Below are 72,089 nucleotides of genomic sequence, written 5' to 3' on the forward strand. Positions count from 1 at the left end.
GCTTTCACAGAGACATATAACAGGCATGGATAAAGCACATGATTAGCTAAAAGTTAAACCTCCTCAGATATTGTTTGCAGAATATGCTCCAAAAATAAAACCCATCTGTTTTTCTTTTCACTTCATGTGACTAAGTTCAGGGGGTGACCTTTTATGAAATGGATAGTGTGTGGGAATAAAACTCTACACAAGTGGAACATGCAGCTGTACCTCTATTTCCTGCTGGAAAATGACTACACGCCCACCCTTGTCTCCTGTGGCCAGCAGCTTCCCTGTGTGGTTAAACTCAACTGTGGATATAATATCCGCTGCAGAAAGGGGGAAAAAAAACAAAGAAACGGACACTGAAACTCACATTTGCCATCATGGTTATTTTAAAATTGATGCACCAAAATAGAACAACCTCTTTCCATTTTTAGGTACATTCAGGGACCACTGTCAATCCCAACTAACGCTGGATTTACCTCTCTGGGAATCAGAGAGCAGTAGATGGACGGCAGTGGACAACACTCTGGACATTCGGAAGGATGTTACAGCATGTAGAGCAGACAGAAAATTATCAGTAACCTAGTTTTCCCCTTTTCTCTCCCTCTTACTCAGACAGCAGCATTGCACATTTCCCCCAGCAGCAGTACGTTGCTTTATAAACTGAAGCTCACTCGCATAGATGCACACTTGCTTAACCCTTTGTCGCCCACTGGAGCAGAAAGACAATGCTCCAAAAGGTTACAGCGAGTGGTCTTTGTATAGGTTGTACTCCCTGAGGCCCCAAGTAGGGGGTACTACATCTAAACTAGTAGCCAGGACACTTGAGAGAACACACTTGTGGTGGTATGCAATCAGGTTGTGCAGATTACAGAGTTTGTTCATTTCTGAAGTGAAAAAAATTAAATAAAACTGACTAAATATATTAATGTACTTATGTGCTTATTATTTCTTGACCTTACAATAGAAAACAATCAGCTGTAATTGATACTCCATGTACTCCATGTAAAGTCTTAGAACTTCATTAATTTGTGAGGAGTTACTTGACGAGTTAGGACTTGTAAGGCACGTCAAGAAATGTCATTAGAGAAATTATAGACTGGAGGCAATTCCAGAGACGGATCACATCTGAGTCTTGATGCTGTGAGGTAAAACTCTTACTGAAGTTACTGAAGACACAAAATTTAAAAAAAAAAAAAAAAAACATTAGTAGCTCACTTTTTTTCCACTAAAGAATGTGAAGATACTTTGAGCAAATGTTAACGTGATCACCACCTCAGGGCCACCGGATTGCATTTGTTTTCTGCCTGACATTTGTTAACACAAGATTAGAAAAAGAAAACTCTTTTGAAGAAATTGATGTTTTTGAAGGAGAATATTCCTAAACTTGTATCATGTTTAGTCCTTTAGCTTGAAGTAGGAAATAACTTTAGATGGCTGAATACGTCAGGCATCTAGTTTTATATACAATTCTTTTTTTAAAGCATTGACTGGATGTTTTCAGGTTCAGAAGTATGTTATGCATTTTGCAGTAACCACACAAGTCAGAGGAAAATGCCAATTTGTCACATGTAGTTATTTGAAAATACAGCTAACTGATACTTACAGAGTTAACTGAAGAAAAAGTTAAAAGATTTTAAAAACCCTTTCAGCTGTACATTTCCAGTGAAATTTTCCACAAAAAAAAACAGCCCTTAGGGGGAGCCATGGAAGTCTACGTAAGATCTGGAAGAGCAAGAAAACCGTCAGACAAAACTTCACATCTGCTGGGCAGAAATAATATATAGAGTACTGGTGCACTGTACAGCTGTGCAGCATTAATGCACAAACAGGGTCTTTAAGGAAAAGTCATCAGAAGAAAGCCTCCCTTGCCACGATACAATCAAAAAAACAGCAGCTGAAGTACGTACTGCAGCTTCTTTATAAGCCAGATTGGTTTTGTAAACAAGAGTTGCATAAAAACAAAGTTTTAATTGACGCCTTTGGTCATGATCACCAAAAGGTGTGTTTGAAAAAACAGAAAGAGCTGCATTTGATGAAGAAATGCATGAAGGTGGAAATATTCAGTTTGGTGTTTGTGTGGTAGCAAGTGCACCTGAACACTTTGCAAATAGGAGAAAGAAAGAATTTCATTAAATATCAACAAATTCTGGATGCAAATGTTGTTAAACCTGATGAGAAATGACATCACGGGTAAAAAAACAAAACTCATGAGCTACAGAAACGCAACTACCTCAGCCTCTAAAATGCATCAGTTACTGACAGTTTATGGATGTCACCATCTGTCTATATGTGGACGTTGCATAAATCAAGCACAATGAGAAATCTGTGCCAAGGATAATGTGCCGTTTTTCTGTCACTTCACTGTTGGAATGTGTTAAAGGGCTGAAACATGCCAGACTGCTGCAGAACAGCATGAACTGAAAAACAGTACTGCCTTACAGTAAAGCATGTTTCCATTCTTTGGATTCCAGATACCATGTTTAGTGTAACAACAGGCAAAACACAAACAGTAATGTGGTACAAGTGGAGTTCTGTCACTTTCTGGGGAAGAGACAAAATACTACTATGAAGATTTGGGCTGCAAGCTTAACAACACATCTGATAAACCACAACAGAGCTAAGCTGTGCATTTCGAAGTTTATATTTTCTTTAAAGGTGCACGAAGCAAGAGCAAAGTATCTTGCATCTGTCAGGGTTCAGGCGCCAGCTGTTAATCAAAATAAAAACAAAAACAGCTTACCCTTTCATTTCAATGAGTCAATTGCTTTATGACAGCAGGGTGTCACTTTAGAGGACTCCACCAAAAACGCAAGATTGGGTGATGAAGAAAGTTGATTTGATTCACATTTTGATGTAGATCAGTGATATACCGAAGGCCGAAAACAAGAGAGGAAGACCCCAATAAAGTGTCTTAGTAAGGTGTTGGGCCACCTCGTACCACCAGAACAGCTTCAAGTCTCAAGGAGGAACGAAACAACATTTTTCTAAAAGACGTCGCCTTGTCTGGTGTTTTGATTATGGCATGCTGTCTGACATGTTTGTCAAAAATCTCCCACACGTGTTCAGTTGGGCTGAGCTCTGGTGACTAGGAATCATAAAATATGATTCACAGAATTTTCATACCCAAACCTGACCACTCCCATTAGAATAGAAATGTTTCATCACAGGACAAAGCTGATCACGCTGAACAATTTTGTATGAAGTCGCAGTGACCTTCCTTCAAAGGGAACAAGTGGACTCAAACCATGTCACAGAAATGCCCAAACAGCATAACAGAGAAATCAAATCCTCTCACTATAGGGGTCAGTGATTGAAGTTTTGCCTTTAATCTGTCACTTGTTTGTAAATTGGAGTTGATTTAAAAAAAAAAAAAATCCAACCACATTTCAGTATAGCATTGTAATTCAACAGCACTACAAGCTACATCCTCCAAAATGACCACACAAAACATTATAACATTGAAAAAGTCTTTATGATTTACTGCATGGAGGTTATACTACACTGCATTAGTATTTAGTTAAGTATACCTAAAAAAAAAAATCGGTTAAATCAATGTAATGCAATGCCATGCACTGTCCTGTTGTATATAGCTTGATGCTATTCCTATTGGTTACCTTGCAATCACTGAGACCGAGGGAGAATTTACAGCTTATATTATGATAATCCAGAAGTCCTATCTGACAGGACTATAAACTACGATGCAGTATATGATCCAAATCTTGGATATATCCATTCAGCATCTGAGCGTTCGTCCAGCCGCATGACCTATTGAAGACTGTTTCCAAATTTAAGTATGGCACCATGAGTTACCAAGACCAGAGTTCATGGTATAACAAAGGTGGCACTATGCCATTCCTATTCAAAAAACTAAAACCAGCTCAACAAAGTACTGGAAAATGTCACTATTTGTGTTGTAAAACTGATTGACACAAGGACCTAGTAGTGAGTTTCCAACGTGAATAACACTTCCAGTATCCATGGGAGCTTACCAGTGGCTCACCAATGGAAATTTTTAACGTGATGCAACAGCATTAAGAGTTTAGTTTGTAATAACAGCTTTAATACAGTTAAGGTTTACAAAAACTGACTTCTGTCTGATAAAAGTAAAGAAAAGAATGTAAGAGTGGAACAACAGACATTTACACTACCGTTCAAAAGTTTGGGGACACTAAAAAATATCTTTATTTTTGAAAGAAAAGCATTTTTTTCAATGACGATAACATGAATTAATCAGAAATACAGTCTAGACATTGTTAATGTGGTAAGTGACTATTGTAGCTGGAAACAGCTGATTTTTAATGGAATATCTCCATAGGGGTACAGAGGAACATTTCCAGCAACCATCACTCCTGTGTTCTAATGCTACATTGTGTTAGCTAATGGTGTTGAAAGGCTAATTGATGATTAGAAAACCCTTGTGCAGTTATGTTAGCACATGAATAAAAGTGTGAGTTTTCATGGAAAACATGAAATTGTCTGGGTGACCCAAAACTTTTGAACGGTAGTGTATATAGCTGAAACTTTAACACAGCAATCATTTTTAAGATGCCACTTTCTCTCTAATCATCTGCACAATGCACACAAATGGTGAGTCATTCAGTGCAACAACACAACTCAGTTAAGGGAGACAAGGGTAGTGTTTTAAAAAATACACGTTATTGCTCTGCTGTACGGCTCATCACACCATGACGTGGCTAAATATTGCCATTTCTGGCAAGTTGAAGTGAAACAAATGCAAAGACATTCATCGTCTGTCTGCGCTCTCACTGCAAGCTGTTGAGTAGGTGACAACAAACCAGCATTTCATCCCACTTTTCCAACTGCTTTCCAATGCTTATAAATGCAACATTTTCTTGAATCAGGGCTCATACCTTCAGCTACGTCATCATCAATGGCTCCTTTCACCTGAGAGAAGCACCACTGCATGTCACCTCCAGGTCCTGTAGAAATAAAAAATAAAAATAAAAATCAAAGTACATTTCTGACTGGCTAAAAATATACTATATATTTTAATTGCATGATTTTAACTGGCAGAGTACTACTACTACATACTAAAATTGCCTAGTATCATATTTTTGGCTGGCAATGCCTCAGCATTTAGCTGCATGATGTTGTATGTCCAAACAGTGTATCAAGTCTGTATTTTGACTCCCTGCTCATACATGCAGGTAGTTCAAACGTAGCATGGCAGAAGAAGTTTTTGTTTCAGCACAGTGTCACTTTGAGACAGCAAAGAGACATTTCAGTGATATAGGACCTACAGGCAGGTGACAGACCTGTTGCAAAGACGTGGGCGGTTGTAAATGTGTACATATCCTCTCACAACTTCTGCAAGTGTAGTCTCAATGACAAGAAACTGAATTTTCAGTCTCTATCTCCAGGATATGAACAATAGATGCATCTACTTCACATATGAGACCTGTAGGACCAGTTATATTCTGGGCACATTACCAAGACAACAGCAACTGTTGTGAAAATAGGCAGTTCAGATGTGAAAGATCCTTCACATGCAATGAATGTTTAAATACATTTTCCAGATTTAAGCCTCAGTTGGTGCTGTGGTTTTCTCACTTTAAGAGAAAGAGTCAGGTGTAAATTTTATTCATAAACACTGAATGAACTCCAGATCTCAAAAACAGCAAAGGAATTCCATCTTGGGATGTTCTTTATTTCAAGATGCTCTTAGGCCATCTTGATAAAAATATAAAAACAAGTAAAACGTGCTGCAGTATTTAGTAATAACCACCATCACTCGTCTCAACAGGTTCCCCACCAACATAGCTCATTGCACAATAAAACTAGTTGAATCCCACATAATTTTACACATGAACATCTCTGTTATTACACAATAAAAAAAATTGGTCTGATCTGTCAATAACAATGTCCACACATATTACAGAAGCTCTGCAAAATAATCAAGGACATTTATGAGTCACCGTGGTTTCATCATACTCCTATTCTAAGATGAATCATGGTTTTTAAACAAAAAGCCAGGACGGGGTTGGTACTGGTCAGGATAAAAATGTAGTCTCATCTTAATGCCTGCACATTTTGCAAGAGAAACAGCAAGCAGGTGTATCAATATGCAAATCTCACGACATAATATTGTGCAATGTCTATGTCGGAAGAACAGTGGCATTTCCCCGTACAAATGCACCAAAAGTATGCACTGAATAAATTTCTAGTGGCGCCTATTCTTACTTAACGATCAATTAACAGAGGAGTTAAAGGCGTTCACAATTTTCAGTAACTCCTCAACAGCTCTTTCCTCCCTCAAAGTATCAGCTAATGAATGACATGAAACGCGACGCTGGGCTAAATAAATCCTTGACTATTTGAGTCGTATTTCAGGGGATAGTTTTCCTCTTCTGTACATGTATAGTCCTAACGATTAGCTATCTGTCTCTTTAGTCCTTTCAAGCAGAAATTGCACAAACAGCCTGCTCAGTCTGCAGCGGGCCTGCAGTGCTAGCCTGCATGTGGGCAATGTCAAAGTTTGCGCTAACATTAGCTAGCCTGGCTTGTCACACCAACCATGGCAATATTTGAAAAAAAAAAAAAAAAGCAATAATATGGTTGAAGCAGCAGACCGGATGATGACTTGTAAGCATCCAGTGTGAGAATTAGCCAATACGGCTATGAGAACTTAGCCCAGTGGTGGCTTGATTGGCTATGTTTGGCTAACACGGTGTGCACAGCTAGCTTGAAAAAAATGGTCCCGGGCCAGTGAGACGGTAAACAGCTAGCATCTAGCTAGCTAGCGTTAGCCGGCACAGGCAGCAGACAGGCCAGATGGGCGATGACACTCGCTAGCTAGCTAGCAAGCTAACGATAGCACAAGCTAAGTTTGGTTAGCCGGCTGCAGTTAGCTAAACCCCGACGCTCGGCTGCGAAATCTCCCGACCGACGGGGGCGGAGAGCTCGCTGGAGACGGATTCTTTGTGTGAAAAAACGCCGGGTGTCTTGTGTGAGTGTGACGGTTAAAGTGAATTACCTGCCATGACGAGACAGACAGTGGAGCTTGCCTCAGTCAGTCACGATCCTGCTTCCCACTCCCACGCGCTGATTCGTGGGATCTGAACTTTTTCTTCCGCTCAGTATCCGCCGTGTGTGCGCGCAAACCTGGAAGTCAGGCTCGAAATTAACGGCAACACCGGCTATTTTAATCACTCCCCCCGTCTGCGTCTCCCGCTCCGGTGTCTGTTGTGTTTCCGTGGGTCAGTGTCTCTCCCCCCTCCGTGTCTCTTGCCGCCGGCTACTTCGCATCCCACAAGTCACCACTTCTTCTTCTTCTTCTTACACACCCCACTCGAATCTCTTCCGCACGTGAACCAATGGTTTTTTATGATGCGCGCACAGAGAAAGGCGCGTGCACGTTGACGGACATCAGCATCATCATTATAATCACACTGTCCTACTTAAGCAGTAATAGTGTTAATTCATTCATACTACTATTGAAGTAATCGTATTTAATGGGCTTGAGTTTCCAGTGACTCCTGTAACTCTCAACTTTCTATGATGCAATTATTGAAACACATACATCTTTGTCACATAAAGCAATCACACATTTGTTTCTTTCATGTATTTCTTACAAGTCTTTTGGAAATATGACTAAACCTGCTGGGTCAAAAGTATACATGCAGAAATTATGATATTTGGTTAAACATCCTTTGCCCATGAGTCTAAGAAGTGTCAAATGGGCCCTAATTAAATTGGCTCAAAGGAGTTACCTGTAACCATTCATGAGATAATAAATCTATGAGCACAGAAAAGACAGGACAGAAAACACTTACCAAGTACTTAGAATGCAGTTCTGAGATCCCTAACTGGGCAGTTTCACCACCTTTCACTCAACATGTTCAGTGTGGACAAAAATGTGCATGAATTACTTATGGCCATATCAATATATATAACTTTTTAATATCCTCATACAGGACTGCTGCAGTCTGAAAGTTCCCTTTGTCAAATCTTTTACTACCTGTCAAAATTTCAAGGAGGTATATTTCTTCTCCCCGCCTTATTTTATACTAAGTTGTGTATACTATAAGGCAAACATTTTTTGTTTGTTGACACTGGAGGGTACTGAAGAGCTTGTAAGATGCTTTAGCACCACAAACACACATGCCTTCAGATGTGCAAAAATGATAGTTTCACTACCCACATGAACACTTCAGATCCTTTATCTCCTTCAGAGCAAGTGTGCCCACTGAAGACAAGAGGAACACAGCATTCCTAACCTGCAGCTTGCTGAGAAATGAAGGAACGAAGACGAATATCCATGAAATGGCAGGCCCAAGAGAGAAGAAAACAAGATGAAAATTTCTTTGTCAGGAACTTGTTCAGCTGGAGTGGAGCTTTCAAAACTGCCAGCTGCAATGTCTTATTAGGCTTAGTGTAGCTGTCAGTCCACTCCCAGGCGCTGCTTTCTGACCCACTTCACCTGTCCATGACTTCAAACCCTATAATTGACATTTCCCAAGACAGGATCCACCCTAATCTTTGTCTAAGAAACAGCAGAAGTGCAGCCCTCTGCTGGTCCAACAGCTGAACCTCGTCACAGAGACAGAGAGCACAAAAAAACGAAAAGTTCCAGCGAGGAAATAAAAGGCAAAGCAGATGGGAGTAACGGACACCCTTGTGGAAAGATTTTGCAGTGACCAGCTGGCAGCCTAAGTTTTATGTAAAATCTATTTTTAAGATTAATCCGCCAATGCCACAGTCGACTGTTTTCACTGCTGCTAGATGTTTGCTTTAGTTTCTAATTGCAAATGTTCCCTGTGAGATTTTTGGATTATCCAGATATAATAATCAAGATATTGTTTCTAGAAACAGACACTGGGAGCTATTTTGGGGTCACAAATCAAATTTCAGTTAACAAGCATGTTCATTATATTAGGTTAATGTGTTAGCATGCTACCATTTGCTAATTAGCACCGAAGCACCGTTGACACTATGGATGATGTCTTAATGCTATAATGAGGGTCAATACAGTCATTTAATAAGCACAAATGTGATGCACAAATGGTGGCATCAGAGGAAATGAAAAAGTTTTGGTCACCAAAATCATTAGGGTTCCTCCTCTGAGAACCTTAAATGTCTGTATAAGCTATTGAGAAGATGCAATATGGTACAATAAGGTGCAACAAAATGTTGTGTACAGTGCCATATAAATGTAAGGATAAAAAAGGGTATATACAACTTCTGTAACTGACCGTTTATTACTGAGGTTTTATATCATTCAAGTTAAATTTCCTGTTAAGGCAACCATCTTCACTGCTCAGATAACTATATCATATTTGTCTAGAGCCAGTTTGTTCAGGGTGAATAAAAACATTCTGCTTTTTGCTTTTTCAGGCAACTAAAGGTCCAACAAGATTTAAAGACTTGAGGGTTAACTTGTCAGCAGGTTGTTGGGGTGAAATCATTTCTCTACTTAAAAAGACTTTAAATGTAGCACATGATTTAAAAAAGACAAATTGTTGGTTAGTGTTTCAAGGCCTGAGGGTAGAGTTACAATCACATTATGCATGGTAGTAGTAGTATTTGTAGGAGTACTAGCAGTACTAGTAGTTGGTGCTAGTAGCAGTAATAGTACTAGTGGCAGAAGTAGCAGTACTAATAGTAGTAGTAATTGTACTAGTAGTACTAGCACTCCTACTTCAAGTGCTGGTAGTACTAGTGGTAGTAGCAGTAGTACTGGTAATCATACAGTAGCAGTACCTGTGGCAGTAGTAGTATGAAAAGTAGTAGTAGGAGTCTGAGTAGTACTAGTACTAGTTGTGCTTGTGGTACTGGTAGTACTAGTGGCTGTAGCAGTAGGAGTGCCAGTAGTAGTAGTAGAAATAGTAGAAGTAATACTATTACTAGTAGTAGCATTGGTAGTGCTGGAGGAGTATTAGTAGTACTTGTAGTAATACTAACAGTAGTAGTAGGAAAAGTAGTAGTAGTAGTGGTTGCACTTGTGATAGTAGTTGGAGCAGTACTACTAGTAGTAGCAGAAGTAGTACTAGTACTACTGCAATGGCAGTTGTAGTTCTAGTAGTACTAGGAGTACTGATAGTATTGGAGGGTTATTAGCAGTACTTGTAGTAGTACTAACAGCAGTAGTAGGAAAACTAGTAAAAGTAGTTGTAGCACTTATGAGAATAGATGGACCAGTACTAGAAGTAGTAGTAGCAGAAGTAGTAGTAGTACTGGGAGAGTACTAGTCGTACTGGGAATACTACTAGTAGCAGTGGTAGCACTAATGGTAGTAAAAGTACTACTAGTAGTCGTACTAGTACTAATAATAGTAGTAGTATTACGTAAGAATGCGTCACAGGGAACTACTGTATAGAAGTTGAATCTGAGCATGCGCACTGCACCGTCTGTACTACAGTGATTCCAGCAGGTTTGTTACAGCAGAACCAGACAGCGGCGGTGTTGTTCAGCGAGATCCTGAGTGGACGTCGTGGCCGGAAGTGTCAGTGGTGACTGGGAAATGAATGTACAGAGATTGTGAAGTAGAAAACACCTTTATATTCTGTTCTTTTACTGAAACTGCAACAGAGAAGTTAATTCTAAACCTCTGCACCTAATGTTCAAATAACAAAAACGCTACAATTAAATGCAGCAATATAGTACAAAAATACCATCATGCATGGATTTCTATTGCTACTTATGGCTTTGTTCATTTGTTGACAGATAAATAGATAGAAAATATATTCATTGACTAAGAAGGTGGGTGTTGTCCGCCCCTCCCCGGTGCAGCAGCAGCAGGGGAGGGTCACTGGGAGTGTCCCGGGCCACGAGCATAAACTGCGGCTCTGCGCTCAATCGCTCCGCCGACTCGACGCCTCTCTGCTCCCGCTGCAGCTTGGAAACTTCTCTCCGCGGCTCTCTCAGGTCCACAACCGTCCGTCAGTCCGTCCGTCCCCGATCACAACCTCCGCTTTCAGGTAGGGCCTGATCCATTTTACGCAACAAAGCAGCCTGTGGCACAGATTACTGCACGGTAATTTAATGCCTCACTTAATGCCCGTTATTCCACATTGGAGCAACGGTTTCAAATAAGGAAAGACTATAAAATAAGACACTCTGCTTTCTGGTTTAGTTTGACTTTTCTTCTTTATGTGGAAAATGTAAAACAAAGAGTACCAAACGCAGCTTTTACTAGATTAAAGTGGTGCGCAAAGGCTCCATATACGGGCAGCCAATGGAAACTCTGCATGATGTGGCTCACATTCTTTAACTGTTTCAGATGAAACTTCCCTGACAAAAAACCCAAATATTATGCAACATTTTTTGCAGCAGGAGAGTTTTTAAAAAGTCAAGTTGGGCATCTCAGATTAAAAAAAAAACAAAAAAAAACACTGAGATTCTCCATCTGTGGTTGCTATAGAAACTATCAAATAGAGGTTTTGTTTTCCAGGAAGTTAGTCACAACATCTCCTCTGTGGCTGTTTGTTGAATGTGTCAGACACCCTGCTGCATGTGTGAGGTACAGATATAGATAGACCAACCAGGAAGAGCTATGTCAGATCTTGGCTTCAGACATTATGGGATGCCTGAATGTGCCAGCTGTACTGCACCCCACTTGAGATTCAAAAGCCTTCAACAGCTGTGTGCATGCTTTATAAAAGCCCAAACTTGAGAAAAAGACTGAAGGTCTTAGTATCTTCCATGCTTAGAACAAGAAAAATCTGCATTTCTGTAGTATGTTGTAATTTCCTACTTAAGCTGCTTTGTTTAGACTCAAAATTCATAGAAAATACCTCATCAAGGGAACATTTCCAGCCTGCTTTAAAGTCCTCACACGAAATATGACAGCATGTCTTGTGTTATTTCAACTTAAACACGGGTTGAGTTTGCAGTTCAAGTCTCCTGTGGTCAGGAAGTCATGCGCTGACTGTCCTCCGTGTCCTCAAATGCAGAGGTGGCACGTCATTGTTGGTGCTGCAGCAGTAGTTTCACATGCAAACACAGTAAAGACTAATTTGGTGGTTTGCAAGTCAGAAGTTTTCTAGATTCAAACAGGAAGGAGATTGTCTAGGTTCCCTTTAACCATATTTTCTGCCTACAGTCATATGAAACTACAAGTCATTCTAATGGAAGTTGTTGTTTTTTTTTTTTTTTGACTGATTTTGACAAGAAAACACTCAAACCTTTTAGAAACAGTCCCTACAGACAAAAGTGGTACAACGCTACAAGGAAAATTAGTTTCTGCAATCATATTTTCAGCAGATGTAACTCTTCGCCTGTTGAAAACGGTAACGACACCTCTGGCATCAGAAGTTAGAGTTGCCCCTTTTAGCTGAAATAACTTCCTATAGGCATTTTGCAGACTTGTCCACCAGACTCTGACATCGGCTTGTTGGAATTTTTGAGCACTTTCATGCAAAATTCTAGCAGTTACAAGGTATTTGAGGGTTTTATTCCGTTTCAAATCCTCCCTCAATGGGATTCGTATGTGGACTTTCTATAATTTTGCTTTTTGAGACGTTCTTTGGTGGATTTGTTGCGTATTTCAGATCATTATCATGCTGAAAGATCCACTTCTGGCTTTTGGGCAGATGGTCTCACATTACCTTCTAGCATTCTTTGATATGGTGCACAGTTTATAGGTGAATCAGTAACTGAAAACTGCCAAGTCCCTGAGGCAGCAAAGTAACCTTGTGCTTTACAGTTGGTGTGACATTTCTGCTTCTAAACAACAGTATTTGGTTTACGGTTAGTGTGGCCAAACAGCTCTATCTCTGACTTGACAGTGCACATTATCACAAAAGTCCTGCTCTTTTCCTCTTCCTCAAAGTGTTTTTTTCATATTTTACAAGTCAAATTTGAACAATCTTCTCCTGACTCTAGTTGTAGCACTTTGGTGCCAAAAGTTGCAGAATTACCTGCAGATCCTGTGATGAAGTTTAGGGGTTTTTTTTTTTAGACTTTTTGCATCAGATAGTCTGGTCTTGGGCGTACAGGGCAGCCAGTCCTGGACAAATTGGAAGTCATTTGTAATCCAACCCACTTGTAGATGATATTCCTTACAGTAGATAGGTTTACTTCAAATTTTGTCAGATTCATAAGCATCCACTAGCTTTTTTCTGAAGATCTTGGGAACTATTTCGAGACCCTGTATGTAAATAAGATCCTTAAAGAGTTTCTAATCATTGACACCTAATGTGGAACCATTGATTCTAGTTATATGGATGGGAAGCTGCAATAATTTTCTTCCTTTTTCCACATGGCCAATGAAAATGACTAAAATTGTTCGTTTTATGTGTCATTTCTTAGAGTATGCCATCTTCATCTGCAGGCTCTGGTTTTGGCTTGTTCAAAAATGTTGAAAAAGTTTACAGTTTCCATGTAATACACTTTTATTTTACACAACTGTTCATTATATCAAACACTGACGAGAAATAAAATCAGCTTTGTCCAAAAATGTCCAGAGGCCTGTGCATCATCAGATCAGTGATTATTAAGTCGGTGTTAACAGCAGAGTTCTTCAGAAATGATGGCTAAACTTCACCGCCCCTTAACCAAAGCTGTGGTAGATGAGAAAGTGCTCGTATATTGTCAGTTTCATTGGTTATTGTTGGGTGTGGCATTAAGAAAACCCCAAAAAGTTGCTTTCTTTAAGCCTTAACATCATCTCCAAGTGATTTTAACTTCTAAATCCCCTACCAAAGCACATATTAGAGGAAGCTAAGTGAGCAATACATTGCTCAAAATATTTAGAGGCACTCTGTAGAGAAGTTGGGTGTTTTCCCTTTGACTTCCACATACTCTAGTTATGGAAATAAGGCACCACCTCTTACTCAAAACACACATATGGTTTTCTAGTTGCCATGCAGCAAGGATGAGGTAATATTTGAGACGCTGTAGACACATAGCAAGTAAAAAAAACAAACATAACCTTCTTCATTTTGCTGTGTTAGAAATACAAGTTTGTTTGGGAGGAGGTGAGGAAAACAATAGAAAAAATTATTTCAAAACAAATTCCAACAAATCCAAAATTTTTCCTCCTGGGACTGTATCCAAAAAATTCCAAATATAAAAAACATGAAAGAGCTTTTATAGACCTCAGCTTGCTTACTGCTAAGAAGTGTATTGCATTACTTTGGAAATCAGTGAGTAGACCAAGTATCAGCCAGTGGGTGAGACAGATGCTGTCAAATCTCCCTGTAGAAAAAATAACTTACATTTTGAAAGACAAGCAGCAGGTCTTTGAAAACATATGGGGACCCTTTGTGAAGTACGTCAAAGCTCAAGATTTAGCAGACCCTCAGATTGATGAGTGATTGATGGACCATGCAGCTTCTGCACCTGCATTTTTATTTTTGTGTATATTCTCATAGGAATGCATGAGCACTTATGTACTAATATAAGGGCACTTAAGTGCTGATTTAGTTGTGTTATCTTTGAAATAACAGACTATAACTGGACTTGCACTAAAGTTTATAGAGGAGAGAAGCAGTTTGTTTGTTTATCTGTTTGCTGTTAGTTTTTTTGTTTGTTTTTGTTTTTTGTTGTTGTTTTTTTGTTTTGTTTTTAAAAAGCAGTAAAACAGTTTGTATTCTATTTTATATACAATGTAAAGATGTTTCCATTGCTGTGAAAAACAAAATAAAAATATTGTGGAAAAGAAAGAAATACAAGTTTGATTGGACTGATGTGGGTCAAAGAGCTGTGGCTGTTTCCTAGTAGTGTTTACAGGTGGACTGTTCCTGAAACAACCCCCTCATATCCTTTAATAACCACCCATATATCAGGGATGTTATTTACAAAGTCGTAAACAGCCATTTGGATTCTCTTTGTCTTACATTATGCAAACACAGTATGGGGGGAAGCAGAGTTTGCCCAGAGCCTTATCTGATGAGTCCTGAGCGAACTTAAGAGGCTACGAGTGGCATGCATGGAGAAAATGAGTCATGAGAAAGCCCCCGTCCTGAAGGAGGAATCTCTTTAGACAGAAACTCAGGACAAGCGTGCTGCTATATTAGAGCCAAGAAAACCAGATTTTCCACTATTTTGAGCTTATTTTTGAAGCGGGACACCAGCAGACAAATCACAAGGGCTTGGAAAACACCTCGTCATATGAATCCACTCGTTGCTTGTCTGCGCAATCTGAGTTTTCAGTCGGGCCTCCAAGCAGACACAAAAGAGAGGCTGGTGAAAAATGGGGGAGGGGATTGGACAACTGAGGTTTGGAATGACGAACTCTGCACGTTTGTTTGGAGGCGAAGGGGTGTTTAGGCCCACAGACGAGGGGGTACTGACTGGCTGAATGCCGCTGCTGTAATGTGGGGTGGGCTGCAGACACCAGCTGCTTCCCTCAGCTCGCCTGTGAAGACATGCTGACCAGCAGTCATGTGACCTGTTCTTATTTAAGCCTGTAGCTGTGGGTGTGTTGAGTCAAACAAACCAGCCCTCCTTGACTCACTTCAACCACTTTACCAGGAACATTAAAGCTCGTTTCAGTTGGCTGCTGCATTCACACAACCAAAAATATTAGTACTGTGTCTTAAACTACCCTTTAACCTTGTTGTGTGTTAGTTTTTATCATCTACGCTCGTCACAAGTTGCGAAATTTTTAATGCTGGCTTTGAGTCCTGCATTCCCTCTGATGTTTGCTTTATTACGTTTTTATTAAAATCTGCAATGTTTCTCTCCATCTCCAAGAAGATCACGGTTTTATTTATTTATTTAATGCCACAGAGGCTATGATTTTCAAAATAAGAAGTTGTGCGAAAGTGGTATTTTCCATGAGCGAAATGTTTATTGCACTGCCGTTGGAAGAAAAGTCTGTCTTCTTGACCTCATCAGAGTTTCAGGAATTTTTAAAGAAATTCAGCTTTACTTTTGGATGTTGAAGAAACTAATCATGCAGCTTGATTTTGAACATTTACAGCAAGGAATAAATATGATACTTGGGTGTTTTTTGTCACAGATTTGCACTACTGTACTCTACAAAATAGCGCTGAATGTTTGTGTAACGACCAATTTTAAAGCATTGTGCTGTGGTTTCAGATTGAAGTCTTTGCTGTAGAGTCGTCTCTATTAATGAGCACGCAAGCTGTTTTCAGATTCCTGGGTGTGACGGTTTAAATTAAGGAATGGACGCAGTATATTAAGGAGAAGTTAATGATGTATTACCAGCTGCTTAAAAACAAAGTGCTATTGTTCTCTGTCCCCACAGTTGCTTTAGTTCCCCCAACATTTACGTAGTAGTACTTCTCTTTTACATACTTTGTCACCAGATAGGATTATGAGATGCTGGCTGGAGTCGCTCATGTCCTTAAATTCACCAGTGTTGGTGACAAGAGGTGGTTAGCCTAGCTTAGCGTGAAGCCTGGAGGTAGTGAAAAACAACTAGCCGGGCTTCGTCCAGTAATGAGCAATGCCAGTAACTCTAAAAACACATTGTACCTGGGTTGTTTAATATCTAACAGAAAGATTAATCTGAAAGAAAAATGCTACAAGAACAAGTTATGGTTTGAGAGAGCGTTAGTTGTGAGTCCTTTTCTGTTTGTTGAAGAAGTGGTTACTGCACAGTGAGAATAAAACTACAAGAATTGCGACCTGCTGTTTGCCAAGAAATACTAAGGGTACATAACTCCCAGGAAGATAGTCATTTTTGCATCTGTTTAAAAAATTGGACAAAAAAGGTGCCTTAGATAAACATTTATTTTAATAGTTCAATTGCTACTACCCATGAGGCAACAGCCAGAAACCTGAAGCCGACGCTGAAGTGCCAAAAACTACAGTTCCTCAAATGTCCACTTGAGGCTACCTGCAAAAGTCAATCAATCCTCATAGACCTCCATGTGAAAATGTCCAATTTAACAGCAGAACAAAACATGTTTACATCCTGTACACAAAAAGCGGTTTTGGTCTTTATAGCTAATTTCTCTGTTCATGACAACTGTATAGGGGAGGAATTTGTATACAACTCACCTGCTTAAATGGTATTACGACTTGAAGTTATGCATAATTAAGAACATGGCCGTGAGACGCTTGCATGATCCACCTCAACTTCACCTCTTTGCTCATTGTTACATTAGCCAGAAGTTAGGAAGAGTCAGCCGTTGCCAAGGTGCTAACAGTTGGAGCCTCCACGCTGAGCTTCAAAACCATCAGGAAACCTATGGATGGCATCAAAGAGGGTTTGTTCAACTTCATGCCAGTCTATGCTGGTAACCAACAAGCCTCGTCCCATCTAATGCTTTCCCTACGTGCAGACCTGCTAGCAGCTGTTGTAGCAGTACTTGATGGCGCTCAGCTTGCTCTCCCTTGAGTCTCTTATCCCACAAATGGACTCCAACTCCACTGTGTTGGACTGCAAGTGATAGCGATAGTCCATGTTCTGTTCTCCAGGAGGTCTGTGGCGAGCTGGAGGCCCACTCCAACCAGAAGCTGCAGTAGATGCAGCTGGTTTATGTGCCGCTATTCTAAGCTCACTAAGGTTGCTATGCAGAACAAGGATGCTATAAAGTTCACCCATTATGAGATCGTCAACTACCACAGTCCAAAACAGTGGAGATGGAGTCTATTCATGGGACAAAAGACTTGCTGCTGATGCAACTGAATGACAGTGAGGGTTGCCACAACAACAGTATGCAGGCAAGTAAACCTGAGGTGGTTAGCAGCAACTGATCTTTTAAAATAAAACCCTTACAAGTTGCACATTTAAGTCTTAATGCTAGGCTAGGCCTTATTACTTCCTGGTTGCTGAAAGTTCTATCATCCAGCTCTCAGAAAGGGATGAACTTTCTGAAATATTGAGCTATTTCTCTGACTTTCATGTCAGACAGCAAGAAACAGTTCACAGTATACATACGATGTATAAATACAGCTTATCATTCTATCTGTATACACTAAACATCATTAAATGCCCTGGAGCAGCGTTTCACTGTTACTGTTTAACTGGTTATTTGAAGTTCTTATCTTGACAGTTGAGACCACAGTGTCCGATTACCTGGAATTTCTTGCTAATGGTTCTTTGATTGCTTGTAGGAAAACAGAAGGATTGAGGCGATAATAAACAGGGATGCACACTTGATTAGCTGTAAGACAGAAAACATCACTTTAGAAACAGTTCCTTCTTCACTGTTGGTACAAAATTGTTGTAAAAATCTCTACTACATTTAAAATCTGCATCAGCACTTAAACTTGCCACATTTTGCTATGTCCATGCGTCAAAACATGATTGCTCAGTACTTCCTGGTGAGAAATTAGTCACTAAAACTTCCTCATGAATTTAGAAGAGAACCCAGAAGTACTTGGTGGTGTCCAGTGAAGCCAGTTTTAGTTGATGATTAAACATAGATTTATCTGCGTTCCTCTTCTGTGTGTTCAGGGATTCACTAAACTGAAGTCATCCTGTGAGGCCTCAGATGTTGCAGCTCTTCTGTCTGACTTTGTGGTATTCAAGCTTTTCAGGATGGAAACTCTGCAAAGTTAGTTTATAATGACTGTAATGGAATTATCCTGCAGCCTAAATTGTATTTCATCCAGCCAAACCTGGATGTAGACGCAGTATTAATAGAATTTCAGGTGGTGCACAGCCTCATATGACTCCAGTACAATGTTGTTTTGACTTTAATGTGAAATTTAATAGAACTTTAAATGTTCATATTGTGACCCAGAGAGAGATTTAAGTGTTTATTTTCCTTAGTTTGTCAGAAATCTACCAGAAATGTGATAAAATATGTCACAAAACTTTAAGAGATTTGCCTGTTAAAATGGTCTTTGCCCACATTTTCCACTTCGACTCATGCCAAAGCTGCAAACTACTGCGGACCGAGTCTGACTGTTACATAAGAGCAGAGCTCAAATATGGAAAAAGGAACCCCATATTTGTTGGCCTGATGGCATTCTGAGCCACTTCCCTGTTCCCGGGTCGGCAGCAGATTCCTGCCATGTTTGTGGGCAGACGGTGGCTCAGAAGAATGGGCGATTCTTGATGCAGTGTGGACGGTTAGTCATGCAAATTGAAAGGCAGCAGGTCCAAGCAGCATTCCTGTGGAAAAACTGAATTCTGTGTTCATGCTGAACTGCATGACCTCCAGTTTAAACAACACCTAAACTTGAGCTTTTTAGACAGCTTATTAACCGACAGCAAAGACGCATTGATGGTTTAAATGTCCTGAGACTGTATCAGCATTTAGATAAGTTGAAGTATTTGACAGAAGCCCCTTTCAGTTCAGAATAAGTGTCTACACTCGAACTGCAGCAGTTACTGTGCAAAACTAGCAGTTAATGTTGAGTTGGAGTGAGTGTGGGTCACATTTTGCCCTGAAATTACTGCTTCATGGCACCAGTTGTGTAATCTGATGAGGTTTTAACCACAAAACGATCTTTAACTTCAGTGAAAACAGCAAAACCAGAATGCAGATAGAATAAATTAAGAACATGCACGATCCTGAATTCTTTCTTAAGGACATTATAACGAGTATTTTCTTTAAAGTGCCTCATAATCAGAGGCTAGTGAGTGTTTTTGGATTTGTTCTGCTGTTGAAACTTCTAGGAACAATTATCACAGCACATCTTCATAGTTCATCCAGTTAATCTAGTCAACGAAACTCTGTGAGAAACATATCAGAGCAGTCACTGTTCTGCAAACACTTGCCTGCCAGACGCCCACAGCAAAGACTTTAACTGGATGCTCGACTCCCATTTTGAACATGTCAAACATCCACACTTGCTACAGAGCAGCCAGCCGGTTGTAATCCAACCAGCACACACACCTACTTCAAACTCTTGATCAGGCGCCATGTGTTTTCATGCTGTCAGATACGACTGAAGTGTTTGATATATGTGCGAGTGTTTGACTGGACAGTTGTCTGAAAGCTGATGTGTTGATTATCTGTTTCTCTGAGTGCAACACTAAATAGTTTAAATACTTTTCTGAAGCCTGAGGCTGCAGGAGGATATTTCTGGGCCGGATTAAACTCAGCAAACTTTTGAGAAATATTCAGTTTAATTCATAGCGCCAATTCACAACATATGGATTGGATTCTCATTGAGCAAGAACTTATCAGAGGAAAGGAACAAAAAAAAAAACGTCCTCTTATTAGCAAGATATTGGATTAATAGGGTTTTGGCATCAAAGTGGTGGAGGTTTTTATGTTTTACAAGCATTTAACAAGACCTGCAAGTCCAAGTCAAGCCACAAAACACAGAAAATACACTATTTCATGGTGCATATGAGAGGTTTGCTCCATCTCCCACCACTACTGGGTGGATCCAGCTGTGTGTGTATATATAGTTAAGATAAAAAAGGGTAAATTTATCTGTAAAGCTTTATTTGGTTAAACACAGTGTTTTTTTGCCACCTCACTAACAGTTATGACTGTGACTAAAGTCATAACTTCCAAAGCTTCCTCCTGCAGGAAACACCCTGAGCACAGAGCAACGGTGACTCACTCCGCTCAGCATTAATGTCTGACTACATCCCCAAACTTTACCTCTGTATCCATGACAACAGCCGAGCCTGAGGGGGGAGGGGCTTCCAGAGTAAAGGGAGTCCCTGTGCTGTTTATTACCGAGTGAAATCAGTAAATCTGCTCCGTGTGGCTCCCGGCAGGCAGGATGGCAGCGCAGCACCCGGAGTTCGAGCGGGCCGGACAGCAGCCGGGCCTGCAGGTGTGGAGGGTGGAGAACTTTGACCTGGTGCCGGTTCCAGAGAACCTCCACGGCGGATTTTACACCGGAGACGCCTACGTCATCCTCAACACCATCAAGCAGCGTTCCGGGAACCTGCAGTACGACCTCCACTTCTGGCTGGGTGAGTGCAGACAGACGGACGGATCCTAAAAATACAAATACAGCTATTTAAAAATACCGCATGAAAAATGGAGCTTCAGTAAAAGTACACAAGAATGAACAGAAAAATGTGGTTAAGAGTTCTGTTTTTTTCCTTCTGACTAGTATACACAGTAAACAGCAAAACAGAAAAAAAAAAAGCAAAAAAGACCTTAAATGGACGTCTGCAAAGTACAGTTTTAACTAAGGGCGATACAGACTTTAAATAAACACAGCATGAATATTTATAAAACAATTTGTGACATTTTTTGCTTGACACATCAAATACTTTTCAAGATAAACTTTTTTTTCCAGAAATTGCCTCATTTTCAGCATGTTTTTTGCATATTGAAATTTGATGCGGTTTGAACATTTATATCTCAGAAACTATTAGGTAAAGACAAGGTAAACACCTGATATTTCCACTGTTATACTGTTAAACTACCCCAGGACTGAAAATAAAAGCTCTTCCTGTTGTATTAAAATGAGATAAAACAGGAAAAATAATCAGACTCCCCTGCAAAAAGCAAAATTTTGCAGACTTTGTACAAGACAAGACTTTAAATGGATGTCTGCAAAGTACAATTTTAACTAAAGGCAATTATAAAGACTTTAAATAAACTTTCGGGGAAAAAAATACAAATTAAGTGGGAAAAACTGCATTACAAAGTAGAAAAACAAACGTAATGGAAGCTATTTTTAAGACGGTTTCTGCTCAGCAACTTCTGATTTGCCTGAAACTTTCATAGCGTAAAAAATGGATATTCTTAAATACATTTGTGAAATTTTAGCTTGATATATAAAATACCTTTCAAATTAAATGTTTTAATAATTGCCTGTCGACATTATAACAAGTGCATCATTTCTTTCGATTAGCTACTGAAACTTTTGTTAAAGTGTTCTCGAAAGAACAATTAAAAATCTCAATTAAATAAAAGTACATAAGTATGAGTGGCAAAATGTTGTTAAAGAAATAAAGTAGAAGTACTGGTTGATAGATATATTGATATATATGGCACCATAAATTAATAATAGAGTAATACAGTGGGTCAGCAGCTTGTTCCTGTTGTAGCTGCTGCAGGTTTAAAGCACTTGAAACACAGTTTTATATAATTATGTTCAGGGACTGCAGGTAAAACCGACAGTTTCTTAGATGATTAATGGGAGGAAAGAAAAAAAACTGAGGTCTGCTGCACAAAATTAGTGATTTTTGGTGAAATATTGCATCATTTATTGAATTTGTGAGAAGTTTAATGGGAAAAATCACTATCTGGTGGAGCTATAACAACTAACAGACATCATAAATGTCACCCAGACACTTTTTGTAAACACATCAGAAGGTTTAATCTTGAGCCATGTGTTGGATTTTAATAGCTTATTATATTATTTATTGTGTAAAATCTGTTTCTTAAAAGTAATGAAAGCTGTTAGATAAATGCAGTGGTAATATCTAAGTAAAATACTCAAGTAAAGTGCAAGTGTTGAAGCGTAACACTTGAGTAAATGTATTTAGTTACTTTCCACCACTGCTTAGTGTTAATATATGAGGCAGTAAAGGGGAAATATGACTGTTCTCTTTAACTATATTAGCGTGAAGGTGAATTTGCAGGATTGTTACTTCTTTGTGATTATCATCTTAACATAAAATCAAGTTTTATGTGTGTCCAAATAAACACTGAATTAACTTAATTCATTCAGCGCTTCTTGAATGTCTAAAACACTTTAAAAACAGCTTAAACTGACAACATCTCAGTAATAATCTGATGCTATATTCAAATATCTTTGAAAGAAACAAGAGGTAAACGTTTCTGGATTCATCTGGTTGATTTTTTCTTGTTTCCGTGGACATGTGGCAGCAGAGATGATGTCAGTTTTCCAGAGCAGATGAGCGTCTTTACAGATTGATTCCACTGGACGGTTTCGCTGCGTTGCAATATTTACTGCAGATGTTGACACAGTGAGTCAGGAGGTGAGGGCTCAGTTCTAGTTCAAATCTTTACTCCTCAACTTTTAGCCTGTTTTTAGTGCTTAGTTACTCCTTCTGATTACTGTACACATAGAGCTAAGAGTCAAATCCCTTGTTTGCGTGTTCAAACTTGGCCAGTAAAGCTGATTCTTGGTCTTACGAATCAAACGGCTGGTTGGAGAACAGTTTTAACGGAAGATTCTTTGATAATCTGGAAAACTTTGCCACTTCTGAAGACACAGTGGAATCAGACATATTTCTTAAATCTTCTAAAACCCCCCTAAGGAGGTTTTTCTAGAATAGTTAACAACAAATTTTAGCACGTAGAGCTCCATTCTCAGTGCAAATGAAGAGATTAGATGCTATAGTTCAGCAAAAGCAGCAATATATTGCAAAAAATATTCAGTTTTAAGTTAAAGTTTTGTATTTAACTGTTGACTCTACTTTCTGGCATCAATCTAAAGTCACTCTCTCATTTCAGACTGGTTTAGCAGCTCAGTTTCTTACTGGTTTTAGCAAATAACATCACAAAACCCTCAGTTCTGGCTTCTCTCCACTGACTTCCTGTTCGTTTTAGAATTAATTTTAATATTTTAAAGCTACACAGCAGAAATGTTGAGCCTACAGTGAACCAGCTCTCAGCTATAGATCCTCAGGTGTAGCCTTCAGGCCATTTTCAAAACAGAAGTTTAAATTCAAAGGTGATCCTCAGTCGAGAAATGACTTTTTAATGAGAAGAAACAGATCAAGACTTTTGATTTTTATAGACTTTCTTTGGTGTAATGTCATCTTTTACCTTTTTTGTTTGGAAATTAAGGTTGTTTAAAGCGCCCGTTTTAGAAGCGTTTGCACCCTATCGATCCTTTTTCTCCATATACAAGAATATATTTACTACTTACAGAAGACAAAATTACTATTTTCCTACATGTAGAATAATTCTTTGCAGTACACTTCCTTTTCACATTCAGTAGAATCTGTGCAACATCTGTATTTAAAATAAGATAAGATGAGGAAGTTCTTTTGCCAGATATTTCTCAGAAAAAAACAAAATTACACATAAGAAATTCAGCATCTAAAAAATAGAAAAAGACAGAGATAGAAGTACAATGCGTTGCTGAAATAAAACATGTCAACGAAAATAAGACTAGAATAGAGGACTAAAAAGTAATACTGGCAAATATACTGAGGTAATAATTTAAATCACACATGATAATGGAATATTGCGAATTTCTACATATGAAAGAATCTGTTCAGGTATTTTTTCTGTAAATGCAAACTGCAAATTTGCCCCAATCTTATCTTTTTTCATCTTATTTGTATTTATTTATACTCATATGATGTGTTTTGTATTTTTGTATATATATGTTTATATAATTTAACTTTAATTTCACCTTGTTCTTGTCTGTTTAAATTTACCTTAGCCTGGCTTTCTGTTGTTTTGTGGCATCCTGGGCATTTATTTTTAATGGCGCCATATAAATACAGTTATTACTATTATTGTTAATTATTATGAAATTACAAGCTATCAGTAAAATGTACTAAAATATCAAAAGTTTAACTATTTATGCAGATTTTATCACCATTAAGTTACCTTATACATTAACATATTAGCAACATTTATACATAAAAGGCAAATTTAATCTACTTTATACACTGTTTAATATATTACTGCTTATCAAATTTTAAAATATTATGTCACGACATTAAATTAAAGTACAAAGAGAAACATAATAAATGAAAATAACAAGAAATTAGAATATTAGATGTATTATTATGCATAACAAATGAAGATAAAGGTGTTACGTAATGTAGAAAATGTGTTTGTAAAATGTAAATCTAATCAATTAATTAAAATTCCAATTGATTTGTATTTGAAGTCGAAGTGAGGAATCAACGTTGGAAATGAGTGTTTGCAGGTAAATAAAGTGTCTGGCTGTGTGAATCTCTAGAAAGCAGAATCAGGTCTGTGTGTCTTTATTGATCTCCTCTGGTGTCAGTCGGTTTAATTGATCGTGGAAACCAATAAACAGGAACTGATGTCATCCGGGCGACTGTGTGCCACCAGAAATAGAATCATGTTGATGTGTGAAAGTGTGTCGGGCTTCTCTCGTCACAGCACAGAACGGAAAGACTCACTGAGATGAAATAAAAGCAGGACTGACATGGAGCTGATCTGCGGTTCCTTCTTCTCAGGTGATTTCTGCACCCAGGATGAAAGCGGCTCGGCGGCCATCTTCACGGTCCAAATGGACGACTTCCTGGGAGGGAAACCGATCCAGTACCGGGAGGTGCAGGGACACGAATCCAAAACCTTCCTGGGCTACTTCAAGTCTGGAATCAAATACATGGTAGGACCTCATGTTAGCACCAGGAACAACATTATTCTCAGTATTTTTCTGCTTGGTTAAGTGTATTTTCAAGGTAAACTGGGGAAATATTGCATGAAAAGTGTGACATTCTCGTTGCTATACTGTTTTCTTTCAACATCTCTTAAAATATGAACCACATTTTCTCACTAAGTTACTGTAACATGGAAGTTTACTGCTGAGAAACAGCAATTTAGAACAATAGAATATCATCTTTCTGTCTCAGCATCTCTTAATGTTGATATTTGACTAAATGGACGTCTGCAAAGTATAATTTCAACAAAAAACCAGCAATCAAGATTTTTAAATAAACACAGTAGCATATAAGGACAGTTAAAATACTAAAAAATAGAAATAAAATGAGAAAAAAATTTACTAAAAAATAGCAACCAAATTTAATGGAAACTGCAGATTGCTAAAGCACAGAGCTACTCCATCATCTCTGATTTGCCTGAAAATTTTAAAGCATAAAATATTGATATTTAAAATGATATTTGTGAAGTTTAGCTGAATATATCAAAAACTTTTTTTTTCAAACGTTGCCCCACTTTCAGCACGTTTTTCTGCATATTGAATTCTGAGGGTGTTTGAACATTAATATCTCAGGAACTGTTAAAGGTAAAAACCTGATATTTCCACTGTTACAGTGTTAAACAATCCTAGGACTGAAAACAAAAGCACTTCATGTCGTATTCAAATGGGATAAAACAGGAAAAATAATCACACTCCAGTGCTAAAAGCACAATTTCACAGACTTTTGGTTCTTAAATGGACGTTTGCCATGTACAATTTTAACAAATGGCAACAATAAGGACTTTAAATAAACAGAGAAGTATATAATAATGATGAAAAAAATACAAATAAAATGGAAAAGTGCACTACAAGGTAGAAAAACAAACGTAATACAACTTATCTTTAAGACAGTTTCTGCTTGATCAATTTTTATAGTAGAAAATAGCTAATTACAAAAATATCTGTGAAATTTTAGCTTGATATATAAAATTCTTTTTTAGCTAAATGTATTTTAAAAAATGTCGATCCACTTCTAACAAGTTTTTTCACACATTGAAATTCAAAGCTGTTTGAACAAAAATATCTCAGGAACTATTAAAGATAAAAGACATTTTCACTGTTATTTCTCATCATGTCATTGATTCGGAATCTGTGGTATGGAACAAAAAGAGCAAATAGTCTCTGATTATGGGTGAATTGAAATAGTAAAAAAAAAAATGAAGTCGTCATAAAAACAACTGAGCAGGAAATAAGAAAATAATGGATAATGCAGACGTGAACTGATGATATTTTCTGAACCATCTTTAGCTGCATGTCACATCAGAATAATACAAAACATATAGGATGCTTTTTAATATGAAATATTTGGTCACAAAAATGAAAAAAATACAGTCATTTTGGTGAATTTTGTTTATATAGGTTCAAAGATGAGACTTTTCATGATTCATATTTTTTTTTCATATTTTAACTCATTCATAATCACAGATTATCTGATCATGAAAATTACCAGTGAAAATCTCAGGCTTCTATTATTAATAGTTCACGAGATACTGTTGTTCAAACAGCCTCAAAATTCAATGTGCAACAACATGCAAAAGTGGGTCAAAGGGGGAAAAAGTTCAATTAAAAAGGTACAATACTGGTAAAGTCTTGGTTTAATATTGGAAAGTTTTACGATTATTAAGCTTTCATTGATTTTGTGACGTTATATCATCATTATTTTGTCATTTTGAGGCTCTAAACGTCCCCAAAATATCATATAAAACCAAGAATAACATTTTTCTGCAGCATTTCTTTAACTATGACCTTTATCTTCCAGAAAGGAGGCGTTGCGTCCGGCTTCAAGCACGTCGTCACCAACGAGGTGGTGGTTCAGCGGGTGTTTCAGGTCAAAGGTCGGCGTGTTGTCAGGGCGACGGAGGTGCCGGTCAGCTGGGACAGCTTCAACCAGGGAGACTGCTTCATCCTGGACCTGGGAAATGTGAGATTATTACTAAACATACGTCAGAATGTCGTCTGATTTCTGCTCATGTGCATCATTTAGCAAAGTGAAGCAGTAAAAATGACCAGAGAAGTGGTTTCAATCTGCTCTGTTTACAGGAGATCTACCAGTGGTGCGGATCCCAGAGCAACCGCTTTGAGAAGCTGAAGGCCACTCAGGTTGCCAAGGGTATCCGTGACAACGAGCGCAGCGGCAGAGCTCGGGTTTACGTCTGCGATGAGGGGATGGAGAGGGAGAAGATGTTGGAGGTGAGAATCAACTTGATTTTTCTGCAGCAGCTTTTTTTCTTTTTAAATTAAAATTAAAATCACCGCCTCTGTCTTCAGGTTTTAGGGGACAAACCAGACCTTCCTGCTGGAGCCTCCGATGACATCAAAGCTGATGCTGCAAACAGGAAGAGGGCCAAACTCTACAAAGTAAGAGCACAGATTAATTTAGTATATATTATATTTTATGAGGTAAGGTGGAAAAACCCCAGTATCAAGTTTTTGACACACAGTGTGATGAAGAAGTTAAATAAAGTGTTAAATAAAATGCTAAAACAGAAAATAAAAGTACTTTATGGCATATTTAAACCATATTAAATGAGAAAAATAATCAACCTCCTCTGCAAAAAGCACAATTTCCTAAAATAATTGAATTTTTTTGTGTGTGTGTGCGAAAGACAAGAGCTTACAGTTTTAACAAAAAGCAAAAATAAAGTCTTTAAATACACACAGTACCATATAAGGACCATTAAAATAAAACAAAATACAAATAAAGTGAGAAAAAATGCATTATAAAATAGAAAAACTAATTTCATGAACCTAAAAAAACAGAAAACAATCAGCTTAATATTAGCAAGCATTGTATTCCAAGATTTCTTTTTTGCATTAAGGAAGAAATAAGTATTGTCATTTTTCATAAGAGCCTTGGTAACATAACCACCTTCTTCTTCTTCTTCTTCTTCATTTCCTGCAGGTGTCTAACGCCAGCGGAGGAATGACCATCGCTCTGGTGGCTGCAGAGAATCCGTTCGCTCAAAGCGCCCTGGAGTCCAGCGACTGCTTCATCCTGGACCACGGATCAGATGGAAAGATCTTCGTCTGGAAAGGTCAGTACAGGGAGGATTAAAGCAGTAGAATCAATATATAGTCATTTAGCAGAAGCTGTGTGGTGACCAAGCTAGCTGTTTCCAGTCTTTGTGCTAAGCTAAGCTAACTGAATTGAAAGAGTTACATGAACCCAAGTGTTGAACTCTTCCTTTACATGTTAACAACTTTGTTTGTAGTTCCATCTCCAATTGTGTTCTCCTAAATAAAAAAACAAAAAAATTCAACTTGTTATTAATTACATACATATATTTGGAATATTTTTTCTTATTCAAATAAAATAAACACAAAGAGAAGTTTATTCATGGTAGCCAAAAGTTGCAAAAAAAAATGCACTTTTTTTTGGTAACTAGAGTCTAATTCTACCATTATAATAATAATAATCACAATAAGAAGAAGAAGAAGAAGAAGAAGAAACATATTGAGGAATTATTTTATGATATTATTGCAGGTCCTTATTGGCCTTAAATGTTTAAAAAAAAAAAAAAAGTCTATTTTGTTTTCGAACGACAGCAATATTTTCTAATATATTTTCTGATGTTTAGGGCTAAAAACACTACAATATTAATGATAATGATAATAATAAACCTTATTTATATCACTCTTTACAAAGACATTACAAAGCGCTTCACATCAAGTTTAAATGCAGGAAGAACTGACTTATACCAAAACCAATGCAATGTAGGAAGGCAAAAAGATAGAATAAATAAAATAAAGTCAGTTCAGGAAAATTAAAGCTCATGAAAAATCAGGAAAATCTCTCCAGCGAAAGTATGTTTTAAGAAGCGATTAAAAAGACGTTACTGATTGGAGATGAGTTTCAGTAACTCCCGTCATGTTTCCTCTTGTAATATTTCTAACTTTCTTCTAACTTCAGGCAAAGATGCCAACATGGACGAGCGGAAGGCGGCGATGAAGGCGGCGGACGAGTTCATCAAGAAGATGGGTTACCCCAAACACACGTCGGTGCAGATCCTGCCGGAGATGGGCGAGACGCCGCTCTTCAAGCAGTTCTTCAAGAACTGGCGGGACAAGGACCAGACGGTGGGTCTGGGCGTCGCCTACATCGCCAACAGCATCGCCAAGATCCAGAAGGTGCCGTTCGACGCCGCCAGCCTCCACGAGTCCGCGGCCATGGCGGCTCAGCACGGCATGGTGGACGACGGCAGCGGAGAGAAACAGGTGAGAGGGACTGGAACCGTGTTTACATGAGCATTTTGAAGTAGTGTGTTAGAAAAGGTGAGTGGAAACGGCGGAATTGAAAATATTTCTTCAACTTTGCGAAAGTTTTTAATGCTCACTTGAAGGGATTTTTGTGTTTTGTGCTAGTAAATACGTGATGCAGCAAACATTTAAGAGATTTCTAATAACTCTAAAGAGGCTTCCGGAGGTACCTTACACCTGCATTTACACTTTTAACTGTTTTAGTTGTTTTACTTTGTAAAACTTTGTTTTATTGTAATTATGTAAGCTATAAAACACTGTAGAGAAGTCATTATTTGAAGTATCACGGGTCAGTTTTTTGCTTCACTAACAATCAAAAAACATACTGATGATTTGTTTTAGGTTGTAACTCTTTTTGATATTAAATTATGCAGATATTTATGCTGGTATATTTGGGCATTTTGGGATTTTGTCTGACTTTCTGCTGTCAGAATTGTGTGTGTATGACTCTTGACAATAAGGTCCTTTTCCTTATTTACTTATGTGTTTAAAAAAAAGTCTCACCAATTTATGTACAAACACCTACAGGATGTTTATGTTTTGGGCTTTAGAAAGGCAACAATAACACTACTAACAATAACGAGTTCAAAATGAAACCCTAAACCCTACAAATTGGGTCTTTGAATAACTTTTCTGAGGGTTTCCTCGATTTCAAACTCAAAACGTTCCTCCACAGTGGTGAACTGGAGGAACCCCAAAAGGTTACTTGAGGTTCTTCGATTTCTAAAACTGTAAAAACGTTCCATGTCTGTGTTTTTCTGTTTGGACAGCATGACACATAGTTAGTAACAGCTAATATAAAAGAATAATAATTACAACTTGCCCGATTAAACTAAATTCCGAAAGATTTCTCAATTTTTCTGTCGTAGAAAATGAAGGAAACTAGTTTTGTTCATTTCTTCATCTTCTTTGCGACTTTTGCTTCTTCTACTCAGTTTATTACAGCCGTGAGCAATGAAGGCTTCTGGGTGTCACTTTGGACCTTGATTTATCTTATACCTTTCTGTTTAATATTAAGTTGCTACCCTAACTGAAGAACTGTATCTTTCCTGATAGATCTGGCGTATCGAAGGATCCGACAAGGCCCTGGTGGATCCATCCACACATGGACAGTTCTACGGAGGAGACAGTTACATCATCCTGTACAACTACCAGCATGGAGGACGTCGTGGACACATCATCTACATGTGGTGAGAATACAAGAACAGTTTGACATGAATTAGGCGAAATTTATTGTCTTAATGTGTGAGTGTAGGGCTTTTATATATTAGTGAACGTCCATTACATTCAAACCCTTACCATATAATTTCACACAATGGAGTTGAAGCCTATCAGCAGCAGGTAAATCTCTGTATTTAACAGTATAAAGGGGTTTGAGTCAAAGGTCTGTGGCAAGATGCAGGTTTTTTTTTGTCCTTTCCTGGTGTGTGGGAGTTTTCTTTTGAAGACTGAGAATGTGGTGAAAAAAACCTAGGAACCATCCAAGACAAGTTTCTGAAGATCCAAATAAAAAACTAAATTAGATGTTTAGAGTAAGGATTACAGTCTAACGAAACAAGAGAGCTATCAAGAGGGAAGCATACGCCACAAGCAGTGTTGATGTAATTAATTACTTTCACTGCCAGAAGGGGGCGACAAAAGCTCCAGAATGCAGGATTAAACACCTGAAAAACAAAGTTGGTTGACATGAAATTACAACAGCAAAATGTTAAAGGTGGAGCCAAAGATCTCTCATAGATGTGGGATTAACAACCATTAAAGTTCATAGTTTCTAACTCAACCAAGTTAAATTAAACAATGCAAAAAGGCTGAATGAAAGCTGGAAAATGTACTAATTGGCAGACTTAGAGAGTGTTTGGAAGTCAGAGCTCAGAGACAAACAAGTTTATATGTTTCGCTGAGTTAGGAAACTAATGGGGTTGGATTGTGAGTGCATAATATGTCTCAGTTTGTTCCTCTTATTATGTTTGAATACAATAACAAACAGATAAATCCACCTTGTCTCCAGGCAGGGGATGGACTCCAGTCAGGATGAAATCGGGGCCTCTGCGATCCTCGGAGCTCAGCTGGACGAGGAGCTCGGCGGTGGTCCTGTTCAGGTAAAACATGTCGCTCTGTTAATTCGTCTTTATGTCGTTTTCATGTGCTTACATTCATTTTATCACCTGTTTTATTCATGTCTGTGCTTTCGTCTGGCTTCTGACCGAGCTCATCCTGTCTGACCTTCGCATCCTCTCACTCTTTTCCCTCCTGGTTTCCCTTCTGCTGCTTCTTTCCTGTTCAGGTTGTTGGTGCTCCTATAACCACTCAGGTATTTTCCTTCCCTTCCTTTACTTTCCCTCCTCATCCTCCCAAAGAGACTCCTATGGTTCGTCCAGAGCCACACACAAAAAGACAGAAAGAAACGTCCCTTCTCTTGATTTTTAAAGCGGTGTTTTTGTTTATTTGGCTCTTTAATGAATGTGGTAATGAGTTTACAGCGAAGCCATCTCAGACAAACACAAACAGGACATTCCAGTAGGGATGTTGATGGGAGTTTCCCTCCCTCTTCTGTCGCCGACTCGTCTGCTCACATAAATTAGCAGCTCTTTTTCCAAACTCAGCTCTGACATTATTATATCTCAGCCTGAGCGCTAAAGTTTGTTAAACAAGCATGACCACGTTGTCTAGAAATAACGGATGGTGTAAAAGTTGAGTAAAAGTGGCTCTGAAATCCTGTGAGTCTTTGCTGCTGCATGATTCTGTCTGTGTTTTTGAATCCATCCATTCAAACATCTGCAGCTGTTTATTCTTCCATGTTTCCTCTGCACTCATTTTCCTATTAGAGAACAGCTGCCTTGCAAATGTCACATCTGTCAAACTAAACTAATTTACCTGGTTCGTGTTGGGCGTCATCTGAATGTTATTTGATAGTAATGCTGACAAAATGCATGAGTTTTGATGCAGGTAACGGAGATACTATGAGAAATACACAAGTTTGTTTCTATAAAATCAGATTTTTGGTTAACAACAGACGAAGATATCAAATATTAAAAGTTGTCAATGATGTTTCATAGATAGAAAACAGCAGATGATGCCTAGAATCCATAAATAAATAAGAAAACTAGCTGCAAACATTAACATTTTGATGCACATTTGGGTCATTTTCAAGAGCAGCGATGGAAAGTAACTAAGTACATTTATTCAATTACTGTTCTAAAGTACAGTTTTGAGGTATTTCTACTTTATAATTTATATTTTTTCGCCATTTTATCCTTCCTCTCCACTACATTTACAAGGAAATATTCAACTTTCTATTCTCCTATATTTATTTAACAGCTTTAGTTAAGTTTAAAACAGAGATTTTGCATGATAAATAACATAACAAACTTTTAAAATGCAACACTTAGTTGAAGTTTGTAATAATGTGCAGTTGAAGCCACATTTTAGATTAATTCTAACTCCAAAAAACAGCGATTTTTCCCTCTAATTTGCTGTTTTTGTATCTAAAACTTGATATAAAGTGGCTCAAGCCTGCAGCAGCTACAATAATAACCTGCTGCTGATACACTGGTGCTTCACTATTAATAATATATATAATAATATAAACAAAACAGTACTTTTACTTTAATACTTTAGCTATATTTTACTGGTATGTACTTTTATTTAAGCAGAATTTTTTATGGAGGACTTTAACTTGTAATGGAGTACTTCTGCATTGCTATTCTGGTACTTTTACTTAAGTAGAGGATCTGAATATGAAAGAGAAACTGCACACTAACCCTCAGAAATAGGAAGTTGCATCAACAACCGCAACAAGCTACCGGCATGAAACGTCAAACATGTGTCCAAACTGCAGAAGAGAACAAAATGTGCCAGTTTTTAAACTTCATGAAATCCAAACAGCGTCTCTCCGTGACGTGATGTAAACTCATCAGTGAATCCTCCATTTGCTCAAGCGAGCTCAGGATTAGCATAATTTACAATGTTGACTGAATCAGGAGACGATCCGACTGCAACATCCTCACGGTTATGAATATTTATGTCGAGAAGCTGCACAGAACCAAGTTATTAAGCCGTTTTAGACACAACTTGCGTCAACTCTTTGTTTCCTAATTTCACAGATCTTTCCTCTGAGCACCTTGTGGCACAATAAACCCACAGCTCGACTCCCTGCTGCCATCTTGTGTCGGATTTTGGGATCGCAGCAGATATTTTATCACACAAGAATGCTGTGATTTGGTTGCACCACGTTGTGATAATTCAAAATGCATGAGGCGTTTTGTGTTGTGACTGACAGCAACAACCAGATAATTAGTTGCAGGGTTTAATAGTGGAGTTTGTGTTGCAGGTGAGGGTGGTGCAGGGGAAGGAGCCGGCTCACCTCATGAGTCTGTTCGGAGGGCAGCCGATGGTGGTGTACAAGGGAGGGACGTCCAGAGAAGGAGGTCAGTCGGCTCCTGCAGACGTCCGACTCTTCCAGGTTCGGTCCAACTCTGCAGGACACACCAGAGCTGTGGAGGTAAGAAAACATGTTGGTCAGACTCTAACTTTACCGCCGCTAGAGCTGATTTTTAAGGAAAACTCTGGTGATATTCTGTACATTGGTTGTTGTTGAGAAGTTCTTTGAAAGGATAAGTGTTTTCTGTGCAGTCAGAGGCTGATTATTTGTTCTTTAGTGTGGCATAACTCCACAGATATCCAAAAGTGATTTTATGATTATTCACTCAGTGACGTGTTTCTTCATTATGAGGAACATGCAAACACTGCAGCTTATTCTGAGCTGATTTTAGATCAATCATCATGCTTCTGTAACTCACAAATATACCAAATGTACATTAATCTACTGCTTCTACTCCTTCAAATAAGTGCACTATTTACTTTTATTTGACTGTATTCAAACAGTAAACAGTTTGCTCAATAGATTGCTCTCCATTGTCAAAATTAATCACACTACCCTGGTAAATTTCACTAAATGTTTACCCTTTTTCTAGCATGAATTTGCTGTAATAAACTAAGCCTTGTTCAGATTGAGATTTTAGGTTCACTGTGGTTTTTGGACAGAATTTTATTAAGTTCAATGGGCTAAAAATAGGAAAATAATTATATATTTTTTAGAAATCCCATCATATTTATCACTGTGGTCCACTAGCAGAAGAACTTACAGTAGGTTTAAAAACTTTATTGCTAGTGTGTGCGCGTTGATTGAAGCCGGGCTACAACATAATGTAGAAAACATATGATGGGTTGAATTATTGATCAATTTTAAAAATAAACTGTCTCCTCTGTCGCTTTTTGAGTGAATTAGTGCAGGAAATATTCACAGGGCATACAATTTGAATTAATAAAAAAATTATTAAAATTAATTATATTGAATTGATTGTTTTTTAAAAAATTTTAGTCATTTATTTTTTTACATTGACATGTTTTATTAAACATTTTTTAAATTTTTATTATCCCTTATTAATCCCATGAGGGGAAATTCAGATTTTCGCTTCTCTCCCCAATTGGTGGAGTCAGAGGGACGGGTCAGCCGCGATACAGCGCCCCCTGGAGCAGGAAGGGTTAAAGGCCTTCAAGGGCCCAACAGTGGCCACATCGGGGCTTGAACCGCTGACCTTCTGATCAGTAGTCCAGAGACTTAACCGTTGCACCACCACTGCCCCATAAACATAAACATGTCATTATTAAATGCATTCATTTACATTTTATTTTCTTATTCAAATGAATTACATTAACTATATTTTATGTATTTTTATTTTTTTACTTAATAAAATTATTTTATTAAAATATTATTTATCTACATATTACTAAATATTTATTAAAATTATTACAATAACATTATTCATTTTTATTTATTTTGTTGTATTTATTTATTGCTTATTCTTATATGCACTTTTATGTTTTATACATTTTTTAAAATATTTCATTTTATTAAATGCATTTATTTTACTTTTATAAAAATTTATATAAAATCTCATTTCATTAAATTATTAAATTAATAAAATTTTATTAAAAATCATTCATATTTTAAAACCGTGGTAGCAGAGCTGCACTACATTATCTCTGTTTTCATGCAGGTTGATGCAGTGGCGTCCAACCTGAACTCCAACGATGCTTTTATTCTGGTGACCCCCGGCGGTTCCTTCCACTGGGTCGGCGTCGGCGCCAGCGACACGGAGAAGCAGGGAGCCCAGCAGCTGTGCGACATCCTGGGAGTGTCGGCCTCCGAGCTGTCTGAAGGAGGAGAGACTGGTGAGGAAACACGACGAACACGGCTGCCTCAGATAAAACTGAAGCTCAGTGTTTGTATCGGTGTCGGCTACAAAGTGCAGCCTGGATGTGAAAACAGCTTTAATGTGAACCTAAACTCTCCTCTTTTACTATTTCTTATGTTCATCCATATTAAAACAAAGCAGGCCGGATTGCATCACCCCTCAGATGTTATCAGTAATCTTGTGATTTGCTTTCAGAGCTCGAGGTGAAGAAATTCGCTGCTAACAGTTTCACACATAAAACCACCTCAGGCTAAGAGTCAATATTTTATAAACAGTCTGCTTTTGAGGACTGGACTCAGCTGAGCTGCTAAAGACAAACAATAAATTGACCTTTTTATTTCTGTGAGCTTCAGCTAGCAGTTTGTAACATTTTCTACTCAAAATTATTGCAGTTGTAGACTAAATAAGACAAGTAGATCCATTTAACATGAAAAACTTTTGTTGTTTATTCATTTTTTACCTTTAAAGCTGCACATTAAAGCTGCAGTAATCAATATTTTTATGTAAATAATGGATCAAATTACTCTGTAATGTGAAAAGTAATGCTAATAGTAACAAACCTACAGAGAATTACAGCCACTACTGCAGGTCTGGGGTGCTTTTTTAGCCTCTTTCATTTAGCTTCCTGTTTTCTTTCATGACATTTATGCTGTCTGGTTCAGTCTCTTATCAATGTTGTTTTCAGCCACAGTCTCCAGTTATCAACAACCTCAAGCCAATAACTCACCATACTGTGCCTGACTTAACACAGCACCAGACTGCACAAAAATAAAGTTAACCACCAGCATTAGACCAATTTCACCTTAAAAAAAAAACTAAATACAATCAGACACAAACTCTACTAATGCTAACATTCAGGCTCTGCATCTGTTAGATAAATATAGTCAGCTCCATGCCAGTTAGTTAGCTTTAACAACTTTACAATTTGAACCTTTAGAAGTAATTTAGAAGCCTGTTCCTGTGTATTTTTAAAACCACACATCTGCCCTGAGCATCTATATAAGGCTGCATGAAGTCCCCTCCTAGCTAGTAAACATATTAGTGAGCGTTTAGCTACTGAAGAGCTCCATACTATTCTAAGAAGGGTGTATGAACCAGTTGGACTTTCTTTGATCAGACCAAACCTTTATCAATGCTAATGAGTTAGCAATAATAATAATTATAATGATAGTCTGTATTTCTAGTGCACTTTTTAAAAATCCAAGTTACAAAGTGCTTCATAAGGCAGCAGTAAAACAGACAAGTCATAAAACATTAGTAGAATTTGAAACAGGGTGGAGTAGAAAAACCAACAGTGTTCGAAAAGGTAAACGTGTTACTGAAACAAATAAAAGACAGTTCAAAAGACAGTTTTTAGTTGGGCCACTAGAATAGACAGGAAGTTACTTAAAAGTAGGAAATGTTTTTTGGGTTTTTTTTTGCTGCCCCCTACTGGCCAGAAAAAAAAAATCAATCAGTGCGGCTTTGAAGCTACAGTTTACAATTTGGAAACTGCGTTCACTCTTTTTCTAAAAATTAGATGAAAATAGCCATAACTCCACTTTTCTGTCTCTCCAACATGTTAACTTACAGTGCCCTCTTGCAAAACACAAAATGTGCTATTTTTACATTTCTAGTGAGATTTTTAGCCTCCTTTTGACTTCCAGTCTTTATGCTAAGCTAACAGCTACTGGGCTTCACATTTACCACCACACAGACATTAGATTTTCTCTTGAAACGTTGCAAACAAGTGAATAATTCTGTTTTTTAAAATGTTAAACTTCAGTTAAGTCTTGTACTTCCCTGTCTGAACACCTGCAGTGTTTCTCTTGTGGTTCCAGATCAGTTCTGGGAGGCTCTCGGTGGAAAGACAGAATATCGTACATCGACTCGACTGAAGGACAAGATGGACACTCATCCACCACGACTCTTCGCCTGCTCCAACAAGACTGGAAACTTTGTTGTGAGTCTTTAGTTGGAGAATCTCCTGCTAGATTTGTCCTAATCTTGAATTTCATACAATTTTTCTAACTTTCCACCTTCGCCTAATGGTCTTGTACATGAAGTAGGGGGTCCTCGGCTTATGACGTCCTCAACCTACGGCGTTACGTCAGAAGTGGTTACAGGCGGGTTCTCGGTTTACCACATACAGCATTTCGTTGTTATGACGGAACTGGTTACATGGAACTAGTTGGCGAGCGGAGCGGACAAATACGTCTTCACGCGGGAAGCGGAGTGGACGCATGTCGTCACCTTGGTTTGTGCTACATTCGCTAACATTTTGCACTTCATTATGGCTCCCAAGTGGAAGTCAGACTGTTCTGATGGCAGTGCTTCGAAGGAAAACCATCTCCATGGAACTGAAATTAGATATAATAAAATGCTCAGAACATGACTTCTACAAAGAACTGATCGATATCATGATGCATATAACGGCTTTGATTACATTTCTGTCGGAGTTCCAACTTAGGGTGAAAATTGACTTGCGTCGATCCGTAGGAACAGAACTCAGACGTAAGTCGAGGACCCCTTGGATTTTATTTGTGCAGACTTACAACAATTTCTTTAATTTCCGAAGCCTTTTGTTGACTCATTACATCCACTGAACACCTTTTTCCTCGTCTCAGATCGAGGAGGTTCCAGGTGAGATGACCCAAGATGACCTGGCCACTGATGACGTCATGATCCTGGACACCTGGGAGCAGGTAAAGAAACTTTTTTTTTTTAGCTGCACTGTAATAATTCAGAGCAGAGCCACTCCCAAAAAAACTAATAAATAATTAATCTTCTTCCTTTTTTCAGGTGTTTGTCTGGATCGGAAATGAGGCCCAGGAGGAGGAGAAGACTGAAGCGATGGCATCTGGTAAGAAAATATGGAAATAAAACTCAATATCATGTTATTGGCATATGATTAATAACAGGTGTGAAAAAGGTAAACAATGCTAGGACTGGAAATAATCACACTCGCCTGCAAAAAGCACAATTTTATAGATTTTATATAAGAAAAGACCTTAAATGGATGTCAGCATAGTAGAAGTTGAACTAAAGGCAATAATAAAGACTTAAAATAAACACAGGAGGATATAAGGATGAGAAAAATACAAATAAAGTGGGAAAAAATACATTTCAAATGAGAAAAACAAATGGTACAGGAGCTATTTTTAGGACAATATCAGCTCGACCATCTTTTTCATGCATAAAATATGGATATTCATAAAGATACTTGTGAAGTTTTAGCTTGATATATAAAATACTTTTCAAATTAAATGTCTTTTTTATTGTTTGTTGACCCACTTTCATCACGTTTCTTTGCATATTGAAAATTGAGGCTGAACAACAAAATGCATTGATAAGTACAAAAACAGACATAATAGAACTTATTTTTATGACAATTTCTGCTCATCCTACTCTATTTTCACAGCATAAAATATAGATATTTGTGAAGTTTTAGTTGGATATATAAAATACTTTTTGAGATAAATGTTTACATAACTTTCCAGTCAACCCGCATTCTCTTGCATATTTAAATTTGAGGAATATGTAGCAACGTCTCAGGAGCTTCTAAAATAAAATCTTGAAATTTTCACTATTATTTCTCATTATGGCAATAACTGACAATCTACAATATTGTACAAGTAGAATAAATAATCTGATTATGGTTGAGTTGAAATATGAAGAAAAAATTGAAGCTGTCACAAAAGTTCCATCTTAAAGCACATTTACAAAAAAAAAGATAACAGAAGTTAATTTTATTGATATTTTCTGGATATACTATGTACAATATTTGGATTTATCATTTTAAACTGCAGAATTCTGTTCGACTTCGATGAGGTTATCTAGAAATATCTTTTTTGTGGTACAACTTGTCATATTTCTCTATTAGTTACGACAGTTCAACAAAAATAACAATTTTTCATTTCTGGGTTAAAGTATTTTATATTAACAAAGGATTCTATATGTTTAGTTTTGTATTATTGTGACATGCAGCTACATTTAGTTCAGAAAATATCACTAGTTGACTCAGTTTTTTGTTAATTTGTGCTCAAAGATGGGACTTTTCATAACGGCTTGAGTTTTTTTTTTTTTTCATATTTTGACACCTATAACCCGAGACTATTGGAGGCCATTATGTCCAACATTACAGATGCTGAATCAGTGACATTATGAGAAATAACTGAAAATTCCAGACCTTTATCTTCAATACTTTCAGAAATATTGTTGATCATAGCTATAAATTTTAATGTGCAATAACGTGCTGAAAGTGGGTCGACGAGTAGTTTATAAAAAATGTCAGAATGTGAAAAAAAATCAAGCTAAAAATTCACAGATACCATGTTTAATGTCCTGAGTTTATGGTAAAAAAAAATATATTTCAAGTCGGAGATGGTTGAGGACAAGGAACCTGATGATTTGAGATGGAATTTGTCATTTGAGTTTCCTCTGCATCTGGCTCTAACTCAGACTTTCCCTCCACAGCGGTGCGCTACATCGAGACAGATCCGGCCAACCGGGACCGCAGGACGCCCATCGTCAGAATCAAGCAGGGCTTCGAGCCGCCCACGTTCACCGGCTGGTTCCTGGGATGGGACCACGACTACTGGACCACCGACCCGCTGGAGCGAGCCATGGCTGAGCTTTCAGTGTAACCTGAACCCCCTCCCCGACCTCGCCTTCGACCCCTCGCTGCTCCGCTACAAGCACCGAGCTCCTCTTAGCAAGACTCTTTTAGCTGCCAACACAACCTTAGATCGAGTTTTTTTTATTTGTCTCACGTTCTACAGCGGTGCCTTCACACCTGTAATGAAACCAACAGCCGGTAGGAAGAGGGCTTTAACGGATAAACACACACTCTGCTGGGTTTTGCACTAAATATAGTCGGATTCTTATTTTGTATTTTGACAATAAAATTAGTGAAGCGCAACAAACACAGTTTAAAGTTTAGCGAGCTGCAATATTAGAAAACTCACTGCCACAAAAACACGGCTCATAAAAAGCAATACAACCGATGCCTTAATATCAGTTCCTTCAGTTTACAGTAAGCCAGCTTTTTTTTTTTCTAAATAAAAAGGTACTGCTCCAGTTCCAGGATGACTTTCTAGATATATTGTTTGTACCTTTGTTTTAAATGTCACTTGTATTTATTTTTTAAGAAAAGCCACAGATTCGCACCAAGGAAGCTTGCAACTTTTAGCGGGAAACTGACGCTTAGCTGCTTTTAAAAACCATCTTCTGAGGTATCCCTTAAACCTTGTTACCATTTCAATTAAACCAAATAAAACATGTGAACTGTTTCCTGCCTCTGTTTTTACTTGTTTCACCCCCTGACCTGAAAGAAATGAAACCCAAGCAGAAAACTGCTTTTAAGATAGCATATTTATTTGAAGTTTTCATATATATCAAGATAAAATCATATCAAATCATTAGGAAAATGTACAAAACAATAGTGTTAGCTGCAAAAACAACCCCATAAACGTTCAACCCCAGGTGAAAAATCTCCCCAAACCCAGACTCTGCCGGGGTTTGGAACAAAAACAACCACAAACGCCTGGCGAGTCATTTGAATTCACTCTGCAGCAAAATAACTCTTCTTTTGTTGCAGCAACAGCTAAAAATACAGGAGTTACTGTAGTATAATGTAACAGCCTAAAATTCCATAACAAAAAAGGTGCATTACACTGTGTTTCAGGCAAAAGTAACAGACCTGACCCGTCCGTCCCGCCACAGCAAAGCGATAATAAAGTCCACACTACTATATAGGTATATAAACACTAAGTGGTCAGACGAAGGATAAATACTGCGATAAACTCTTCAACTACACAACTAGAGCACATGTCAGTTTCCAGACAAACGAATACAAAGATTTGGCTTGTGTTACACCCAGAAAGAGTGTATGCAGATAGTAAAATAAAGTAGTTCATTTAGAAGTGCATAGAATGACGCTAAAATGAATAGATGGCAGTAAGTTAAGGCTTTTTTGGTTGAAAGAGTTGCAGATTCTGCTTCTTCTAAGCAGGAACGAAGTCAGAGAGTGGGTGGACAAAATAAAAGGAGCAAGCGACCAAGTTGAGGTTGCTGAAAATGTCGACTTTTTCTATGTGTTTCTATTATTTTGTCCACCCTCTTGCGTGTTAATAGAAAGCAAATGACATTTCAGCTTGTAATGTGATTATAAGCAGTAAGAGAAAAGGAGTACATCTGCGTCTGAATGTGTTTCTGTGTTAGTATTTGTGTATCACTGACAGTCTGATACTGCTGGTTAGTACACAACAAAGCAAATATAATCATATAAAACATATACGCAACTACACTTACTGTATGTACAACATTCAACGTGGTAAAATGCCAAATTGAGCAATTTTACACCAGCATGTCAGTTCTTATTGCTTTCATTCTCTACATGAAAGCCAAACAATAAAGCAAACAAAGTACAGTGCCACGTGTACTGTACCTCTTTAAACCTTCAAGCCTACGATGTTAAAGTTAGTGCAGAGAGTTCAGTGACTTTTACACTAAAATATAGTGAAATTAGCACATTTCAAACCACAGTCGTTTTAGGGTTTGATGACAAAACTATCTGTCAGAATATCGATATAATTAAAACACTTCAGATAATAAATGAACGCAGCATTAAGATGCTGGCAGTGGTTGCAGTAGTGCTACAGTATCAGGAGATACCAGATATATATGGATAAAGATGTGTGTGTCAGTGTGTGTGTGTGAAGGCCACATATCCAGCAGGCACTTTAAAATGTTTGTATAACGGATGATGAGAAAGTTTGAGGTTGTGTGGTACTTTGACAATCACAGAGCCTTGGCTGATTTCTACATTTGTAGCATAAAATATGGACAAAAAATAAAACAGCAAGACAAAAGCCTATACTACGTAGCAAGTTCAGTATATCTATGTTGTTGTTTGGTTATCTGGCTTCACCTAACCCAAAAACTGCAGTCAGGACAAGCAGTCTTTGTCACGCTAAAGACATGAAGTTAGCACCAGAATAACAATTATAAACACGACCAGGTCTAGTGGCATCTTGTCAAAGAGCAAACTGTAATATTTGAAAAATACAGGGTGTCCCTAAAGTCTGGAAACACATAATATCTATCATATATAATTTTTTTGTCTCCACAGATTAAATATGGCTTTGTCGACCGAAGAAAGAGTTGAACTAGTACTTCTCAGTGGATGTGAACGATGGGTTGGGGTTAGGGAAGTGATTTTTTGGGGCTAGTATCAATTCTAGCCATGACCAGTCCTTTAGTTTTGGCTGATACATTTGGTCGTCCAGAATGGGTTTGTCCATGACACTGCCTGTTTCTTTAAACTTTTTAACCACCTTTGCCACCAGACTCCCACCTGGTCACCAGCCTGATCAACTGGTGCTCGTAACTAGGGCCTTGTCCACACGTAGCCGGGTTTTTGTAAAACCGAATATCCTGCCCCCTCCGTCTAGAAAAAAACTTACATACACACCACCTCGTTTTTAGAAAAAAACTTCATCTACACCTAACCGCGTGTGCGTTTTTCAGCACATTCATAAGCATGCCGGACCTTTAGGTGGCAGTAGTTCCCCAAATCCTAGCAAGGTGGTGGAGAATAACCGTCCTTAACGTCGTCCTTCGCCTGTGTTGTTGAATGTGGAGCAGTATCTGGGCTTGTAAAAACAAGCAAGTAAAAAGCGCCCAAAACCTTGTGAGAGCATCCATACGGTTACCGAATGTAAACACAGGTCGCATATGTGACGTAAGAACATATTTTGTCGCAGGCGGTGACGTTTCAAAACGCAAAACCCCGTTTACTGATGTCCACATGCAGATGCATAAAACGGAGAATTCGCAAATCTTCACTTTGGTCGGAGTTTTTAAAAAGAATCATTTTTAATGACGTAAATCTACGTTTTCGTGTGGATGATAGGCCGAATCGTAGAAAAATATCTTCGTTTTGTGAGATACCCGGCTATGTGTGGACAAGGGCTAGATCTCAAAACATTCCGGTAATTCAATACTTAAATCCTACCGGCCAGGAGCATCCTTCTGGCTTATCAAAATGGGTGCCAACGAGGCTAGGCGGACGGGTCCATGATGGAGATGCGAAGCCTCCTTACTCTTGGGTTTGGATTGGATCAGTCAGTTATTGGCAGACGCACCAAATGAACAGCTGTAGATTTTTCTGGTTTTGAAAGTCTTTCAGCTGACTGAGCACAATGAACTGATGAGGATTCCTCAAATCAGATCAGAAACTCATCCCAGAAAAGCAAAGCAAATGTTTTAACTGTTGCTATACCACAACAATTAGAAGCCCGCAGAGTAGGCTTAATTTAAAAGAATGTTTGCAGTAAAGCAGCAATTTTAAAAGAGGTAACCCAAGATATATGAGCAAGAAAATGATCACCTAGTTTGTGTTTCAAAACATATGTGTGTGTGCGTTACCTGCTGGCCAATATCGGCAAGTAGTGTTCACATGTAACAATGACCACGTAATAAAAACAAAAGCAGCAGTTGATCAGTTGATCTCTACTAATTCTTTGAATGTCATGTTTAGCACTGCTAGCTAAAATGTGTTAAATGTGCTGTATGTGTGTTATGTGGTGCATGTTATCTGAGTGTGTGAGCGAAGTGTTTTGAGACTCAGTGTTTTATGAACCCGTGCATCATCTCCAGCGGCAGTGGGAAGATGATAGTGGAGTTCTTCTCTGCAGCGATGGTGTTGAGGGTCTGGAGGTAACGCAGCTGCAGAGCCGATGGAGACTCTGCGATCACCAGAGAGGCCTCCTTCAGCGCTCGGGATGCGTTCATCTCACCTTCTGCTGCGATCACCTGGAGAAGGAAACAGGACGAACAGGTGGTGAAAGAATGAATGATCTCATAGTGCAGTGGAAGAAGCCTGTGTATCAAAATATGGTAATATATGATAAGAAATATCTGTAATTTTTAATTGACGATCATTTGTCTTTTAAGGAGCAAATTCAGTATATGGCAAAAAAAAACTGAAACTCTTATTAGGATTTTATTACAGAAACAAGTCTTGCTTTTCTTTTTGTGTGAAACAGAAATTGGTGGAAATAATCTTTTTGCCTGTTATTGACTATGGAGATGTGTTGTATATGAAGGCTTCTACTAATTGTCTTAGCATGTTGGATAGTGTGTACCATGAGGCACTATTCTAAAATTAACTGGGCATCTTTAAGTGCCCAACGTCTCAGTCATTGGTATGTGTTTATTTACAGAACCATTCTGGGTATTGTTCCTTCCTATTTGTCTTGTCTTGTAACAAGGAAACATGGAAGTCACAATCCCCAATCTATGGACACTCTGCAATTTGTCATCCCCAAAGTACCATCTCAACTGGACAAGAAAGTATTTAGGTTTTCTGTACCTAATGCTTGGAATAAATTACAATCTAAACTTCAACCTCAAGCCCTTGTTACACTGAATGAGTTTAAAGCTCTGGTGAAACCATTACAGACTACCCTGTCTGTGTGCAAGTGTTATATGTGAGCAAGTTTAATGTTGTTAATTTTATCTGTTGTTTACTGTTTATAATGTGACTAAGCTTCTGTCCTCTTGGCCAGGTCTCTGCTGTAAAGGACATCTCTGATCTCAATGGGACGAACCTGGTTACATAAATGCAAAATAAATAAATCAAGAATTACACCATTCCTTCAGAATCTTTGCAGAACTTGTTTTCCAGCTCTGATCAAATCATTTTCACACTAGAAATAATCTAAGATCTAATAATGTCCAGTAGAATTTAACCAATGTGTTAATTTACAAATTACATGAACCTGATAACAGATTTCTCTTCTGAAACACATGACATCTAAAGCAATCCATAAACAAAAGTAGGAATCTGAGTCCTTTCAATATCAATACTAACATCGAAAGAATATTTTAAAATACTACTGTACGTCAAAGGTCCCATGTAATACTCTGAGGCTGTATCGCCAACTATAAATGAAGGTTTGGAGCATATTGGGAGCAAATTCAGGAGGCTAGTGTCACTACACAGCATTCAGACCAATTCACAGAAAGAGTGAAATCTTGAAAGTTGATGAGATGGAGGACATGCATTCAAGAACATGTAGCCATTTAAAAATATCAGTAAATTCAACTAAACCACAGACTTAACTTATCCTGTGCAAATGCGCCAAAGAAAACACAGATGAGGCGAATAATTTTTAAATCACATGAGGCTCTCAGGTAGTAATAGTCTTGCGCGAACAGGCCTCAACTCTCAAATGTCCCCACAATGTTTCTTTCATGTTTCAGCTCAAAATACTGCAACGGTAGTTTATTTTACTAATAGCTGACTGCTAGCAAAAACACAGGAGTTTAACCACACATGTGCGAACCAGAAACAACACAAATACCAAGTAACCTATGGGATAAGCAAGGCAGAGACTCTGTGCTTCCTTACACATTGTACAATGTTTTCATGCAATGGTGTTCAAATGACCTTTTATTTTTCACATACATACTGTCAGGAAAAGCTAACATAAACACCAAATGACTCAAGGTTAAACTGAAGCACAAAAGGAAACGTAAAAACATCCAGTCTTTGTGTTTTCAGTATTTCAGTTCCAAATCAGTCTTAAAGTTTTCACAACCTCTTCCACAGATCTCTGACTAATGGCCTATTTGTTTATCAAAAATAAAAATAATCCACTGTCTTCAGTTCCTCAGATGCTGGGAGATCATCCAGACTGTTATGTTCACTCTTGCAGCCAACAACAGATCATTAGATTTAATTTTATACCTCTGGGTTTACAAAAAAACAAAACAAAACAGGAGGCAACTGAAACACTGAAAGGAAACTAGCACTAAGCTATTCCTTGAAGAATCTGACATTTTCCAAAAAAAAAAAAAAAAAGCTTTGTCTCTAGTTTTGGTTTTAGTCATTATTATCAGTCGTGATAGGTAAACCTGTATGAGCAGTCTGCAAACACTGGATCTTGATCTCGAAACTGTATAACAGGGAAGTAAAACAACTTTACCTTGGCTCTGGCCTCACGACTGGCCTCGGCCTCAGCTGCCATGGCTCTCTGGAGCTGAAGGGGCAGCTTCACATCTTTGATCTCCACCCGCTCCACCTTGATTCCCCAGTCATCTGTAGCATCATCCAGAGTGCTCTGAAGGGAACAGAGAGGGAACACACTGTTTGAGCTAACCCCACCTGCAAAGACTGCGCTCTGGATTTATGAAACCTCTGATAAATGATCTGCATTTGACATAAATAAATACAGCAATAATGTACAATGTTATTAAAGGAATGAGAGGGTAACTACAAAATAATTTCTTCAAAAACAAAGATCAACCAAAAAAAAAACTAAAATTTGCATTTATACAAACTGCCCAGCAGATGGAGCCAAACTAGGCTGTGTTTCTGTCACATATTAAACTGATTACACTTAAAACACAGAGGGTGTAAATGTAAGATAAATGCATATCAAGTACAACTAATAGCAAGTTTACATACAGTATACAAACAATATAAAATACAATTCTAAATTATATCCTGTACTGTAAATGTGACCTCAAACAGATGAATATTATCTTTATTCCACTTTTACACTAATGAAAGCCGGCAGGTTCTGTCTGCAAAGTTGGTCCCTAACAAAATTGCCAAGTATGACCATAAAAAAGCAAAAACCTATTCAATTATAACCAAAAAAAAGCTTTTAAATGAAGATCTGGTCTATCTCAAAAGCTTCAAAACAAATTTAACATGTCAAGACTAATGCTAAATTTATTCTCAGTGAGCTGTCGAGTTTTTAAGATCTATAGCAGAGCTCTCATGAAAATTCACTTAAATAAACAACATCCTGATCACTGACAAACTGCCTGCTCCTGCATTAGATATAAAGAGGGATGTACAATAGCAGACTTTTGACAATATCCAATATGCTGCAATTTTTCAACATACTTTGGCCGACACGAGCATATATTTTGTCCACCTTATTGCAGAGGACACTAAATCTTTCCTGTAGTGGAATTAACATAATTTTTCAATTGTCCACACTCACTGGACAAAATAAGACAATTACTTCAACGTGTAAAACCACGAAGCAAGGGCCAATGTGGCCAATTTCACAAATGACAAAACAAGTAAATAAACATAATCTCTGTCCACGTGCACTCTTACATCATGGACAGTGTTGGCTGTTAATCAGTGTCGTCATTTTTGTGAATAATTATTTTAAAAGCTTCATCAGATGATGCAGACAACATACTGATATCACCCTGCATCCCTAGAAGTAAATATTTAATCGTTTACAGCTCAGCATAAACTGAAAGTAAAAGTTTAATGAATAAATAAATAATTGAACTTGAGCTGAAAGCTGGGCTCGACATGGAAACGCGGGATTAGCTGAACCGTTTTTCTTTTTTTTTTGAAGTTCACAGCCTATATGCATTTAAGTGCAGTTTGTTAGCTGAACACTGACACACAGTTCAGATGACAGATGCATTACGCAGCTGGCAAATATAGCTTTAAGCAAGATGGCACTGTAATTCCTCATTGAGTTTTCTGTATGAGTCAGGCGATGTTAGCAGAGTCTCATATATGATTATTGAGCACTGAAAGATGATAAAGGGCTGCAAAGAATGGAGAAAATACTTGCAGCATGTACCACAGGAGTATCACAGGCAGTATGGAGATAGGGCTGCACGATTCTGGCCAAAATGATAAGAAAATTACTACTTTTAATAGTGAGGTTATGATTATTTATCAATAATTTTTTTCTCCTGATTTTAGGGACATTTTTATTGCACTTTTATATTTAAACAAAGCACGGATTTCACCTCTATGTTGTAAACACATCCCTGCTAATTTACAAATCTTTGCATCAAAATCAGACTTGTCCTTATTCATAGTGTATCTCCAAAAGGCAAAATACAAATAAATCTGTACCAGAATTATTATAGACTTTGAGTTATTGCCAAAAAGCACAGAGATTCATTGAGAGAACATTATCTATGTTATTTTTGCATTCTGGCCTTCATGCATTCTGTGTTCTGCAGTTTGTGGTGTATTTTTAGGTGGTTGAAAGAGTCATGCACCCTTTGCATGTGATTTGTTTCAGCTTGACATCACTGGCTCCGTTTCGAGACACTAGCTTTGCATCTTTGGCTCCACACATTTGATTTTGTTTCGCCCGTTCGCTCTTTGTTGTACATTATTATTCTACTTTAGGTTGCAACATTCAGGAATTTTTTTTTTTTATTGTTTCCCTAAACATGAAGCTGAAACAACTCAATCACCCCCTTGTTGCTGGCTTTTAGTTTAGGAAGCACTTGATGTGATATGAGGTTTCTATAGGCAGAGCACGCATTTTAAATGTCAATATCGCAATCAATCATGTTCATTTAATTATGGGAAGGAAAAATCCTGTTTGAGATTAATATCTGATTAATTGTGCAGCCCTACATAAAGAGGAGACTGGATGTTGGAAGCAGGTGTGATACTATCATTAAAACATAAGCATGTTCTTAGTATTAGCATTTTTTTTTTTTTTTTTTTTTTTTTTTTTTTTTTTTTAAATCGCAACATCAGTGAGGAGTTCAGTTGAAGGACTCTACCTGCATGCTGTGTGCGATTTCTTCTCGGTCAGACAGGATCTCTGCCAGGTTCTTGGTGCCCAGAACGTTCCTCAGGGTGGTCTGGGCCAACAGTCGGGTAGCAGCGTCAGCATTAGTGATGTTAGCCACAGCCAGAGTAGCATTCTGGACCCGGTAGTACACCACACCATCAACGCTCACCGTCACAGAGTCTTTGGTCAAAACCTGCGAGCAGACAAAGATTCATTTATACCGTCTGCTTCAACAAAAACAACTCTGATATTGGGCTAAATGAAAAATCTGCACAATTACTTTAAAGTCATTAGAAGTTGTGTTTAACTGCCAAAGTATCTGTTTAATGTAATTGGAAGTGTGCGTGCCTTACCTCTTGCGGTGGGATGTCAAAGCTAATGGTGCGCATGTCCACATTAATAAAGCTGTCAGTGCACGGCAAGATGAAGAACAACCCTGTGGAATCACAAGAATGCAAATAGTTTCAACAAAGACTAAAGCCACGGTAAACACAATAATGAGGAGGCTTCTTCACAAATGTTTGAAAACACCAGGATGAATGAAATACTGGCAGCAGGCCAAGTCAAACTCTCTTTATAAGACTGCAGCTGTGCTGACAGAGAGGCAAAGCTGTGGATATTTGCAGCTTTCATTAGCCCGTTTCAAGTCGTTATGATTGAATTAGAGCGTCAAACAATGCGAGGCATGTGCCTGAGTGAAACAGACATGTGCTAGGTGTGCAATCATTTAGCAAACATTAAGGCCACACCAGATAGAGAGTAGTTGGCTGCATTTCCTGTCAGGATATTGTGCATTTAAACGGTGAGATCACAACCATCTGTTCAGCAGGGGAAATAAAGATAACAGCAGTCTTCCCATACCACTTCCACCCTGACATTTCCAGCACAATTCTTAGTCCTTGTCAGACAAATAAGAAGGCCTCAGTTGTTATGAAATAGTCCCTGAAAATCGTAGTGACGTAAAAGGAAAATTCCACTGATAGGCATGTTCATGAATAAGCATCTGTTTACAGCAGCAGGAAACTGCACACAGAAACAAAACCCTCTTTCATTTCATCTTAAACTACAGTACCAGTAAAAATGATTCATACCCTTTACAAGATTTGCCCTTTTATGCCTTTTAAACAATTAATCATGGTCAATTTAAGTTGGTTGTTTTAACAAGAATTTATACACACAAAAAAGACTCATTCGGGTGAAACTGAATTTCCACAAAGTAATGGTGCTTAAATAAAAATAGAACATGTAAAATAAGTTGTTGCTTAAGTATTCATCTTTCATAAAGGGATTCACCTAATTCAACAGTTGTGCAGTGGATTTGTGCTAGAAGTCACAGAATTAGCGAGATGGAGATCTACTGAGTGCAGTGAATGTGTCTAAAGTGATTGTAGTATAAAGACACCTGAATCTGGAAGAACTACCGAATCAGTACTTCTAGATATAACTACACCATGAAGAGGAAAAACATCAGTCATTTTCATTACAAGGTGACTGAAAAGCATGAGTCAGGAGAGGGATACAAAAACATTTCCAAGTCACTGAAAATCTCTTTCAGCACAGTTAAACCTCTCATTATGAAATTGAAGGAATGAGGCACATGTATATCTGCTGTCCTCAAAACTAAATGACCGAGCAAGATAGACACGAGTAAAGGAGGCCATCAAGACACCTATGACTCCTCTGACGGAGTCCCAAGCTTCAGTGGCTGATATAGAAGATGCATACCAAAGGTTCTTTGGCTTGAGGAGATCAAAATTGAGCTTTGTTGCCATTAGGTTTGATGGTGGACACCAAACACTGCACATCATCACAAACACACCATCCCCACTGTGAGGCACAGTAGTGGCAGCATCATAATTTGGGCATCTATCTCAGCAGCAGGCGCTGGAAGGCTTATAAAGGAAGTATAGGAAAATCCTAGAGGACAATCTGATGTAGTCTGAGAGAGAACTACACATTAGGAGAAGATCTGTTTGCGAGTGAGACACTCACATAAAGCATACAGGCCAGAGCTACACAAAAATGGCTTTAAAACAACATTGTGAGTGTTTTAGAGTGGCTGACCTTAATCCAATTGAAAATTTGTGGCTTGACTTAAAAAAGGCTGTTAAATTATAATCCCTGTGCAGCCTGACAGAGCTTAAGCAGTATTACAACGTGGAACAGGATAAAATTTTGCAAATTCTTGTCAGAAACCCAAATTATATCAACCATGACTCAATGCTACAAAACAATAAAAGGGGCAAACTTCCAAAGGAAGTGAATACTCTTTATAGGCACTGTATCATTGTAGTGCAACCTCACGGCCACAGGGCGCATACCACATGAGCACACACGCCCTGTCAAAAAATAAAACAAAAATGCCTTTAAAAACAGCTTTAAAAACATAGTCACAACAGAGATATGCTGAAAGCCTCTTTTGTATACCAGCTGTTATGGATGTAGATAGAGCCAGGTTATAAGCGTACAGGGGCACAATGGGAAACCAAATGTGAATTTAACTTTGGCATTGGCTCCTCTATCTCCTCAAGAATGTGAGGTTTGCAGGCAGCGAGCTATTATTAACCCCCTGCTGTCATAAATAAGGTCCCCTGGCTCTCTGTGGAGTCACATTTCAGGATTTTTAGAGGACAGTGCCAGGTTTATAGATCTAGTAAAACAAGAAATCAAAGATTAAGAGACATTGAGTTACAAGATGTATGCAAATTATACCTCACGGGAGTCCGTATTTTTTACCTCTCTTTTAACTAATAAATACACTGCCTTTCAAAACAACAGTCACGTCCCTGAGAAAACGACGAATTAGGCATTCAGACGTCAAACAGACACATATGCAGTAGCACTGACAGACATATGGCACAAAAACTCAGCCAGTAGTTCAACTCTGCACTAGTAAATCTTGATTTTGTTGAATTAGGCCAACAAAATATTTCATTTTTAGAATGTATGATATTTCCTTTTTATCATTCTGTCCAACAGCAGGAAGAGGATGGGTGGAAAAGTACACCCACTCCCCACACCCACCCCTTTGTGATTCTTCCCATGGTTTTTTGCATTCTGCTCCATATTAGTAGCTTGTCTCTATGTACTGTCAGTCAGAGTATTTAGTGCTGAATAGTAAATGTTAGCATTTGAGACACCATATTGGACAGGCCTTGTGTTTACACTATATAACATTTTAGAGGTTTGGTGCAAACACAGACTAATATACAGGGTGTCTCCAGGGATAAACAAGTAAAAAATTTCATTCTCTTTGTACTTGTACTCTGCAATGACAATAAAGTTGAATGCAATCTAAAATGGAAGTATTTAAAGTCCTTATTAATACCACTTGAGATGAAATTTGCACACCAAAAATAAAAAAATATGCTCCTTCAAGTCGAATACATTTGTTATGTAGCGCAGATCCACAAATTGTGGAAGCATGATGATGATGTTGGCTACTGGTGAGAATAAAGGGGAGCACAAATGGAAAACTGGACTCTACATGTGTGATATGATGGCCCTCCATAGCCCTAAGTTTGAAAGACCTTCGTTGTACAGAGCAGTTTACCTCAATTAGCATTTCCAGGCAGCGACTTCATGCTGCCAAGTCCAGTCCTTTCCAAAAATACCAATGCCTGACAGAAACCACGCAGACCCAATGCATGTTCAAAATGCAATGGGGCATTTAAGGCCAAGCTCACAGCACAAGAGGAGGTGGTTCTTGAAAGATATCTCTAATCTCAGTCAAGCACACACTACAAGATTTGAAAATAATAATGGCACTTCAAACACACTGCAGGATATTATTCAGATTATGGTGCCAGAGGGAGCAGTCAGGAAGCAGAGCACCACTTCACATGATCACATGGGGAAGCAAATGCAGACAAAATGGAGACTGTGGTGCAACAACTTACAGTAACATTAAATAATACTTTGCAGGGAGATGAGATATTAAGCCTAAACAAATGGACCAACGATCGAGGAGCTGTGATCAACATGGGCTGCTTATTCTCCAGCGAGAAATGAAGGTGACATTTTAACTATCAGTTCTAATATCTGTAGATAACGTTAGCCTCAAGGGTAAGAATGTTAAAGCAACAGAGCCGTGATAATCATAGCCATCCTGATAAATATCAAATATGTTTGATATTATTTCGGGCAGCACTGTTGAGTCTGGGAGTAGTGAAAGACTACCAAATACTAAGATTCCAGACCCATTCTGAATTTAAGACAATTTTATACTTTCTGATAGGCTTTATCTATAAATGTGTATTTAAGACTATTGAGCTTTTAAGTTAAATAACAATATCAGCGTATATATTAATTATTGTTGTTGGTATTGACCTTAAAAATCCAGTAACCACTGAGTTAAAGTTAATATTCTCTTCATGAGGAGCAAGCCAACAAAAATCTAACTGTATTGGCTTCTCTCTCCAAAGCACAAAACAGTATTTGGACAGTTTGCTCTTGTTTGGTTTTGTACTCCAGCACAAGAGATCTGAAAATAAACAATAATTATGAGGTTAAAATTTCCACTTCGAGCTTTAGGAGTGTTTAGCTGTGTGTGTGTGTTGACACTAAGTGGAAAGTTTTGGACTTTCCACATCTGTGACATGAAACCAATCTAACTGATGAAGACCAGGTTGAAGGTAAAACAGCTGTTAAACATTAAAAATTTCATACTACAACTATCGAATATAATGGCTTGATGTTTGTGTTAACCCAACCAATAAGTGCAGTCCCCTGAAATGGGAGGGCTGTGTGTGCAAGCGACTCAGATTGTTCATCTGCAGTGGGAGCAAACACTGCTAATTTAAAGCTGAGTAGCCAGTTTCATTTCAAACCCATTTCAAACAAAGTCGACTGGAGAGCAGCGGCAAAACAACAAACCATTTCTCCCACTGTTCAAATACTTAAGGATGCTCTGCATACTATATTTCTGTCCTGCTTGTTGAGCCTTGGAGTTGTCATAGCGACCAATGCCATTAGGCTTGCTGGGAATACAAGTCATCAAGTCTAAGTGGATTGACTGCATCAAAGCTGAAGGCCCAGCTGGTCATGTGACCTCTGACTACTGTTCACTGCAGAGGCACCACACCCACAACCAGAGGCAGCTCAGTACTGACGAATCCACCCACTGATGCTGAGATATTCAGTGTAAAGAACCAATTACTGGTGTTACAACATCTTGCCATCAATATATAGTCCAACAATGTCCGACTGAAGCGATGTGTTTGTATTTAGAGGCTAATTGATTAATTAACTGTCTCTTCAGTTCTGTACTCAGCGTGTATCTTTCACCTCATACTAATGTCAGTTATCTTGTTTTTGTAAATCACACTGTCAGTGCATCACTGGTTTAGATTTCAGTCCATCTCCAGATGATCTCCTCACACAAAATATATTTACAGTACAAGATGAGAATAGAACCCTCAAATTCTGAAGCGGCCGGGAAAAGTACATGTCTTTATATTTAACAAAAAACGATGGAAATTGTTGAGAAACTTGTGAAATGAGTGGTCCCAGAGATAATTTTGGCACCAGAGTTTTGTTTAGTTTTCTCCTCAGAGCAGATGCTAGCAGGTGCAATCAAGTTAAACCTTGATGCTACTATATTTAAAGTATCTCCTCGGTTCTTAAACAAACACACAATTTGTTGGGCTTTTTAGGTCTCTGCTACTGAAAAAACTACTCAAGTGTATAAACTTATACTAAGATATCTAAAAGGGGACACACAGGATCATTTTTAGTGACAGAGATATTTGACTTGAGTTAAAAAGCTGTTGATATGCTTACTGGAAACATATTTGAGGCACAGTTTAGTGAAAGAAATGAAGATGTAGGTGGAGGAAATAAGACATCTGCTGTCAACACATGATTTCTGACCTGGTCCTTTGGCTCCTCCTCGCAAAATGCGCCCCAGGCGGAAGATAATGGCTCGCTCATACTCCTTCACAATCTGTACACAGAGAAAAACAGACTACTGTCACGCCTACGAGTCTCTTCTTTATTTTATTTGACATTTTACACGTGTAACTGGACAAAGAGACATGCGTACGGCTGCATGGATGTTTTCCTGCTAAATAAGGATAACTTTTAACTGAGCAAATGGAAGATGAGGGTTCAACAGCTTCTAAAGGTTGTTGTAAAATAAATACACACAACATCAGGAATGAGTCAAGATGGAACACACACTCTAAAATCTCCAAAACACTGATTGAACTGAGTAAGCTTTATTTGTTTAATCATTTCTACTACAGCAGGCAGCTTTGGTTATGAAGTGGAAAACAAATGTTGGATTTGACCAGCAGCTGACCTTAATGCACATCCATATGGAGAGGGGCAGAGTCAGCAGCATCAGAAGAAGAGAGGCGCCAACCAGCACCCATCCACACAAGCCAATGTCCGTCTCTGGATTCTCCAAAGCTAGGGAGAGAAGATAGACACATGCACTGAAATATATTCAACTAGTTCAGTTTATCCAAGGGAATTATAGCTGCCCAAAAGAGGAAAAAAACTAACACTGTGATATTGTGTTTTTCAGAGACATACATATTTTTATCAAATGACTTGAATAATTAGGAAAGGATTAATCCTTTCAGAATTTTATAGGGAAGCATGTCAGCATTGACAATAAGAAAATATTTATCAAAAAACGACATTATACTGGGGCTTTAGATAGCAACCAGACCTATCTTTGCGCTTGTCATGCAGAGCTTTGTGTTGTTGATTTGAATGGTCAAACAAATCAGTTGTGTCGCCTCGTATAGTGCTCAATAATATTTGTTTTTGGTCAACAGCCTCCTTATATAATATAATATTTCAACTGACTAGGACTGCACCATGGTCAACATTATAATCTCAGTGATCCTTATCAATATTTGAATTACTATTGTTAAATGTATGAGACTAAATATTTTTTTATTGCACTTTCACATTTGTGTAAAACTTTGCATTAAAAAAACGTGTCAGATTAAGTTACTTCATCTGAATTCAGTGGCCTAGAAGCAAAATGTCTCATATTCTGAATGTTTACTTGTCAATAAACACTCCAATTGACTGGTGTTTTCTAAACGCCTCACATATGATCTACGGTACATGCTAGCTAGTTAGCTGTGCACTGAGAAGCTTCTAGTTACCACTTAGTTACTGCAGAGCAACAACTCCAGACAGGTGTGTGAGCAAAAATGTATTGTAAAATTTAATACATGCGTTTATCTACACGTGTATTTGCAAGATGACTTTTTTCATGAGCGATAACCACCATTATCGTCAAGGTCTCAACAATGATTAGTAATCCATTAATTGTGCAGCCCAATAACTAATGTTGGGTTTCTTTTTTGCAACCAAATCCTATTTTTCGGTGATTTGCTACTGCTCCTTGCTTGTGTCAATGTGCACATGTGCAGTCTGCGTGTCAACAAACTCCTGTAAATAAAGTCAAAATAAAATGTCCACTTACACAAGACATCCTAAATCAGACAGGCTTCTCTTGTAGATTAGTCACAGCAAATAAGTGTTTTTTTTTTCTGCATCAAACAGAAGCAAAGTAATAGGATTATTTGTAGTATCATGCGACCCAAATAGGAGTGCAATAATACATACTGCATTTAGTACATTAGCACAAATGTGTCGAAAAAGCAAGTCCTCTCAAGTTGAAAGATATTCTCTCATCTAAACAGTACATCTCTAACCCAATCATGCATCAGAGCAGCTTCCATTCCAGTAGTTAACACTGACTTTCTTTAAAAGTGTTTTGTTAGTCAGTTTTAATGCTACACCTCCACTCTCTTGTCCATACTAGTGCGGTTTTGGCATTTATTCAGCTAAAGCGGAGCAGTCATGCCAACTGTTCTGGCCTGCACAGTTTAAATTAGTCCAAGATTTAACATGCAACCATTAAATGGCTGTGATCCATACCTTCAAAATTAGGTACATCATGTGTGCATCGGCCTACAGATAAAGTCAGAAGTCAGATGGCCATTTAACAGTTAAGTTACAGTTGCTGGGTATTAACCGAAGGGACACATGCTTTAAATACTGCACCAACTGACTCACTTACATTTTGTCAATAACTGGGCTGGATGTGGGCCACTACACTCCAGCTTGCATAATCAATACTGACAAAAAAGGGCTCCAGAAGCACGCTCCCATCGTGATAAAAAGGGAAAACCCAGTTGCTTTAAGCTGTAAATCTAGGAATTTAGGCTGCAAAATTGGAACCTTCTGTTATCTGAGCTTGTAAAAATAAGTTTTCCACCCACTCAGAATGCTGCGTTTCTCCGCTTACTCCACAGAATACGTCTATTTATGATTGAGCTAACCCAAAAAGGCTAACTGGACACAGATAGAGCCTGTTGTTGTTGCTGTTGTGCTCTAAGCAATATTTTCGTCAACTTTCTTGTTTATATAAAATCGTTAGCGGTCTGAGCAGCTTGCTAATGCTAACAGTATCGTTAGCTTCGGGTTGGACGCTAATTAGCCAGCGCGGGAGCTAACGTATGCTGCTAACTTTTAATTAACGTTTCCCCACGTTGTAAACATACAACTCTTAGCTACGTGATGCTAATCGGACATAGCATTAGCTTAATTTGTTTTTTTTCGACCGTTTGATAGCTACATGATGCCCCCTGTGGCTAAAGCTAACTGAGACAGTGAGCTAACCGTTACCTGCTTGACGTTCTCGTCTCCTGGACTCCTTCATTGCGACGTCTTCGTTGTCGTTGCGCATCTTCCCGGTGAAATAAACCGTCTAACGGTGACTGTAGGCGGCGGCGTGTTTACGGTAACGGTCGTGTCCTGAGGCTGCTGCTGTGATCAGGGTCTGTTCTCCCTCATCTCTGACTGGTAGGTGTTGTGACGCAGCTGCTCGTTTAATTTCCAGCCATGTGGAAGTGGGCGCGGCTCTGCCTGGCAGAAAAATAGATGTTAAAGGTGCTGCAGAAACAGTTGTGCAAAATATTTTTTCAGAAACAGCATGACACATGCATTTTTTTTTTCAAATACTGATTGCACATGTCTTAAATATCACACCTTTTGAGATACCAAAATCATCTCTTTAAGACCAATTTTGGTGGAAGTCAGGTTTTTACCTTGTTAACATGCACATATAGTGCTTTGTGCATGCAAAATAGTTAACAGTAACTCCATGGCAGAGCATTTCCACCACAAATCTCCAGATTACCGATGGCAGCCTCAAAAACATAGATTCAAACTTGTAGCCTATGGCATGTAACAAACCTAAAGGCCAATTTGTGCTTCCTGTGACGCAAATTTTGTCATCCGCCCAATCTGAACCTTCAAACGTTCCATGTGCAGGCCAAATTTGGGACCAAGTGTTTCTCATTACACTACAGTTTGCAAAAACAAGTGGTGCTTCAAACAATTTTCCAGTGGTGGAGTGCAGACACTCAGTGGGAAGTTCTAAATTCTCCAAATGTCCTGTGCTATATTCGCCCACTATGCTCAACATACCTCAGGAGCATTCAGTGACAGGTTGCTACACACCAAACTGTTCTAGTTATAACCACATGGATTGTCCATTGTAGAAAGTTCAAAATTCTCCAGATATCCTGTGCTATATCTGCCCACTGTGCTCAGCATACCACAGGAATATTCACCTTGAGGGTGCTACAGCATTTTCTGTAAGCAGCTGCTGTAACTTTGTGTGTTTTTCTCTGTAGGGTATGAAGGGAAAAGCAACCGAGCGCATAGCAGACCGACTCGGCACGACTGTTGTATTTACAGAGCTGTGTTTGTGTGACCACAGCCAAGCATTTCTGCCTTTAAACTGCAGTGAGTGTACCACTAACAGTCTCAAAAACATGGATTCAAACTTCTGGGGTTTCACATGTAACAAACCAAAGGAACCGATCCTGTCAACGGGCATGGTGGGGCTTTCTGCATCAACAAGCTCATTCAACAGGAGCTGAACCTGCAGGAATACAATCACCTGCCAACGCTGCACAGTGCATTCCAGTTAGATTTCTGTCAGACCTGATCCTGACTTGCTCTGACGTCATGCAAAAGCAATGCAACGATCGCATGAAGAATGCTGCGCTTTCAGAAACTGCTGGAAACATCCCGCGGCTGACTGGTTTAGATTTTAGCTGAATAATATGAAGTTTGACAGAAACTTTTCATTTTAGTTGATGTACAGAGATTTTTCATTCTATTTGTCTGATTTTGAAAATTTATTCTACATATGTGTTTAATGTCTATCAGTCAGAGAGGCTGAATATATTCAGATCATAAACCATAAACTGCATAGAATATGTAGTTCTGGCCTGCTGTATATTAACATCAAACTGATTCAATCTTCAAAGTGTCTAGCAACATCAAAACTCTACATAAAGAATGTGAGGATTGCAAATATATCATGTATTTCAGCCCTGACAGTCAGTATTGTAGTTGTTTAACCATTTCTTTCTACTGCATTTGACTACATCATTGTTTTTTCTTTTCAAATTTATATATGTATTTTGTGTGGGACAAGTCTGCTCAGTTGAATTATGTACAGTGGCAAACTGATTTGATGCCGATTTACATGAAAATTCATGAAAAATAATTTGTTGAACCATTTACAAACATCATAGATCTCCTGTATAGCCTGTTTAAAGGCTGTCCTGCCATAATTAAACCATTGGAGACTGAACTCATATGTGCCGGAGAACATTTTGACAAACAGATGTGTTTCAGTAAGTTCCTGTACAAACTGGAAACTGTACATCTACAGCAGCATTAGTACAATATTACAACCTACCATCGTGCAGTTCAGAGTCATTTTACAGGGTTTGGCAGAGTCGGTGAGCTGGTGTGCTCGAGCTGCAGCAAGCAGTGGAGGGGTAGATTGAGGAAGAGGTAGGGACTTCATAGATCTGCACTTTTTTGGAAACAAAGGGTTACTCTGAAGACATTTTAATACACAACATGAGTATTTCATGAAAAAAGACTAACAGTTTGAACTAATCTGTTAAATTCTGCACATGACTTTAAATTGTGTGCGTTTATAAATTCAAATAGACAGAAAAGACTGTAATCTGTAAGAAGCCTTTATGTTGGCGATGACAACACCATGTACTGCTTTTATAAGATGTAGCTGAGTTGTCAGCTTCGTTAAGGTGTTGATGACTGAGCTCTGCAGTTGGAGCTTTATGGAAACAGGTGAGCTGTTCTCACATACCTGGTTTGTGCTCATATCTGGATGTAAACAGCGACTGACAGGATGTACAGTAGCCTGAACCCCCCCGTGATGCTCTGGGTGGAGGTCAGGGCCACAGAGGTGGAGTTTAATGGCTTCCCCACATACCAGCGGTGCAGTGGGAGTCAAGCAGTCCTCTCAGTGTGGCAGCTGGCAGCTAAATTAGCCAGCACTTTAAACGAACTAATCTCAGCTGGCTATTTATAGCCGGGCCACAGTGCAGGATTAGTTAACAGCTGAAAGGAGCTTCCATTAATAACCTACAATGTGGCAGATTTTCATCAACATGTATTGGACAGAATGTATTTCATGACAGTGGATATTATAAGTGAAAAAAAAACAGATCTGAAGCATCATAAAAACGACTGCATGACATTTCTTGGAGATAAAGGCAGAACATATCACAGATGTGTGTTGCTGTAATTATTAATGCAAAACTTTCTGATTTATTTATAATTTAAAACTGACTACAGTGAGTTCAGGTTTATTTGTGAGATCTTTAACAACATACAGTTATGGCATAAGTGATGAACCATCTAAGCAGATATTTAACAAATAATTTCCTAAAATTATGTATAATGTTAACATCATTCGTAAAATGTCAGACGCCTTTGTGTGCTGCTACACTTTGCACTTTAGCAATAACATTTTAATATTTATTAAGCTTGAAATGTGTTATTGGTAACTTTTTGAGAGTGCCTGTTGTAGACTGTGAGAGAATGTCTTTTTATAGACTTTCTGCAATATATTTTTTGTAAATTTTCTGCACTTTTGCAAGGTTTTTATTGACTTTTTGTTTTACACACATTTTATGGCTTTAATGCCTTCAGTATTGCATTGTATTGCTCTTTTGCACTATGACATTAAAGCTGCTAATTCTAAAAAAAATATATAAAGATACTAAAAAAGACCCCTATGTTAGTTTGTTTTTAAACTTCTAGATTGTTGTATAGCAAACACATCTTCAAGAAACTGTAGCAAACTGAAACTATTAGCTTTCGAATCCCATCTGGCTTGAAAGTCTCAATAAATCAGCATTAAGCTGCTTTAAATTAACTACAGTAAACAGGACTTGTGGCTCTGGAAGGGTAAATTGAGCTGCAACACTCTCGCAATCTGTGTAACAAGAAATTTCATTATGCTGTAAAGCAAATAAATAAGTCTAGACCTCAGAGAGAAGGCAGTAGACGGCCTTCTCAAGTGGGACGGTTACACAGCCACTTCCAAGCACCTACAACAAAGTATAAGGAGACGTGGTCACAAGTATGAGATATTCGAGACTTTGGAGAGAAAAGTTATAAGAAATGTCTGCAAGAACTTCCAAATCTCTGCTAAAATGACTTTTGAGGAATTGGCCTCTTCTGGACTTGAAGTTTAAAGGAACATTGCATTGTGAGGAGTCTTCATTGTGGTGGGATTTGAGGTCACATCCAAAGAAATCTCCACTGGTCACACAGCAGTACATCAAAGCCAGACTGAAACATTTTGTTAATCTGTCCTCTGGTCTGATTAGAGAAAGCTGGAGGTGTTCAGGCTCACGGATGTTGCTTTTGTTTGCTTTTTTTCACCCCTTCAGTCCTGAAAATACCGTTCTTACAGTTAAACATGGTGGTGGAAGCATTATGCTGTGAGATTGTTTTGCTGCCTCAGGCACATGAAAGCTTGTTCAGGTGCAGATTATGTTGACATTCAGGAGGATAATGTAAAGAAATCTGCTGCCACTCTGACTTAAGGGTACTGCTGGGTTGCCAAGAGGAAAATAGGCAGCTTTCCAATGTAGGAATGCAGGGCCAGCATGAGGTGGCACAATCATTTACAGGAATGATCTGCGCTTTCAGACTTTCTGTTCCCATTGTGGTGTAGGATCGGACAGTTTCAACCACGACATCAACACAAAGTGTGGCAAAATGAATGAAACTCCGATTCTAGGAATAAGTAGGAAATAGACCAATGGAGAGTGTTATTTTAGCCAATATGGTGAATTTTAGGCTGTTCAGAATGATACTACTCAACAAGGACATCGAAAAACCAGCATTGTTTTCTCCAAGGTTCATCGATCACCGTCAAGCTCGGCACAGTCGTTTTTTTTAAGCTTAGAGGTACCAGCCGTGGGGTAGCTCGTTATTTCTACCCCAAACAAAGGCTCTACATGTGGTTCTACAATGGAGGTTCTTGCAGTTGGAACACAAGGTTTGGTCTGTTCTAAAATGGCTCACAAGTTCCTGCAGTGGAAAACACCTTAAAGACCATATGCACATATCCAAGTTCATCCAAAAGTATTTGAAGAACACCAAAGTCTGACGTGACTCAAAAAAAGTCCAGATCTCAGTCCAATTAGGAATCTGTGGCTGGAGCTCAAGGTTAAAGTCCTCCATCGAAATCTGGATTTGGAACTTTTTGCCAAGGAGGTATGGGCTACAATTCCAATAGAGACAAGTGCCTTCTGGTTAGGAACTATAGTGAGACATTGCTGTCAGTTGTGAGTCAGGAAGGTTACACATCAGTTGAAGAAATATAAATTTTGACCTTGTCGTTTGGGTTTTTTCTCATATTAGCCCAGTATATAAGTAAAATATCCTCATCAAACTTTCTTGAGATTCTGTTTTTGGAAGATATTATACCATAGACTCTGGTAATTTCCGCAAAAAGTCTAAAAGTTTTGTTTGATTTCAGAAAAGGGCGAATGATTCTGGCCTTAACCCACTAAGAGCTGCATGTCGGCTTAGAGGGCACCTTAGGTTTTAGCAGGTTAACTATTGGCTTTTTTGGGGGGTGGGGTGGGGGATCTGACACCCAAGTGGTTCAGGCCCAGTAAACATCAGTGGAAATGACTTTAAGCTGTAAAAGTCTACTTCGATGCTTTATACCTGTCCTCTGCTCTCCTGACCCACATTTCCTTACTCCCTGCAATCTATGTAAATAAGGCAAAAAAATACTACGTTTTGCATGTGTTTTCATTCTTCTTTTTTAAACCTTTCTTGTTTTTTTTTTTAAAGCCACCAAACCATCGCAAACAAGTATATGAGTGTAAATACAGCTATTGTGACCATTGGTTATAGTGCTTTTTACCTGGAAGGCTCAAGCCAGTCAAGCTGCCTACAAGTCAAAATTCAGGGCATATTTTAGCTCCTTAAACATCAGCCATAGTCTGTGCTTGTGATTCCTGTTATAGTTAATCCTATAACTGGTACCTTGGTTCATATTTTTTCTTTTGTTATGTTTACTTGCGTTTTCAGTGCAGCTGAAACAGACATTTATTTATTTATTAGTGACATGCAGAATAGTTTGTATTTACAGTAAAGTTGACGGCATAGAAGAAGGTAAAGTCATCCAACCCCAGTTTTTCTCCTTTTGCGTTGCTCTAAATCAGAATAAATAATTATAAACAACGTCTCTCATCGTGATTCGGGTATTTTGAAGGAAAATAAGCAGTAACTGTAATTTAAATGACTACACATCCCTGCAGAACATGCACAAATGACAATAAAGCCACCAGGATTAAATTTTATAATCTGTCATGAAATACAACACTGCGGCAGATGACACCAGTTGGGGAACTGCTACAGTGCGTCATTTTTTGGACGAATCCATATTTGTAAGCCCCCTTTAGTCTCGGCACCAAGCATTTCAGTGACGGAGCTGTTTGCCGAGTTCAGGTGGCGACGCACAGAAAATCCAGGCAATTCCACTAAGTGTGATTATCCTGGGAAAGGGAAGGGACTGTGGCTATGCGTGTTGGAGTGGTCTAGAGCTCCATCCCACCTAATCCTCTTTTAATTAGGGTGAGAGAAAATGCGGGACCCCTCCTGGATTAGTCACAGCACATTGACAAAGCACCAAGCTGGGACCAGTGTACAGGACTGGTGGCCAGTGTGGCCAGTTAGGTACAGCCAGGAGCCTCTCAAGTGTGAAAAAAATACCCTCCACATGTCCCTGCGGCTACCTGGAGTTCGGCCTCCCTGCATCTGAAACCAAAGCGCCTTTTGGTCTCTGGTGAGCCGGGGGGATAAGTTACAGAATATGACTCGCTCATTTCCAGTCCTTCCCCCCATTTTCACTCTCACTTGATAGGCGACTGTATCTGCGGTCACACTTGCTCCCTATTATCCACCCTTTTTGCTAATCCTACAGGGTACTTTGTCCTCCTCGTTATCTTTCCTCATCCCCAGCCATCTCTCTTCATGCTCTATCTGCCCATTTCTCCGTCCTCTCCTTTTCTTGGCCAATAATGGAGCTTCAGCCTCATGCTGATGGGGATTGAGGTGAACAAAAGAATCAATTAAGAGCCAAATAGCCTGTGCCGCCTGCACAGATCTTTGAAAATGTTCAGATAAGGGCAGGCACAGGGCGGTTTAATGTATTACAGTACAAAGTAATACAATCAGTGCTGTAGATTCCAAGGTATTATGGTGATTCAGGTTAGTAGCACGTTGAAAAACTGAGTGTTTTATGAGGAATCAAGTGGATTAAAATAGTCCACAAGAGATATTTTGAATGAGCAGATTTACAAAATGGTGATAATCTCAAAATAGAGAGCAAGTGGCATAATTAATAATAGCTGTAAATGTGAAATTTTATGCCACTGAGAATTCTATTTTCAATAAAAGAATAGAAAAGTGGATGTAGGCTGTAGATTTTTGGTAAGTGATTGGATGAGTGACCACTAGGGGTCATTGAGGTGGTTCCACTGAGTTTCCCTGTTTTATTGTGACACTATGAGCAGGCATCCACACTGAGCAAAGAGTAAACCGAACTAATATCAAGAAAAACAGCTTTGATTTACATGTATGGAATAAGGAAAACTGTTGTGTAGTTTCTGACGAGTCTGACGAGTCAAAAAAACACAACCTCTTCTACAGGAAACAGTTTTATATACAGCACAGAATAATTCTTGTGGGTTTCATTCTGTAGTGATTCCACTAATATTTGGACATTTATGTGGTTTATGCTGTGGTTTACAATAATACTGAAAAACAAGTGATGCTAGATGCATCATTTATTGTAGTCAAACTGTGAATTCATCATTTCTCCATGAATAACAATTTCACTGGAAGCCCGTTTCCTGCTGTTCATATACCCAGCTTCAGTGCTTCGGAGTTCAGCAGTGAGATTCTACATTTTGTCAACATCAGCTCGGTCTCGCCAGCTATTTTTTGAACGCACAGAAATGAACGACTTTGATCGATCAGTGTGAAATTACATCCAGGTGTTGAGATGATCATTCATTCATGGAAAAATCCAGCAAATCCTGCGTTGCTGCAACTGTTGTCAGTCGGTAAATGCAATTTTGAAAATGTAATGAAATGAAACAAGCTTTATTTCTTTCCAAAATCTGATCAGCATCAACTGAGACACTGTGTGTGACGTACAGAATATATTTTATACGTGTGATCACGAGACAAATTCTCATCATAATGAAAGAGGATATTCTAGAATAAACCAGCTATCTAACTGAAACATATACATTTACTCGTGTTTTTTACAGGGTACTTGCCTAATTATTTATTAGACATTATTAATAGAGAAATTTACATTGCTAGAGCAAAGCCCACCCAATAGAACCAAAGACAATGTTTTAACAAATATACAAAGCGCTCCTCTTTCAAAACTTAAATTTTAAAACAATCCCAGTTATGATCCATTTTGAATTCCATGGGGAAGGAGTTTTATTTCCAATATCAATCACTAAAACAAAGAAATGCATCTCTCTAGAGTAGATTTTTCAAACCATTTCCCTATAGAACGCAACAACCTGGTGTAAACTGAGGAGATAGTTCTAGCAATGTCTCCCAACACCTGAAAACCTGGATGACATGATTAAGGTGAATCATACACTGATCAGCCACAACATTAAAGATACTGACAGGTGAAGTCAACAACACTGATATTCTCGTTACACCTGCTAAGGGATGGAATATATTAAGAAGCAAGCAGCTGTTGAATTTACGGACACTGCAGAGATGTAAGCAACCTGTGGGGTGTTCTTGGTATGCATTGGTTGGTACCCACCAAAAGTGGTTGTGAGTGTAGAAAGAGAAGAAAGGCTGGACGCTGTGGTTTGAGCCCACAGAAGACTGACTGTAGCACAAATAGTTGAAAACCTGAACACTGGTTTTGACAGAAAAGTAGTCTCCATGCTGAGTCCAGTCCACCAACAAAAGTGCCTACAATGGGCACATGAGCATCAACGTTGCACCATGGAGCAGTGGAAGAAGGTAGCCTGGTTTAATGTTTGGATTGTCAAGTGCAGGTGCGTTGCTTACCAGCAGAAGAGATGGCTGCAGGATGCTCTATGGTGGTGGCAGTGATGATCTGGGCAATGTTCTGCTGGAATACCTTGGATCCTGCATTTATGTCAGTTGCACCTACCTAAACAGTCCAATTTGCAGACCACAATCACCCCTTCATGGCAGCCGTATTCCTTGATAGCAGTGGTCTGTTTCAGCAGGATGATGCTCCCTGCCACGCTGCAGAAAATGTTCAAGAATGGTTTGAGGACCATGACCAAGAGTTCAAAGTGCTGACTTATCCTCCAGATTCCCCAAATCTCAACCTGATCAAACATCTTCTATCCTACCAACTTCCAGAACTTACGCTATTTGGTGTTTGTTGCCTGATACCACAAGTGGGATCTACAGAATATTAGACGGGTTTTTAATTATTTTTTTATGTTTTGGCTTGTAAATGTATATATATATCTCGTCTTTAAACTGAAGAGAAGTGGACCAAACATGGAACCCCGTGGGACTCCTGTTTTACTCATTTCTAACTGTGAGTCATGTTTGATTTTTGTCATCAAAGTTCAATCTGGAAACTCTTATGAACAAGAATATTATCGTTAAAATGTATTTCTACACCACATTGTGACATTTGTAAACTGAGGATTTAGTGTACTTTCTCCTGTGTAAAAAAAAAAAAAAAAAAGTTAGCTCTTTAAAGTACAGGCCTCAAACCAACAAATAATGGATGTATAGATGTACAAGTACAGATGGTTGCATAGCTGTTGTGCCACATTTTTTCTACCACCATCAGAGAGTGGGGCCAACTCCCCACTTTTAGCCCAAATAAGACAAAAAAAAAAAAAAATTGACTAGAAAGCTGTTGCACAATGTTGCACATCATCAGATTACTCTTGTTATAACTTGTCCAAAAGACACGGCAGACACAATAATCACATCAAACCTGACTTGTCTGACTTGTGAATTACAACTCGGCAATTTGATTTAGTAGATGCTTTTATCCCAAGCGACGCACATCTGAGAGTAGATACAACACAAACAGGGATCTAGTCCAGAGAATACAACCTGGATAAGTGCTATAAAACAAGTTAAAGTGTGATGATAGGACCTTAGTGTCTACAGTCAGTGCGGTAGGTAACAGGACTTTTTTTTTTATCTTTTTGCAGTCTGTCAAGTGCAAAGGTGTTCAACTCCTTACCTTGAGTCGAAACACGAACTGAGAAAAACAGAACTTCCCCGAGGAGAGTAATGTTCACTTCAGACACCTTTTACGACGCTATAAGTAGATAACTCTGACTATCTCTATACATTACCGTCAGATGGGATCAATAAAGCAGAAGTGGAACCAGACTGAGGCGGCTGTTGTTAAAGTGGACAAACTTCTGTGGACTCTTCCTGCCTTGGAGCCTGAAACACTGGGTGGCAGTGTGTCCCTCTGAACAAAAAAACATTTCACCTTCTGTCTCCAGCAGAGGATCTCCTGTAAGAACCACTGAGGTTTGACCAGGCTGAGGCTTAATGAGTAAAACATCCTGCAAATGACTAAATCCCTTGATCTGAGCCACTGTGAATGACTTTACTCTCCTTTTCAGGGAAGTAATATTCATCAAAACTAACAAAAGCGCTTACAGAGTTGCTTTATTGCTGCACCGTCTGGATTATTAGTGTTTAAATCATCTTGTGTAAATAACTAGTTCTCATAAACACCTGTGCATTCTCATGTTTAACCCTGAAAGACTCATTTAATATTCCTTTTTTCCTTTAGTTCTGTTTGCCGACAGTTGGTTTGGCATTAGCTGCAAACTAAAAATGTTAACATTTTGTACAGACAGCATGGAGACAAATTTACAAAGCAGCCTAAATCTCTGCAAGACTCGCTCACTTCAACGTGGTTCATCCAGTGATCTCTTCCATATAAGCAGCGCGTTACACTCTGAGCCCCACCGGATTTATCAAGTCTGCACGAAAGAGCAAGTAGGGTCAATTATAAAATCACACTATATGCTTTATCTTGTCTTTCTTGGTGCGCAGCATCAAAATCAATTTATATTATTACACGTAATACCAGATTATCCTGGAAAAGTCTGTGAATAAGCCTAAAAAAAACCCCATACGATTCTGCTCCAAAAAAAAAGTTGAAGATGGAGGTCACGGGGGTCACGGCAAAGATAAGCTGAGAACTTGTAAATCCTGTCAGTCTGTTTTCAAATTACCACAGTAACAGCATGCGAGGTGTTGTTGCCGTGTATTATGGTAATGTAATAGCAGAGGCAGGCCTTGGTCTGCAGCTCCTGTTTGTTCGCAGCTACTCGCACTCGCTGCGTTTGGCATTCTGCTCCACTTCTCCCACCGAAAATGAGTTCTCCTCTCCCCTCTAAACTTACAGAAGGATGCGGCGCCCACACAGCTGTTCTCCCCTGAGCTGGCGTACATAAAACATAAAAGGCGAGCCTATATGAAAAATGCACAGAGCGCTGGAATATAATGTGCTTGATACCCTGCTGCTGTCGGGCAGGAGAGAGATAAAGAGAGAGGCCTGCCCTGGATAGATTCCTTTTTCTGCAGAAATTCGTTTGACTGCAGGCTTGGATGGATGCCTGTGCAAACATTTACTCACCGCGCTCAATCCATGGATCACATTACAAAGACTGATTGTTCACTTGCCTCTCACCCTCCACTGTTTCATTGGCCAATATGAAATCAAATGGGATTTTTTAGAAAGAGGAAGAACCTGAGGGGTAGAGTTGTTATGCACAGAATAAGGGACTGCGCTCCAACAACCTGTGTGTGTTTTCCAGCAAATTCCTCCCATTGTTCTTGTGTATCCTGAGATGAATTGAGATGCTCGAGTGCCAGACGGTGAAAACAAATCAAAATCATTGTTACAGTTGAAAGAGTGGCACGTTCCCACCTCTTTTTTTTCTCCTCGTGTCGCCGTGTAAATTAGCCAAGCCAAGGCAATTAATGTGCGACACGCAGGTACCTCTTTGCTACCTACCTACTGCCGCGTAATTGCAAAGTTCACAAAAAGTGAAATTAAACGAGGGAAACGCCGGATTGCGCGCTCTTCTTTGGAGAATTTGTAGACCAATTAAAGCTCGCTAGGTTTGTGCACAGACACTGCAATCCCGCGGACGTGCCAAACCTCGGCTCGTAATCATCATTTTCGAGCAATTGCCAAATATTTACTCAGTTGTTTTTAGGGGCCTCTGGGTACTGTATCAAGAAGCCTAAGTAAGAAAACAATTGTTCAGGAGGCAGGAGGGAAAACTCACAACAAAAAAAAATGCGCCTTCCTTCCGGTTTCAAGACTCAGTTCAAGGTGACCGGCGGCTTTTACCCTTTTCCGACCAACTACACCAGCCAAAACGAATCAGATGTGTGGCGTGTAATTCTGTAGACATGCTTCCCCCTCATGTTTTTAATCAATAGAAAAGAAGCAGGTAAAAAAGAAAGATGTCAGAAGTGCTCGAGTGGAAGTAAAGAGAGGGTGCTTTGACCCCGGGGATGGAAGGTCAGCACACAGGGCGCCGCTTCTTTTCTCCTCAGCTAACCTGCTTTCAAAATAACCAAACTGCTCCCGGAGACCCTGATGCTGCAGCAGATTAGCCCCCCTCCGCTGCATCTTGTCCTTCTCCTGCCAACACATTTTCCATTTCCCCCCTTGGTGTCTTCCTCCCATCATCATTTTCCTCACCCTCGCCTCTCCCCTGCTCTCGCCCCCTCACATCGTTAGCATTTAGATAGTTGAGAGCAGAGGAGCTTGGGTAATAGGCTTTTCCCTCCATCCACCTCTTTCTCCTCTTGCTCAAATCAGCTGAAGTAAGAGGGATTAAATCAAAAGAACAACAATGATGATGAGAGCAACTGCGAGGGAGAGAAAAGGGGAGAGTCGGGGGGGAGGGTGGGAGAGGCGGCGGCGCATAACGCTTGATCGGCTGTGAGCTCATTAACCCGGGCCTTGACAGAATTGATGTTAGAGGTGATTGGAGATTATCACATTTAGGAGATACTTCATCCCCTTATCTCTCTCGGCTCCCTCCTCCCTCCTGCTCCTCCTCCTCGCCTCGCTTTTTTTTCTTCTTCTTTCCTCAGTGGTTCTCTTTTCTCTCAATTTCATCCAGGTCAGCTGTCCGCGGTTCGATTCTCCAGGGTGTTGGTGGGGAGGAGTTCCTCACAGATACCATCGATGCCGGTTCCCGTGTCTGCTTGATCTCCTAATTCTGCTTCATTTAAACTTCATCAACTGTTCCACTGGACCGGAAGCGGAGAAGAATGAAAACAGCTTGTGTGGAAACAGCTTTTTCTCCCTCGCTCCTCTTTTGTTGTTCGATCTGATATGATATCCCCAAAGCTGCTGCAGCAAAAAAATAATAAATAAATAAACCCCCACAAACACACACTCCACCTGCCCTCCTGAAATGCATCCTCTTGCACCTGCACTGCAAAAAATGTTCACCTTCGTCGAGCGATTTTGGTCAATTAGGAGCAAGCAAATCTGAAAATATGCACCAAGTTTTTCATGAATGTTTGCGAGACATGAGCCTCAAAGTAAAACACAAAAAAATAACATTATTTCCAAGAGCTTCTGAACTTTGTGAAACCTTTGTAGTCTGATAAATTATTACCCTCTCCTCGTCAGAATAAATTGGCTTCAAGACTGACAAATAGAATGACAGAAATGAGAAAAAGATTGAAATGAATGATAGAATGATAGATTGATAGAACGACAGAACGATAGAATGAATGATAGAACAATAGATAGACAGAAAGAACAATAGATAGAATGATATAACGAATGATAGACAGAATGATAGAACGATAGAAAGTGATAGAAATGAACAATAGTACAATAGATCCAGCGATCGATAGAACAAACAGAATGAAAGAACGATAGACTGATCGACAAAACGATAGAACGACAGATAGAAACAAACGATAGATAGATAGATAGATAGATAGATAGATAGATAGATAGATAGATAGATAGATAGATAGATAGATAGATAGATAGATAGATAGATAGATAGATAGATAGATAGATAGATAGATAGATAGATAGATAGATAGATAGATAGCAGTAGGTCACATATTACATTTAAGGAAAATAATGTGCAAAAGAACATGCAATTCACATGCAAATCATGTTAGTCTAAGAAATAAGGTGCAAAATTATTGGTATTTACAATGAAAACTGTGCTAAAAAGTCCAAGTACAGTGTAAAAGTAGAACTAAGAGAATTTTGGGTCCTGGTGGGCCTGAACCTACAACCATCAGGGTCTTTACATTTCAAGGCTGAGCTTTTCTAATAAAAAGATGCCATTCGGTACATTATGGGAATTGTAGGATCCTGACTTTTGTTGGTTTGTGCCACACTTAATAAAAGTCAAGATATCTGAGGCCAATGATG

At 38.7% G+C, this 72,089-nt stretch overlaps 3 protein-coding genes across 5 annotated transcripts in view; 1 reads left to right on the forward strand and 2 right to left on the reverse strand.

Moving 5' to 3' along the window:
- The window catches only part of ppp2r2ab (protein phosphatase 2, regulatory subunit B, alpha b), a 14,706-nt gene extending 7,430 nt beyond the window's left edge, over positions 1 to 7,276 (reverse strand). The window contains exons 1-3 of the mRNA XM_023266408.3: positions 6,983 to 7,276; positions 4,860 to 4,928; positions 211 to 308 (exon numbers count right to left, since the gene is read on the reverse strand). Coding sequence (XP_023122176.1) covers positions 211 to 308; positions 4,860 to 4,928; positions 6,983 to 6,989 — 174 coding nt within the window. The 5' untranslated portion in view covers positions 6,990 to 7,276. The remainder of the gene's footprint in view (positions 1 to 210; positions 309 to 4,859; positions 4,929 to 6,982) is intronic.
- A 3,478-nt stretch (positions 7,277 to 10,754) lies between these two features.
- gsna (gelsolin a) lies at positions 10,755 to 40,957 on the forward strand. 2 transcript variants are annotated; one of them, XM_023266410.3, is made up of 17 exons: positions 10,755 to 10,925; positions 20,552 to 20,752; positions 24,929 to 25,083; positions 26,933 to 27,094; positions 27,214 to 27,363; positions 27,442 to 27,531; positions 28,076 to 28,208; positions 29,084 to 29,388; positions 30,487 to 30,620; positions 31,439 to 31,529; positions 31,715 to 31,741; positions 33,761 to 33,931; positions 35,490 to 35,664; positions 37,508 to 37,629; positions 38,294 to 38,371; positions 38,469 to 38,529; positions 40,143 to 40,957. In XM_023266410.3, exons 2-17 carry the CDS (start codon positions 20,557 to 20,559, stop codon positions 40,310 to 40,312), a joined length of 2,220 nt encoding a protein of 739 aa, XP_023122178.2. In that variant the 5' UTR covers positions 10,755 to 10,925; positions 20,552 to 20,556; the 3' UTR covers positions 40,313 to 40,957. The 2 variants fall into 2 exon arrangements, with proteins under 2 accessions (XP_023122178.2, XP_023122179.2); XM_023266411.3 differs by lacking the exon at positions 31,715 to 31,741 and having other exon boundaries at positions 10,757 to 10,925.
- Positions 40,958 to 41,021: 64 nt separating this feature from the next.
- stom (stomatin) lies at positions 41,022 to 58,099 on the reverse strand. 2 transcript variants are annotated; one of them, XM_023266413.3, is made up of 8 exons: positions 57,911 to 58,099; positions 57,161 to 57,193; positions 55,557 to 55,666; positions 55,127 to 55,199; positions 49,609 to 49,691; positions 49,245 to 49,448; positions 46,661 to 46,795; positions 41,022 to 44,483 (listed from the first exon to the last, which is right to left on the reverse strand). In XM_023266413.3, the coding sequence occupies exons 1-8, from the start codon at positions 57,969 to 57,971 to the stop codon at positions 44,295 to 44,297; spliced, it is 888 nt and encodes a 295-aa protein (XP_023122181.2). In that variant the 5' UTR covers positions 57,972 to 58,099; the 3' UTR covers positions 41,022 to 44,294. The 2 variants fall into 2 exon arrangements, with proteins under 2 accessions (XP_023122181.2, XP_023122182.2); XM_023266414.3 differs by lacking the exon at positions 57,161 to 57,193.
- Between the last annotated feature and the right edge of the window lie 13,990 nt (positions 58,100 to 72,089).

Source organism: Amphiprion ocellaris, chromosome 17 (genome assembly GCF_022539595.1).
Source record: "Amphiprion ocellaris isolate individual 3 ecotype Okinawa chromosome 17, ASM2253959v1, whole genome shotgun sequence".
Classification (NCBI taxonomy): Eukaryota; Metazoa; Chordata; class Actinopteri; family Pomacentridae; genus Amphiprion; species Amphiprion ocellaris.

What these genes read in the sequence shown, in the direction of transcription:
- gsna (XM_023266410.3), top strand. Translation starts at nt 20,557, where the DNA reads ATGGCAGCGCAGCACCCGGAGTTCGAGCGGGCCGGACAGCAGCCGGGC. An exon ending in TCATCCTGGACCTGGGAAAT is followed by an intron (nt 27,095 to 27,213) that starts GTGAGATTATTA and finishes CTCTGTTTACAG; the next exon opens with GAGATCTACCAGTGGTGCGG. An exon ending in GTCTGAAGGAGGAGAGACTG is followed by an intron (nt 35,665 to 37,507) that starts GTGAGGAAACAC and finishes TTGTGGTTCCAG; the next exon opens with ATCAGTTCTGGGAGGCTCTC.
- stom (XM_023266413.3), bottom strand. Translation starts at nt 57,971, where the DNA reads ATGCGCAACGACAACGAAGACGTCGCAATGAAGGAGTCCAGGAGACGA. An exon ending in TGATGTACCTAATTTTGAAG is followed by an intron (nt 55,667 to 57,160) that starts GTATGGATCACA and finishes TTCTCTCCCTAG; the next exon opens with CTTTGGAGAATCCAGAGACG. An exon ending in TTGACATCCCACCGCAAGAG is followed by an intron (nt 49,449 to 49,608) that starts GTAAGGCACGCA and finishes GTCTGCTCGCAG; the next exon opens with GTTTTGACCAAAGACTCTGT.